The sequence below is a fragment of the Lygodium microphyllum genome, chromosome 29, assembly GCF_053477565.2.
Source record: "Lygodium microphyllum isolate KBCC chromosome 29, Lygodium_microphyllum_v1.1.10, whole genome shotgun sequence".
Lineage (NCBI taxonomy): Eukaryota > Viridiplantae > Streptophyta > Polypodiopsida > Schizaeales > Lygodiaceae > Lygodium > Lygodium microphyllum.
The window spans coordinates 34,744,550-34,816,638 of record NC_141163.1 but is presented as its reverse complement, the minus strand read 5'-3'; the positions used below and the strand labels follow the sequence as shown (position 1 = coordinate 34,816,638).

Here is a 72,089-nt window from a genome sequence, read left to right as displayed (position 1 = left end):
ATGATGAGTCCTTACACTTGCTGGCTTTTGCCCCCCCACATGATAACATGGCCCGGAAGACTAGCTCATAGGCAGCCTAATCAAGTTAAAGCTTGAGACTTCCTTAGAACAATCTGTCAGAATTGTTAATGGTAGCGAAAGTATCTTTTTCTTCTTCTTCATTCATGAATTGACTTTGGTGGTGGTCATTCTACATCTGCTGTGCTCTTTTCTTATGGAATCATTCACTAACAATATGGCTAGTTTTACCACAATAATGACATGTCATCTGACTTCTGTTTCAGTGTTGAATCCTCAACCTCTTCCTTTGGGTCTAGTAGCTCCTCTAGTGTATAATAAGAGGTTTTTCCTTGAGATGGTCTCTTTTACATATTTGCTTTTAATGTAATGTGCATGTCTTCAGCTACCCAAGCAAGCTTTAGCAGTCCATCGAGAAACGAATCTAAGCGTCTCCGCCGGCACTCCCATGGAATGTTCCAGGGTTTGTCGCCTAGGGTTTCTCGAGTTCGCCTCGCAACGGAACGTTCATGGCTCGAACCCACTAGGATTGACTTGAAATCTGGGTTCCTAGGGATTAAGGTCTCTTGACAGCATTCTAGCGTCGATTCCTGGACATTCTACTTTACGCAAGGATACCCAAGCCGAAGCAAATCCATGTCACACTTGGTTCAAAGAGAATGGAAAACGAGAGGGATGCACTGCTCAACCTCTCTGCCCATAAGGCCTAATCCCATTCCGGTCCTCTAAAATGGCATGAATCGAGTTCTATTCTAATATTACATTGTCTATAGAACCTTGTGAGAAGCCTCCCAGCTTTCGGGGATCACCTTGCCATAGGACGGACCCTCCCGCCCACCCGCTTCCCTTAATGGCATTCTTTAGTTATCTAATTAGGACCTATCACATTTATGTGGGACATTTAAAAGCAGCTTCCTTAATTAAACCTTTTAGGAAACGGGGTTCATTTGCATAACTTATGGCACTGACACAAAAACAATCCAGGCAAGTTCTTTTGAAGTAAACTTTATATTATTATCTTAACTCAAATACAAGTCTCGTCCAAAAGGACGGATTTCGCAATCCGTGGGGATGCGTCTTATTTCCTCCAAGTTTTCTGTCCTTGCACTAGTAAGAAGGCCTCGAGAATCCATCTCAAGTCACGTTGATCATTTGAGTAGAACCCAAAAGCAGGGAATTTACAGCAAGAACCCCCTAGCATCCAAGCGTTCTCCTACATTCAAACTGACCCACAGAGAGACCTCTCATGGTGGGTTCGTCCACATTCTTACCACAGTTACTTGGAACCTCCTTGGCTAGGGTTGACAGCCAGCTAGGGGTAGTTTGGCCCGCCCTCCTTAAATTCAACATGATTCATTATTCAATTTTTTGTTGTGAGCTTGGGTCATTCATTCCTTTCACAAACATTGAACCTAGATTTACAAGCACAAACAAACAATGAAGGCGAGTGCTCTCAAGACATTTGCTAAGGTGGAGCCCTCATCTTTGACGCTAATGTCAACTTTCTTGATCATTCCTGACTTGGCGTCATTTTCCATTATTTCCCGGGGGATGGAGAATACCCTTTGCTCAACCTCACTAAGATTTTAGTCTATGGTTTTGTTGGGTCAATTGGTAGTTATCTTTTGCAACTTAGAACTCTATCAGGTTTTAAGTTCACCCTAGGGTCTCCTCGTACTCAAGATAACAGAACTTCTATTTACTCCTCTTGCAAGTCATGCGTAAACCAAGTCTATTTACCATTCTGAAATAGTTATGAGCATCGAATGTAGCTTGGCGAATAGTCATTCTCCTTGTGGGTACTACATTCAACCTTCCTTGTGTTAGCTTCAGGATGTTCCATATTCTGTGAATAATATACCTAAGTGTGTTTTTGGGCTCATCGCAGTTGGCTATTGGGGTAGAGACCAACAGGCGTGTTGACTCCAAGTCAAAATATGGTTGTCGAGACAAACCGATTTATATTGCGACTAAGGTCCTAGGTGGGTTGAGGAAAACCTTGGCTTCGCTTATCGGCCAGGACCTTATTTACCAAATTATTCCTTTCAAATAAGTTCAACATTTCATGTGCGCATCCTAATCTACCTTTTTAGATGCATACCCCATTATGTGGTGCAATTGAAGCTATTCATGATCCCATGCAAGTCCCAATGCAAGTCTCCTCTAAGTTGTCAATGCGATGCAAGATCCCTATTCATAGAAATCCCTTCCAGTGCATTTATGCAACTCAAAGGGCATGACTTAATTACTCAAATGCAAGTGTATATGCATTCATTGAAAATGCAAGTTAATTCTCTACGATGGTCTATGGAGTACCATTGACCTAGACAGAATACTTATGTATCTCGACAATCTATGATGCATTTGCAGAAGTTAGATCCTATTACTTGACTTGTTTTCGCTATACCCATAGATACTCGATCTATTTTTGACATCTCATGATTATTAAACCCCTTTTCGGCTACCTTTCAAAATATGCAAATTACCCGATATGAGGCATGACTTTATTTCTAATAATGCCTATGCTTAAATGTTCGATTTCAATTTTCTAAAGATGGTGGCGGTACTTGGTTTTGGAGAGTCGAGTTAGCATTTCCGCCTAATAAACCGTTCCTGTTGATAGTGGCATCTTTTCCCCACCCTTCTCCCATAGTCGCGATTTTTCCAGTTACCTGGAAGAGCTTACGCTTTAGGGCCATTGTGGAGGAAGCGGCCTTCACTTCCTTCGAGGGACTCCTTGGTGTCGGAGTTCCCTACGCCTTGTCTTGCCTTTCACGGTCTCCTTGTCAATTTGAGGTAGTCTATGGAGAGGTTACGAGGGTCGCGATGGGGGAAGACGGTACTCGAGCCTTTGCCCAAGGAAGGGGTTTGTTCTCGACCCTCTTCTCCTCTCTCTCTCTCTCTCTCTCTCTCTCTCTCTCTCTCTCTCAAGCTCTCTCTCACAATCTCTTGGAGGGGTATCCTTCTCTCTCCCTCTCTCTCGCAGCCTCTTGAGATCTCCTTATGCTCCTTATGCCTCCCCATGCCTCATATTTATAATGAATTAGAGAGGAGGGGATGAGGCTGAGAACAAGAGTGGAGGGGCTCTTGGAAGACTTAGTGATCTGATGCTCAGATCATAAATCTGATGGTTGCATTGGCTCCAAAAGGGGGTAAAACCCGAAGAGACTTGATTAGAAAGCTCTCAGTTCACTCCTTCTTTTCTCTATTCAAAGTGCTATCAACTGCCTATAGACTGCGATCGTGGCGCGTACGATTTCGCTAGTCACTTTTCTTTACTTTTTTATTTTTATAAAATCTCCAAAATTAACTAAAATATCACTTGTATTCTCTTTTAAATGACTTTCAGTTTGATTTTTTAGGATAATATCTAAAATATACTAGTTTTTTTGCCCAAAAATCTAATATTTTTTTACTATCCAAACTATACACATTAATACTAGTGATTAATATGGCTCATAAGTCTCGTTCAAGTGCCCGAGTGCGAGAGAGTGCTTGCCGAATCTGGGGCTGAAGTAGCCGATGTATGCACCAACGCACAGAGACAAGCCTTTCTCAGAACCGTGCTACATGTCACCCAAGCAGAGGGCAATGATTCAGTGGAGAGGGTGAGAAGGAAGTTGGAGTTGACTACCCAAGCACTAAGATATGGCCTCCACGAATGGGAATCACCAAGGAGTAGCAATTCCACTACCTACGTGTGCCGGCCTCTCCACCGTTGAGCTCAAGGAACTAGGGTTTGAATAACAGGAGCAACCCGCACCACCACCACAAGCGACCCCAGCAGTGGCTGAGCAGAATACCAAAGAGGGCCCGGACTTGGAGCAGGAGGCCGAAGAAGAACAACGAAAAACATCCAGTCCGCCTCTACCAAACCTCCTGCTAGACGAGCCCGAAGATGCCCACATGCTTGAGCGCATCGTGGCAGCCAGAAGAAGAAGGCATGAACTGGCAGAGGACGCACAACACAAAGCAGGGACCCCAACCCTATCAATTGGCCTTAGGAATTGACTATCTGGCGTGACCGGGAGTTCCAGACGAGACCATTTGAGCTATTATTTTCCTATCCACGCTCACTGGACCGTGCATTGTCTCTAGGCATCCTATCCAAGATCAAGGACTGGCCAATGACCTGGCGAACAGATGGATAGAAGAGAGGAGCCTTATCATAACCAAGTGGAGGTAAGAGCCTGCAGAATACTAGCAGGACAAGGTGAACCGGGTTCCCAAATCCGTCCAAGGCTACGAGGCACAACCAAAGTGGCAGAGGAGGATTTGGGACACCAATTTTGACGCCTGGACCACCTTTTGCAGCTCACTTCCCGAAGAACGTAATGACCCCACCTACATGCCCTACCCCCATCGGCATGGAGTGGATTATGACCACACTATTCATGGGGATTTTGATTTTCTTAGAATATATAATGTAAATGCCCGAACTCTTGAGGAATGCCTAGTTTTTAGAGTAGAGGATATCCTTCCATCCATCAACCACTTCCTCGCGGACTTTTCTTCTTGCCTGGATCCTGCCTTTCTAACCACCTGCAATTATCTTAGGTTGATCAAATTCCTATTAGTGCAAATACCTATGGCCAAGGAAGCCCACCTTCTGGCCTTTTTTCTCACAATGGTGACAAGTAACATTTGCATTCCTGCCATCGGATTTGCTACGTGACTTCCCACCTGACTTGGACCGAGATTTTTGAGAATCCTGTCCACGGCCACTGCCACTACCATGCTTTCCATACCCATCATTCCTGCCTCTAACTATCATAGCATGCAACACACGAGAGGCATCCAAATTCTTACGATTAACCTCTTCCTACAAAAGAGCACTCTCAACATAAAATAATTTCAAGGTAGCAGTAGAGGCACATAATGCAGTGCGGAATACATCCCATGACTCATTAAGAGTAGTACTAAGCAAGAAAAGAGGAGTGACATCCTTTGCAAAAGTGATGTCCTGCGAAGTCAAGTTCTTGAGTATAGCATGGAACTAGCTCAAGTGAGCAGACATAATCACATTCTCCTTCATGCGCAGATCCATAAGCTGCTTCAATCAATACATCTGACTCGTTGGACTTTTCTTGTCATAGAGATTCTTGATTTTATCCCACAGCTGCCATGCACTCTGTTCTTCCTCAAATACATTGTAATGAACATGTTCTGTGAGAGATAATACAATAGTGGACTTGCATAACTCATCAAGCTCAAGCCATTCCTCATCTTGCATAGGTGCAGGCATATGCCTGCTCAACCTCAATGGTTTGATCTACGATTTATGCACCAATACTTGTCAAATCTGGCTCTTCCAATAAGAGTAATTCATACCATCAAGCTTAGTGATGTTAAAAATAGCATGATCAGTGGACGAACTCGCCATAATGCAGGCTGGAAGACTGTAGACAGTTCAAAACTGCTTGTTGTTTACTGTAGAAAATGACAAAAAAATCACCAAAATCGAGAGAAAATGGCAAGAAAAGTGTAACCAAAGCTGCTGCCCACCAAGTACTAGTGAAAATAATCATTTCAGAATATTTCAGCATGAAAAATTCATGTCAGTCCGGAGTTATATGATTGTTGTAATAAATAACAGTAGGGTACTGTGAGAGGCAATTGCTGACCAAATCACTGCACCAAGTCAAGACATGACCAGCCATAAACGGGCATAAATCAGCACCAAACAGTCATCAAGACCCTGAGCAAACACCCAAACATGTCACCAAAGCATCCGTTAGTGAGTAGGCATACCCCCTAGACAGTAGAGCAAAGTATACATAACACTAGCAAGACCTGACACCAGTAGGTGTTTGCTCACTAGAGTGCAAAGCCCAAGCTTAGGTCAAAAACAATTCCAAGATATCAGTGCATGAACCATGCAACATGTAAGTGCCAAAGATCCCAAAGTCTTTGCAAAATGCTCAAACATCATAAATCCCTGCTCAATGTTGGTCAAGCATACAAGATGCTCCCACTGGCTCAAGAGGCAGATAAACGAGCTCAACAGCTCAAGCAAACCAAGTCAAAGTACCAAAGACAAGTAACCAAGACAATGCCTCAATAGCATCCAAGGTCGTAATGGAAAAAGCCAAGTCGTAACGGAAAAATCCAAGTCAATGTCCAACTGCTCAAGGAAATACTCAAATGAATGTCGAGACGAGCTCAAACAACTGCCATCCACATCCAAAGCATAAAGCATTTACCAAGGCATCATAACCCGTACTGGGTAGCCTAGGCATAAACCATGCCATAGATGAAATGCCAGCTGTAAAGAATTGACAGTCAAACCCAAATCGAGCTCTAATCTCAGCTCAAAATCATTCTGGAGCATAAACAAGACATGTGGCATAGTCCAAATAGATCATGACATCATACCGAGTAGCCGGGAGCACCCCGTGGACCAATAGGCATAACCCAACTATAGCATAAATAGGCTCAGCCCTGAAGTTTCTAGCAGCATATAACCTCTATAAAATGAGCAAATCAGTACTCAATCCAAGCTCAAATCCATAGGCAAACCATAGGCATACATTCCCGTATGTATAGGCACAAATCGGGCATTATCGGCCATCAAATGCCAAGACCTGTAAGCATAAAATTGAAGTAACAGGTGGTTGCCCTGTTTTGGATAGATCTGGGATTGTTCAAAATAGTCTATGGCTGAGCTAATTCAGCTCCAAATGCATCTCACATAAGAGGCATAACATCCACAATCAATAGTCATCAGTAGAAGCATCACATAAGCCACATGCATACGAATACATATTGTCTCAGACCTGAAATCTATTGCAAAATATTTTGTCATTAGAATTTGGAAAATCCAACATCACCATCGTGTCCAAAGCGTGCCAAAACCCCAACTTAAACTCTTACCTTGCCTGAATCGGGTTCCGAATGCCCGAGATATGATAAAAAGAGTGATTTTTGGGCCAAATTTTGAAACATGCGCAAAAAAAAACGTGAGCTGGCTAGGGGGTCTGTTGTCTCACGTGTCAACAATGGGGCCCAAAGGGGGCACAAATGGGGGCCAAAGAAGGCCTACACCAAGCCTCAGTAAGCCTTGATAGGCTGGAAGCAAGATCTAGGTGAAGGAAGCTTCAAGAGGTGTGAGTTATGGCTGTCCACAACCTGTGAAAACCCTGTTTACCTAGACCTATGGATTGAAGTAAAACTCTGAAATAATGAAGCAATACCTCAATTTCAATGCCTTGATGGTGCCTCAATAGGCCGGGAGGAAGCTTGGGAAGCCGGGGAGTGACGGGAGCTCAAGAGAATGAGCTATGGTTGCCGGGAAGGAGATCCAATGCGAGTGGGGAGTCAATGGGAAGTTGAGAATGCCACGAGCCAAGCTCAAGAGTCAGGAAGTCATGCTCTGATACTAGTTGAAAGGTGAGAAGGATCAAATCTTACACTCAAGAGCTATGGGGGGAGAGCAAGAGCAAGAAAGAGAGACAAGAAATGGGAACTCCAACAATCACAATGTGTGACCGGGCCTTCCTTTATTCAAACTGTCACTAAAAGAATAAATAATAAAGTGATGGTGATGGGCATTCGCCACCTACAACGTGCAGTGGTTGTGACTGTCAATGTAGTAATACACAGGCGGCTAGGCGGAGGTGCCTTTACTCCCAACAATAATTGCCCGATTTAAGTTCTTAGACAATTGGATTCGCTCAGAGTAATACATCTTGCAAGTCCATTGGACGTATTACTTCAAGACTGCGGTTCAAAGGAGTGTTCAAGCCATGGCAAAACTTGGATATTTGTTGTGCAATATCCATTGGTGGGGCATATTTTAGTAGGGTTACAAACTCTGAGTAGTAAGCTTCCAGGGTTAATTCCAACTGCTTAGGCTTGAAAAATTCATTCATCTTCAAAGTCTGGTAGATTGGCAGAAGGTATCATTCGCGTACAACATCTTTCAACTGAGTCCACGTAATAGTGGCTTCGAAAATACCTTGATTCTTGCACCATTGCTTCCACCATAACTAAGCCTAGCTAACTAACTTTAGTTTGCTAATCATTACTTGATTCATGGAGGCACTTCCTAAAGCAGAGAAATAATCATCCATCGACTCAATCTATATCTCTGCCTCTATTGCGACGTCTATTCCTTCTCCATCAAAATGGGGTGCCTTAATTTGCTTGAGAAGAAATTTCTTCTCTTGCATGTTAGCATTCCTGGGTGCAGAAGGTGCCTGACAATCAAGCCATACCACTCAGGTTATTTCTGTTTAGGATATGTCTATGAACTAAACATTAATCAATCACGCATCATCATGAAGTTTTGCTTTGATACCAACTATAACATGCCCGCTTGTCGGCTGTCCAAGCACATTTAAACGGTCCATCGAGAAACAATTCTAGGTGTCGCTGCCCGAAACATTCCATGGGAGTACCGGGCGGCAACGCCTAGAATTGTTTTTCAATGGACTGCTAAAACGTGCTTGGGCCTTTGAGTGAGAGACTGGGAACATTACTTAGAGTGGACATAAGGTTCTCATATGGATCCTTGTTTACCGCTAAAACGTGCTTGGGCCTTTGAGTGAGAGACTGGGAACATTACTTAGAGTGGACACAAGGTTCTCATATGGATCCTTGTTTACACTTGCAAGCAATACGGTTATTGCTTCATCTTTATCAACATTCTTCTTAAGAGTTGCAAGTTGGGTTTTTCAGCTCTTGAACTTGTTAATGTGTATGGTCATTGAAGCATTGTCTTTGATATCTAGTTTATAAAACTACATGAGTAATTTTGCCTTTGAGTTCTTTGCTTGGGTACCAAACATTCTATCAAGTTTCTCCCAAGTGATTCTAGCATTTCTAATGCTAGATATATGATGCAGTATGTCATCACTTACTCCCTAGGCAATGATGCCTAGTGCCTTGCTATTCATCCTCTTCCGTTCTTTGGTTTTGAATTGGTCTTCTTCAACAAACCCGTCTTTATCATCTTCATTCTTGCTCTCTGCATCATCTTCAAACAGGTTCCACAAGTCCTTTCGCATCAAGTGATACATGGTCTTCTCCTTCCAGGCATGAAATCCTTCACCATTGAATTTAGATATTTGCTCAAGCTCTACCATGTTGCTAAACTTCAGTTAACCATGTATTTTAATGTGTCAAGAGACACAAGAGAAAGAGTGTCAAATTGACACTAGTTGAGTATTAATAGATACTAGTTAGTACTTGATCTGCTTTCTCTCACAACCTTCATGGATGACTTCTAAGCTTCTTCGGGTACTTCTAGAACTATAATGAACTTCAGAGAGTATTGCTCAGTGTGACTGAAATCACTGTTGATAACTTCAGTAAGAAGAACTTGTGAAAAAATGTCAAATTTTGAAGTTTTGGCTATGGCATCCACAAGGTCCAGCTAAGATTTGAAGTTGAAACTGGAGACATGAGCTAATTGTGAGTTGGTTAGAGATCACCAAAGGTGAAGAGAGACTAAAGAGTCAAGTATGAACTGTGCCATGCCCAAGTGGGCTTTGATACCATGTTAGAAGTTGTGGATCTAGAGCATGACACAAGCTATGGTGAATGAAAGACAAAGACCAAACTCATAATGACATGGACAAGTAGAGACAAATTTTTACACAAGTGAATTAGGTTTCAAGATAGATTAGCTTGGACTCATAAACACAATCTTGCAGTGTAAGATTGACAATAGCAATCCACTTAACTAAAAGTACAAAGCATCATGACATTGTATTCATTTCATAGTCAAGTACAATGCTTTATAGAAATTGGGTTGTTCCACTCTCCTCACTGTGCATATGGGATTCAGGACAACTCTTCCTGGAGTATATATCATTTGTCTATTTCTCAACAAGCATGTAGTTGATCACCCATGTAGTTTTATTTGTTTTATGAATAAATAACAATTGATTTTTAAACCCTAGACAATGTTATATAAATTCTTATGAAAATAAGATGATTTTATATTTATTTAATTTTGCATATTTTCTTTGTATATTTGCCACATGATTGTGAGGTGCTATGTATGGGCCAACATGTGACACTGGTTGCATTATACTTGGTAGATAAATGGCAGGAAACTGATGTGTTTTGTGTTGTGGTGAGCAGATTGTTAAGAGTTATGTATATTAAATATTTTGAGAAAGCACATTTTAATGCATAGAAATTGTTTACAAGTTGGATGCTTCACAACGTGGAAATATTGTATTTTAGGGCACTTATTACACACAAGGATAATATATATACATACATGTAAATTTTTTACTTGGATGTAAGTGTACAAGGTCAAGAGGACTTGATTATTATTTTATAAAACCTTACATTAAATTTATTGGAATAGAAATTAGAATAAAAGCAAGGCATTCATGGAAAAAAAGTTAGAATCCAAAAAGGGAATGTTTTTCAATTATATTTTTGAGGACAAAAGCATAATAGAAATTCATGTACACATATATCAGGGAGGTGCTCAGCCATGCATGGGGAGAGATTATACCCAATATTGTCATGCATGTCTCCACTATTTCTCTTCTTTCTTGCATATTGTATCCTCTTCAATTTCAAGTTAATTTGTGTAATCATATGATAAAGGACCTCACTACCATGGAAGTGTGGTTCCCCAAACCATTATTCGAAGGCTAATTTCTTTGTCCCTCCCTCTCCCCTCCCTTCTCTCTCTCCCCTTTACATGTGTGTGCACATGAGCAATGTGCAATTATCACTTGTAACATGAGAATATTTGTTTTGTGATACATGTTTTGTATACTTTGACAACTAATGATTGGATTAGGTATAGTGTCCACTAACCTACTCTACTTGGTCTCAATTATCACTCCTTTGAAGTGCTAGCATAATTGACTATGGTGTTTGATTATTCATGACAATTTGTACAAAAAGTCATAAGTTATCGAAAAAATCAGTTCTAAGATGTTACCTTCAACCATAAGTTGGTAAGTGATAATGTAATTGCAAATAGCTAAGGGATACATTTAGTGGGTATTCATGATTTCCCTTGGTGGGCACCTCATTAGTAACATGGATCTTCCACCTATATAAATTCAATTCATGTTTGTTGATTAAAGTAGATCTAGTCATCACTCATCTTTTTTTTTTGGGGGGGGGGGGGGGGGGGGGGTGGGTGTGTAAGAAAGCACATGATTTGAAGGGTAAAGAATGTTCATAACAATTTGTATACAAAGTTGTGTGTTATCAAAAAAAGCAACACCAAGATGTTACCTTCAACCATAAGTTGGTAAATGACATTACAAATAGCTAGGATGTCCACTTAGTGGGCATTAAGGATTTCCCTCCATGGGTATCAATAACATTGATCTTTCACCTATAAATTCACTTCATGTCTACTAGCAAAAGTAGATCCAATAATCTCTCATCCATTTTTGTTTTTGTTTTTTTTTTTTTTTTGGGCGCAAGGGGGGTTGTTTGTGTTAGAAAGCATATGATTTGAAAGGTTAAGCATGAGGTTGCCGCTTAAGCTACTATTGACCACTTTGTAAAGTAGTCTCTTAACAACCTCATATTGTTCCTAAAAGAGTTCATTAATGTTTGAAATTGTGGTACTTAGAACAATCCTACATAATACCCTAAGTGATGTTTGAAATTGTGGTATACTTGGAGCAATCCTTGTGGACACCTAGATTTTGGGAAATGTTTCTATAAACTCCTAAACCAATTAGAGGCACACCATGCCTTACTATTGTCCCCTATTTCTTGTGGCCACTGTCATTGGATTTTTTATATGAAGTGTGAAAATGGGGTATACTCTATCTTGTGGAAGAGTTCATGCTTTATAGAATGGTAAGTGAGACTTCTTGGTCAGTCAACTTCTCTACCTTGCTCATTGTCATGACAATAGGAAAGTTAATGACCATGTGGCTTTAATTATAGGGCTGAAGTGCTTCTAAAGGCCCATATAGAGTACTGGCAGGGAGTAATGCATTACTACTCATATGTCTTGCCTACGGTGGATGCTACCTACCATCTACCACTAGAAGATTGATAAATATGTATGAGATAATGAGGTGATCCCTACAAGTTATGGATTATGTTTAGCAAAGATTTGTCATATATCAATGTGTGTTTTGAGCCGTAGTCTCAGTTGTATTGGGTTATCATCCCAAGTGTATGTTTTTGCCTTTGTCTTGGTAGTTCTATGAGATGTATTACAATATTATTACTCTATTGAGCTTATGAAATGAAATCACTGGGATTCAACTCTCTCTGTCTCACTTGATTCTACCCATATTCTAAAATCTTCTCTCTTTCTTCTTGTTCCATCTATGAGTCTTCCTACACCCTTTTGTCTCTTACCCCTGTAATAGACCTTCAACCTTACGTGCTCCGACACTGAGTATCGTTAGTTTGGGTAGTAATAACTTTTACATAGCTACGTTTGAAGGAGGTTATGAGGTGTCCTATGAGAGCTTTTTCTTGCAATATTTGCTAAATTGAGGCGGTGAGACCTCCTATCTCATGCTACTATAGCTTATATAGAATTGCAAAAGAATGCACTGCAAACACATAAAGACAAAGCATTGAGCTTGAATTCTTGAATATGGAGATTTATGGAAATGATGTAGTAAATTGGATAAACTTTTTTGGCATAAATGCAAATGAATATGTAAGTGAATGTATATTAGGATCCCGTAAATCATGTTGCTCGTCTACAAACTGCAATCCACCCTAATTGTAGTAGGAATTCCAGTTTGGTCAACAATGTCTCCTCGATGAGCTTTTGGATGGATGAGAGAGAGAGAGAGAGAGAGAGAGAGAGAGAGAGAGAGAGAGAGAGAGAGAGAGAGAGAGAGAGAGAGAGAGAGAGAATGTGTGTGTGTGTGTGTGTGTGAGTCACCAAACGTAAAGGAGGAGGAGGAGGTTGATATAGTGGGGACCAATAGCAAGCATAGAGAAGAAGAAAAAGAAGAAGGTGTTATCTGTAAGCCCTATAGATTGATGAGAAGAAGATTGATTGACTACATTTGTCTCCTTTCTTTGTTTGCCCCTCTTTGCTTGCTATGTGTTAAAATGGGGATAGCTTTTGAGGCTCTAAAGAGCTTCTAGTGCTTTGGAAAGAGGTTTGGTAAAGCTCATTTTAATAGATTTTAGTAGATTAATAGATTAAAACAAATTACAATTATAAGAATATTGTTACACAATCATAAACAAACATTTCTATTAGAAAAACAACATATTGACACGGGTCTGATGCTGATGCAATTTTGGCTTAAACTCGATAAAATTTTATTGTTGCATGGGGTGGCGGGATACTTTACCCTTGGGCTGATTTGTTTGATTACTTTTCGTCTGCATTTGCATGGGATTGTTTAAACTTTACCGGGAAGAGACACGTCTCAGGACTACTTGTTTTTTCCAAAGAGTGGTGGGAAAGCAACCTGCATGAGTTGAATGTTTTTCATTCACACGGCCTCCGAACGGACACCGAGTCAAAATTGAAATGTTTTTGTTTTTCCTCCGAATGCGCGTCTGGACCTGTGATGATGATGATGAAGCTCTTCTGGCATGGCAGACATAGATGCTAGCCTTTTTACTCACACAGCTGAAGTAGCAGGCTTCTTTGAAGAACTTGTTAGAACCGGAAGGCTATCTCCTAGGTAAGCTTGATTTTGCTCCTTGGATCCTTGGAGAGAGAGAGAGAGAGAGAGAGAGAGAGAGAGAGAGAGAGAGGACGGAAGAACCAAAGCTCCTTGCACGGTCATTTCCGAGAACCTCCAATAAACAGAAACGGCAGTGTTTGATAGCTAAGAAGCTTGGAAACTTCGGTGTCTGACATTCCCCGGAGACCTTCTTTGTCTTCATTTTCTGATCTTGCACGGTTTTCTTCAGAATCGCTCCCTGCTCGCAGTCTTCTCCAACTGGACTTCTGCGTTCGATTGGATTCACAGGACAAGAGGAGACCAAGAAGAACGACAAAACAGAAGACGAAGGGTGAAGAAGAAGAAGAAGAAGAAGAAGAAGCAGCCGCAGCAGCTAGATTTCGCATGTCCAGGTACTCCTTCTCAGAATTTGCACCAGACCTCCCGCGTGGAGAACGTTTCCATCGCAATCACGTATGATCTGATTGGTGGTGCATCTAACATGGTTTCGCGCAGTCTCACAGTCCTGATCTGCCGTCCAGCTACCAGGCTGGTCATGGCTCCACAAATAGCAAGGAACTCGGTCTTTGCAGGGGTTTAAGCAGCTGGAAAAATGCTTTTTCTATCCAGCTCAGGTGTTTTGATTGAGGTCGAAGCTCCAGGGTAGAAGTTTTCTATGAATTATCCCGCAGGAGGCATATAGTGGAGCAGAGATTAGCAACAAATTAACTACATGTCATTATACCATTGTGGACTATACCTCGTAAGACTTGAGTTATGAGAGCCTAACGAAGAGGACCAAAGGAAGCTATTCATCATGTATATGGCTTAATCAAATCATTAACAAGGATATGCAGCACCGAGCATTCTGAATCGACAATACCACTACCGTAAACATTTGCAATTCTTGCTTCATTTTCCAAATTAAGTGCAGTGCTTTACTCAATTCTCGAACCTATGGAACCGCCAGCTAGTCAACCCATTTCTGCTCCTGCTTTAGCACCGGGACTCAAGAGCCCATCAAATATCAAGGTAGTTATTATTGCTGTTGTCATCACAGCGGTAGTAACTTCAATCATTGCTGTGGCAATCTTTTGCTTCTACCAGAAACGCAGGCCTGCAAAGAAGAAAGAGGACAGTATTTTCAATTCGACCTATGATAATCCCTTATTGAATACAGGTATTCGAAGTCATTTTTGGAAATTTCAGGGGGGTGCTGGTGCCCCTAATGAGTCGACGATGATGCAGAACGTTGTGCCAGGTTGGCCAACTTCACCCACACAAAAATATGACATTACTGAGGCTCATGACTCAAAGGAGGAAGTGGATAAGAAGCTCGGAAGCATGGAATGGATAGGTCCTGTTGGTTTTCGAAGTAACTCAGCACCTCCCTCTTTCAAGAAAGCACAGGAGCTTACTAGCATGTGTCCATTACCTGACAAGACTGACGCCTGTGCTTCTGCAATAGCAGGGCCAGCTTCTTCGACAATTTCTCAACCACCTAAATCTGCAGTTGCAGTATCTCTCCATCCTACTCCCAAACTTGAAAATGGAAAAAGACCTGGAAGGGATGCGACTAAGGACACAAATGAATCATTGGACCTTAGTACTGGCTCAATCGTTGGAGATTTTGGGCAAGGTTTTCTGCTGAGCAATCTGAATACCTCTTATTCAGATCGTTTGCCTACAGATTCATCTGTCTTACAACAGGCAATGGCTGTTACAGGCAATCTCTCAGTTTCTATGGACACAGAAACAAGTGTAGCATCACTTGTAGACAATTGCCCTAATTCTGTGTCCACAGGAATCAGTTTATCATCATCTGTAGCAATGGATTACTCTCTTTCAAGGCAACCATCAACCCAGCTGTTGTCCTTTTCACCTCCGATGAAGGAAACAGTGCCAGGACTTCGACCCCATACAGAAAAGCTGCCTGGTGAAAGTCACATTCCAGGTCAATCTTCAATCATGCCATTAAATTTACAGAACTCTTTGTCATTATCGTCTTTTCCAGATATATCATCTGTAGTGGCAAATGAAGTTCTTAATCCAAAGCAAGCTGGCCAGGGAGCACTATCAAGCTTTATCAGCACAAAAATTGCTGAACTACACAGGCCTTCAAATGCATGGGTTACTGGGTCTGCCTCTACAGATGGAATGTGTGACCAATCTTTTGATCTGTTGACTACTAATGCTACAACTGGCAATCTAGCCAAATCTGATCCGCTCAGTTCTGAGCTGCGTTTTCCATCAAAAAAAAGCAATGTAGCCCCTCCTGCAGTTTTTTCTTTTACTACACAGCCTGTTCCACCTCTCCCTCTACCTCCTGCTCTTGTATCAGCTGCTATTGTTAAAGCTCGGCAAAATTCTTCTTCCAGTGAGATTCTACCTCCAATACCTGTCAAGTCTGTTGCTGCAGCATTCTCCAGTCAAGCTTCTCATACATTGACAGCCCCACCTCCGTCTTCTCTTCAAGGACAAAAATCAAAAGCTCCCACCTTGTCATCATTGAATAATGATACTGTGTCAGAATCATTTGGTGCTGCCCCCTCCATTCCGAAGGGTCCAACTAATGAAATTGTAACTGGTGAAACTTTGGAAACATCCACCTCCTCTTTGAAGTTGTCTAATGATAGCTCTGCTCATTTTCTACATGAGGTGGAGACTGAGAAGCAGCTCATGTCAACAATTCCCTCCATACCTAGCGCAAAGGGTGCTCTTGTGCTGTCTCTATTTCCTCCTCCAACTGCAGAGGTTTTGTCTGTGGCAAAACTGCCACCGTCATCATTACCAACCCCATCCCCATCCCCACCCCCACCCCTTTCTTTAACAACTTCCTTACCAAGCGTCAATGAATCACTTGCACGTCCTTCACTCCCCGAGGTAAGTCAACTCCCCCAACCACCACCACCACCACTGCCACTGCTGCCACGGCCGCCACTTCTTCCACCATTACAAGCTAAAAAAGCTCCTGCTGCCACGGCCGCCACTTCTTCCACCATTACAAGCTAAAAAAGCTCCTCCAGTGCCACCGCCACCACCACCTCTTCCTCCAAATGCCAAGGCTTCTATCCCACCAGTTGATTCTGTTGGGACTACTGACAGTTCCACCAAAGTTGTGCCACCCCCACCACCTCCTTTACCTCCCTTGGTGCCTCCTCCAGCACCTAGGGCAAAGGGCCCTCCTGCTCCCCCGCCCCCAGGACCTGGTGCAAAGGTTCCTCCAGCACCACCTCCTCCACGTGGCCCCCCTGCACCACCTGGTTCTGCTCCTCGTCCACCTTCCAACTCTAAACCTCCTCAAGGCCCACAAGTGGATGCGGCTCAGAATGTGCAAAAGCTAAAGCCCTTGCACTGGGACAAAGTCAGAGCAGATCCATCACGTTCCATGGTTTGGGACAGGCTCAAATCGGGCTCTTTTCAGTAAGTATGCAGATTGTTTAGATTTGTACCAGCATGTATCTTTGTTTCTGTGCTATGTTTATAAAGTCAATACTCTTGAGGTTTTACTGGCTTGAGCACATAATATGACAGCAGAATTCATGCCTTGAAGTTCATGGTTTTGTCCTTTTTAGTGGGACTCAGGAGGTCCGTGTAGTTGGTGTCGTGAATGTCTTATACTTCAACATTAGGAGTATGATTGCTTAATATATCGAGTATGTGCAAACTGATAAGAATACAATGAATTTTCATCACATATTTCTGTGTTTTGTGCTGGGTAGGGTAAAGGTGCATGCGATATACTGAATTTGATTGATCTCAACCTGCATTTTCTGGGCAAAGCTTGTGCTTTTTAATTGCCTCACCTCAGCATTTTCTTCTGCTGACAGGTTGAATGAAGATGAAATAGCAAGCTTGTTTGGTGTTAACGCAAATACCACTGTCAAGCAGATCAGCAAATCATCTGTTCCATCAAAGCCAAAAGGAATCCTTGATGCAAAAAAAGCTCACCACATGGCCATTCAGCTGCGAGCATTACATATTTCTACGCAAGACATATGTGATGCCTTGCTTGAAGGTATCTCTAAGAGAAGCAAAAGTTTATGCTATGGAAATGAGCTGGCAAGAATGATGACTAGAGCATTGCATTTGACTCACTGTGTTTCTGTAGAATTTTTTACTCCATGATGGTGGATTTCATTGACCTTCTAGTTGCTGGCAGTCTAGTTTACAGTTTGTATAACACGTGTGTTCTTAGGAAGTCTAGGGAGCTGGAAACCTTGTCGAAGTGATGAAGAGCGAGAAATTTGGTAATGGAGAGAAAGCAAGCCAAGATCCGAATGTTTATGCAAAAATATGTCCATGGCAATCTGATCTTCAAGAAACTTAATTGAGTGTTCAAGGAGGACTTCACAGCTGGACATGACCATAGCATATGATAAACGGTCTTTGGACTGTTGGTACATCTTTCGTAGGAAGTCTAAAAAATACTTATGTTTGCCAATAAAAATTCCACAGGAAGTGCAGCCGCTAAACATCTACACAAAAAAACCTTGTTTGTTATGAAGAGAATTGTCTTTGCTAGATAGTGGAGAGAGTCCTTTTTGGTGACTTAAAAGGCTTGACAATGTGATTTCCAGGAGCTTGTATCCATGGAGGAGGAACAAAAACATCTACAACCTTGTGGTCGTAAGCTGATACCTCTATGAAAACATAACAACATGGAATGGGTGGAATGGGGCCTTTGGAACACCGGAATGCTGTTCCCGAATGTGAGGGACGGGAAACACATTCCATCTTCTGGAACATTCCATATCAGTTGTTCCACAATGTTCCAAGCCTCTGATTCCATGTTAGGAACAGCCATTCCAAACATTCCATGTCAGCCATTCCACAATATCCCAAGGTTGGAACATTCCAAGCCTCCCGTTGCAACTTTTTTTACTCTTTTTTTTTTTGGGTTTGGGTGGGGCATATTTTGTTTTTTTTTGGGGGGGGGGGGGGGGGGGGGTTCTGGGTGGAATATGATGTAACTTTTTGATAGTAGTTTATTGAGTACTCACTACTTACATTAGTTAGGACTCCGTATTTAGTTTGAGTTATGACTCATAATTCTTAAGTCTTAACTCTCCACTTTATTTTTTATGTACTGTTGGCCTTGCCACTTGGGCCTTCACTCTTTCATGATGCTTTGATATGGTATTCAGCCTTCGAACATATGTAAATTATGGCTCTTGAGTCTTTAAAGCTTAATCGTTAGAGTTTTAACTTTTTTTTTTGGTTGTATGCACTATTTACTCAAGTTTTATTTGTAAGATTGATTGGTCTTAATATATCTTGCATCATTCATGCAATATGATGTTTAAGGTGTGCTTTTAGAGTGTCTTTGAATGCTTGTGGAGTTGTTTAATGCAGAATTATTTTGAAAATCCTAAAATTTAACTATTTTTAAATTTCCCATTCCCCCCATTCTTGGAATGGGACCTTCCCGTTCCAATTGTGTTCCTTGTTCTTGTTATCATTTTCCGTTCATCGTTCCATGTGGCTATGTATGAAAAGCTTTCGCTACAAGTAGTGGGACTAGTTACATAGATGAAATGAGCAGTGTAATGTCTCCAAATAAGCTTATGATGCATTTTAGGGCCAAAATTCCCTCTTGCTTGTGGAAAAGAAAGCCGCCCATGTCTTGATCATCCTTGACACTCTTTGACACACACACTCTTATATTGAACACACATTGAAATGCCCCCATAGATCTCCTACCTACACACATGACATGACACAAGCCATACACGTGCAAAGAGAAACGTTGAGTACTCTTGAGCTTGGGACCCAACATATTGGCCAAGCTCCCATTATAAGGATTGATGTCCTATACCATTAGCCCACAACATCTTGATGTGTGGATTAAGTTGCCCAAGGTTTAGAGATAGATGTCACACAAATGAGCCTTGAGCCTTTTTTTATAGAACTCCTCAACTGTCCTAGCAAGCTAGGATGCATTCACATTGCGAGACCCTTTAATTGTCCCAACCTTTAAGGATGCTTTTATACCTAGTGACTAAATAGTTAGTGGTCAATGGGCATACTATAAATGTCCCCAAGGTGTCCAAGGATGTAATACTTCCCCCCTTATGAATGATTGTTGCTCTTAGCAATATCCTCAAGGATGATATGAAAATAAGGAAACTCTCAAGCAAGCCTATCAAAGCCCTTGTTAACCTTTGTCTTTGGGCAATTTTTCTGTTTTTGTGGCCAAGAATTAATCTGGATTTGAGTGGAACATTATAAGGTGTATCTTCCAAGCATAGGACTTTCTAAATCGAGACGATCAGTTCACCTTGCCCCTAGTTGTTCTTTCAAATGGCTTATATGGACACTGAATGAACACATATCCTGAGATAAATTCAAGTAGGTTGGAGTTATGCTAGGCTTTGCAAAAGAAAACAGAGTGTATGAACATGGCTGAAACATAATGAACAAAGACAATGATTCAAAATGCAAAATTGAAGAATGAAGATGAAATTGAACGACTGATGAATACTAATAATGAATGAATGTACCCAATGCTCAAAAGCAAAGCAGTCCAACAACTGAAGACTCTTGTGGGAGCGGGATGAGGGAGTGTCATCCTTTTGTTGACAGATCCCGAGTGTAGCAACCATCATTTTGAAGTAGCAGTTGATGAGGATGCAGTAGATTGGAGTTGAGGTTGATGAAATGCAGTAGCCGTGGGCTAGTCAATGCAGTAGACCAAAGTAGAAGTTTGTAAAAAGCAGGCATTGAGCTAGTAACCAAAACACAACATAATCACAAGAATGTCTTGCCTAGCCATAATCTTTAGATGATGATGGATGATGCAAGAGATGAATGCGGCAGAGAACAGGGGGTAGCAGGAGGATCAAAACAGACTAGTGATAAGGACCTATGAGTGATGAGCAATAGCAGGTGGCCCATTCAGATAAAATGCAGCTGTCCACATAGTCGTGTTGATAAGGATGATAGTTGAAAGCAGTCTGATAGGGGTTGGAGTAGTTATAGAGGGAGTGGAGACATCTAGAGTGAAGATGTTTGTTGGGACCAAATGCAAGTTTGGGTAATGTGCATATGATTAGGATGGCAGCAGCAGATAGCGATGACCATAGCTAGAGAGATGGGCAACAGCCAGTCCATGGAGATGGTAGCCATTGGAGTGGTTAGGTTCCATAATCACATGGAATGTCCATTTTTGGGTCCCCTGTTCTTGTTTCCCGTTCCCATTTCACGTTTCATGCCTATTGCATGTGACTATATAGCCACATGGAATGGCAAATCGTGGTCATCCCTGTTCCCATTTTCCATTCCATGTGACTATGTTAGGTTGTGATGGATCAGGACAGGATTGGAATGCAAGCGACTTAGCACACTCAGTAGAACATGTGACAACTCGTAGGTTTGTCGGGGGAGGCGCCTGGAGAGGAATAACAGTGCAAGACAGATGTGTTGGACTGCATGCATGGCTGGTTGAGATGACATTGCTAGCGTTTGACGGACAGGTCAACAAGGCAGTCACTTCTACTTCAGCCCAATAACCATTTGGCAAACTCTTCTCATCAGCATAGCTCTTGCTGATTCCATCGGTACCCTATTTTTCCTTTCTGCTACACCATTTGGCTGGGGTGTATAGTTGCAAATTAACTCTCTTCTGATCCCATGTTTAGTAAGGTACATGTCAAAGTAATTAGAGATATATTCTCCACCTTTGTACTACTTCAAAGACCCTCTTGTAGTTGGCAAGGTACTTTCAAATACTTCTCTAGACATGTGATCCTCTTAATAGTTGGCATGCTACTTTCAAATACTTCGTTAGACATGCGATCTTATAACAGTAACACTCCAACTCGTTTTGAACTATCTTGCTATTCAAAATAGGTATGGGTCGTATATCACATTTCTATTTCAACCAAAAAGCTATACTCAAAATGAGAACAACATCCATGCACATACATTTAGGACTAATATCCACTTTGCTTGGATGCCTAAATGGTGTGAGGCCAGGGTGTACACCTCCTTTTTCTTCTTGTCTTTCTTCTTCTTCTACTTCTTCTTCTAGGTACTAAAGGCAGCAACCAGAAGTCCTTGACTCCATAGCAATAGGGCAGGGCCTGGGCTGCACGAGCCAAACACCACCTTTCAAAACTGACAGTGCTGGGACAGACAGAACAAGAAGACCATTGGGCAAAAAAATGGCGTGTCACAATTGGTAGCTCAGGCTGAGTTGGGTATGCTGGAATAGTTAAAATGGCGTGAATTGTTAGAGAAGACCTAGAGGTTCATGGGGGAGGCAGTGGCAATGTCATTGGCTTTGATACCAATGTTGGGTATGGTGCTTGCGTGTGACTCGCAGGCTATGGCAGATGGAACTCTATGGACGAGCAAGTACACACAAATCGAGGATTCAGATTGATAATGATCGGAGTGTGATACGTGTGATGAAGTACAAGTGATAGGGCTTGAGTATATAGGCTAAGTTGTGTAGCTAACCCTTTGGCTCTCATTTATTGCTAAGTGGTGTAAATGGTGGTCAAACCTAAACACACTTTAACACACAATAATGTGTGTAAAAGTACAAGTGATAGGGCTTGAATATATAGGCTAAGCTGTGTAGCTAACCCTTTGACCCTCATGTATTGCTAAGTGGTTTAAATGGTGGTCACATTTAAACACACACTTTTACACAATAATGTGTGTTCACACAAGGATAAATAAATCTAACAGACGCATATGTAGCTCCAAAGAGGGGTGGCCGGAAGAAGACGATGAAGGCACAAGGCTATCATTGTGGCAAGAAGGGGTATCTTTGAAAGGGTTGCAAGGAACTAATGGCATTGTGGAAGGAGAGAAAGAGAAGAAGGGTAAGGACTCCTCTGATGAGTCATCATCCTCTTCGTCTTCTAACTTTGACTGTGATTTAGGTCATCCAGCCAAGGCGACGGCCATATTTTGTGGTGAAGGCGAAGGCTGTCAACACCCTCCTCTTCCACCTTCTAGCCCGAGTGTTGTGGTCATCCCTCATGACTCTCTAGTTCTAGAGGGGGAGTGACTCCTTAGTAGTTGAGATCAGAGTGAAACATGGTCCACCTTGTGGGGACGAGAAAAATAGTAGCACTTGCACCATAGCTGGAAAGTTGAGAGGATAATAGTAGCCAAGGTGATTGTTAGTTATTGTTTAGCTCGATATGCACACACCTTGGTATGTGTGTAAGGGTGAAGACCCTTTGCACCATCAAGCATTTAATAAGGGTCAAAGGCTTGGGTATATATCTAGGTCTATTTATTCACCCAACAATTGTATTAGAGCAACAAGATTTGTACTTGTGAAATGTTCATGCTACTGCTGTGAAGTCTGGTTGCTGCTAGCAGCCTCATTTAAGCAACCAGTGCTGATCTGGACAGTTCCAACAGTATTCTTCACAATACATTTTCTGTGAATATGGCTTTTAAGTTTTGGATATGTATTCAGCCTAGCGAGGATGTTTTCCAAAGTTAGGAATCAGGATATAGAGTTTTGAGGTGCCTTTTTAAGGATAACCTTTGTTGGAGGTATAACTGACCAGAGGGGGATCTGTTCATCAGTTTTTCTTGATTTCGTGGGGGTGAGGTTTCTGTCAGAGTGCAGCGGTGCGGAAGCGTAGGACTGAGAGTGAGAGAACGCAGAGAGAGAAGGGAGAGAAAGAGACAGTGTACACTGAAGATCTGCTGTATAAAGAATGCTGAATACAAAGATATACACGGGCGCAGTGCGCTGGACTGCGTGTCTCCACCTCGACGATGCGACCTGCTGTCCACCTCGAAGTCTGCTGCAGTCTGCACTGTCTGCTGTCTGAAATCTGCGAATAGAGACAGAGATCTGCACGGCACCGGTCTGTAATCTGCGACAGAGAATGAATGCCAGACTGCTGAAAACGTCAGCAATAAATAGGCGAAAATCTGCCTAGAATGGGGCGCCAAAATAGGGCGCAGCCTGATAAAAATCAGCTGCAGGCAGTCGGACTGCCACGTGGCAGTCCGACTGCACAGTCCGACTGTGCAGCTGCTGCCTGCCTGAAACCAGGCTATGATCTCTGACACCCCCTCTCAGAGTCTGGACAGGGCAGAAGCCTGAGGGATCTGGAATGTTGCCGAAGTAGAGCCTGAGGAAGCGCCTTCGTAAACAAATCCGCAAGATTATCCTCCGTCTTGCAATACTCCACAGTGATGGTCTCATCCAAAAGCTTTTCTCGGATGAAGTGGTACTGGATCTCAATGTGCTTCGTCCGGGCATGAAAAACAGGATTCCTCGCCAAGGCAATGCAACTCTCATTGTCACATCGCAGCAATGTAGGACGAGTCTGGGAGCACCCAAGCTCCTCCAACAGTCTCCGAAGCCACACAACCTCGCATGTGGTGGAAGACGCGGCCCGATACTCCGCCTCAGTAGACGAAAGGGCTACCGTGGGCTGCTTCTTGCTACTCCAAGAAATAACACCTGCACCCAAAGTAAAGCAGTAACCTGTTGTAGACCGCCTGTGGTCCACGTCACCGGCCCAATCCGAGTCGCTCCAACCTGTAAGTACAAGATCTGACCCATCTGTCCCTGCGGGGTAATGAATCCCCAAATCATACGTCCCCCTCAGATACCGAAGTATCCTCTGAGCAGCCTGCCAATGCACCGTCTTAGGTTCACTCATGAACCCTGCCAAGAGCCCAACAGCAAAACATAGATCAACCCTGGTGTTGAGAAGCCAAATCAAAGACCCTATCAACTGTCGATAGCGGGAAGCATCCGCCAAAGGAGAAGCTGAGTGGGAAGTGGCCTTCCAGTTCGGATCCATAGGAGTAGAGAGGGCCCGACAATCTTCCATCTCAAAAGACACCAAGAGCTCCTGTACATATCTCTGTTGGGAGAGAAAGATCCCCCTCTGAGACTGAAAAATCTCATGTCCTAAAAAGAAATGGAGTAGCCCCAAATCCGTCATCTCGAACGTCCGATGTAAAGCTGACTTTGTCTCCTGGACCTGCTGTGCATCATCACCTGTGACAATCAAATCATCAACATATAATACAAACAGCACACAACCATCCTCGGAAGTGTGAACATACAGCTGCAGATCGGCCTTGGACCGCCGATATCCCAACTGAGATTGGAGGAACGAATCAATCTTCTCGTTCCAAGCTCCCGGGGCCTGCTTGAGACCATACAGGGCCTTCTTCAACCTGTAGACTTTCCCGTCCGAAGAACCAAAGCCAGGAGGCTGCTCAACGTAGATCTCCTCCTTCAAATCACCATTCAGGAAGGCCGACTTCACATCCAGCTGATAAACAGGCCATCTCCTATGGCCAGCCAAAGCAAGAACAGCTCTAATGGTTGCCATACGGGCTATAGGGGCAAAGGTGTCATGACAGTCAATCCCTGGGCGCTGGGCAAAACCCTTAGCAACAAGGCGAGCCTTGTGCTTATCCAAAGTACCATCACTGAGATATTTGGTCTTGAAGACCCACTTGACTCCAATCACCTTCTTTTTCGGGGGGCGTGGCACAAGTGACCAAGTGCCATTCCTCTCAATAGCCTCCAACTCAGCTTCCATAGCTTTCTTCCATGGGGCGGATTGTAAAGCCTCCTTCACGGAGGTGGGCTCTCGATCCTGCATAACTCGGGACATCAAACAATAATTGGAGCACACAAGCTCCGAAGAATGCGCCTGGTGCCTCCGTGACCGCCGCGGACCATCCTGCGGTCCCCACTCCTCAGGAACCCCCTCGATCCCTGAATCACGGAGTGTGTCACGGGCCCAGCGAGGAGGAGGCCGAACCTCCCCTCGTCGTTCTCCATCAGTAGAAGACTCTGGAATGTCCACCGGTGGTAACTCCTCAGAAGGAGCCGGTGGAACAGTAGACTCTGTGTCAGAAACAGAATCATAATCAAACGGCACAGGCTCCAGTGGAACTGTAGAAGGAGCCAAACTCTCCCCTGGATCTCCAAGAACGGGATGCTCCTCACCCGTTGAAGAAGCCGGAACCTCCACAAACCGCACATCACGGCTAGTATATACATCCCGCTTGACGGGATCATAGAGTCGGTAGCCTTGGGACTGGGAGCTGTAGCCAACAAATACCTGTTTGCGGGAAGCCGCTTCGAATTTGTCACGGTGAGCTTTGGGAATGTGAACATAGGCATCACACCCAAAGACACGAAAGTAAGAAACATCTGGCTTCGACCCAAAATACGCCTCAAATGGAGTCATCCCTTCCACGGCCGAAGTAGGAGATCGGTTAAGGATGTGGACTGCAGTAGCCACAGCCTCGGCCCACAGAACCTGGGGGATCTGTCGGTGCTCCATCATGGTGCGCGCCATCTCGATCACACTACGGTTCTTCCGTTCGAGAATACCATTTTCTTGTGGAGTATTCGTATTGGCAAACTCCTGGTGAATTCCTCTATCTGCACAAAACCGAGCAAATTCATTAGAGACAAATTCACCTCCCTTGTCGGATCGCAAGGTCTTCAACTTCCGGCCTGATCGGTTCTCCTCAAAGAGAAGCCAATCCTTGAAGTGCGAGAAAGCTTCTGATTTTAGTGCCAAAAAGTAGGCCCATGTCATCCTGCTATAGTCATCCACGATCAGCATGAAGTACGAGCTCCCACGCAGGGACTCATTCCTCATAGGGCCACATAGATCCGTAGATACTAACTCCATTGGTGAAGTAGACCGCCGCGAAGCGGTGTGGGGAATGGCATCCCTATGCTGCTTCCCCTTTATGCAGGAGACACATGGCTGCTGGCTCACCACTATATCCGGCAACCCTCGAACAAGCTGTCCCCGTGACGCCTTCCGAAGATAGTCATAGTTCAGGTGACCAAACCTAGCATGCCATAATTCAGACTGTGACTGTGAGGTAAGAAGAATAGTAGAGAGGGCAGTGGAAGACTTCAGTTTGTAAATGCCGTTCTCCTCATATCCAGATGATAGAACCTTCCTCGATTCACGATCAAGGACTCGCACTGTAGAACTGTCAAACTCCACCAGAAGACCAAGGGAACAAATCTTATGGACTGAAAGGAGATGGTACCCCAATCCTGGTACATGCAAAACCTCTGAAGTATGGGTGCCACCTCGTCCATCCGGAATAAGCTGCATCTTACCCCGACCTGCAATAGAAACTGAAGAGCTGTCTCCAATGAGAACCTGCCCACGCGACGGGCGCAGCTGGGTAACACCATCTGATGAAGGAGTCATGTGCCGTGAGGCACCACTATCAATAATCCACTCTCGAGATTGGGAAGCCGCCATCGCAGCATCAGAAGCATTCGGTGAAGCGTCCTCAATGACAACTAAATGTAGAAATGCAGCTGATGAGGGTGCAGCCACCGCTCCAGAATCCTTGGTTTCCTTCTTCTTGGTGTCCTTCGAGTCTTTGTCAGGGCAATCCTTCTTCCAATGGCCAGTCTTTCCACAAATATGGCATGTGGAGTCTTTGTCCTTGTCCTTCTCCTTGTCCTTCTTGGACTTGTTATCCCCCTTCTTCTTCTTTTGGTCCTTCCCCTTCTTCTGAGAGGCTTGACCTGTCAACGCCTCCGTCTTGGAAGCATTCTGTCCCTTTAACTGTTCCTCTTGGTCCAAGACCATAGGAACCAACTCCTCCCACCGAAGAGTAGACTCTCGCCCCGAAGCAATAAGGGCAGAGTAAAATGTACCGAATCGTGGCGGCAACTGGGACAAGAGTGTAATCGCCATGTCTTCGAAGGAGATCGCCTTCCCCGCATTCTGAACCTGCATCTGTAGCTGCCTTAGCTTGTTAATGTGTTCCCTTAGCGAAGAAGACTTATTGACGGACAAGGTCCGCATCTGTACCTCCAAAGAAACCCTCTTCATCAGGGTCATCCGATTGTACATTTGATCAAGCTCCAGCCATATCTCACGAGCCACCGTCAAGTGCTCGATGTGAGCGATCACGGCTGTAGTGCATGATAGAAAGAGAAAGGATCGAATCCTGGCATTCAGTTTGTCCCAATGAGACTGGGCCCTGGACAACTCCGCACGAGCATCGGAAGAGAGTTTGGACTCATCTCTTACCGAAGGCCGGTCAATATCTTCCTGTACCAACTCCGCCAAATCATAGGACTCCAGTATGGCCAACATCATAACGCGCCATATGCGGTAGTTGTCGCCGTCGAGCTTCTGATCTGTAGGAAGAGCCGGTAGGACAGGCACCTTCCGGTCCATAATCGCCTGGAACTCCAAGTCCATCTCTGTAGACATCTTCACCTGCAATGCCTTCTCAAACGCAAAAGCAGCCCCCTCTGACTGAGTAGACTCAGCCTGCTAAGGCTCTTCAGCGTCCCGAAGCTCCTTCACCCGCCGGAGGCGATGAAAAAGCAAAACCTGCACTTTTAGGTTGAAAACTCAAACTTTCTCCGCGACAAACAGCAGTAAACAGCAGCAAATCCACCACCTGTACTCCTTTCCTGTGCGCCCACACTCGTTTCAGCCTTGTTCCAAGGCGCAGGCCTCCTGTCTGCCCTTAAACGCAAAAAACGCAAATTTGTGTCGCGATGGAAACTCCTCTTCAGGTTGATTCTGCGCTCAGTCAGCCCTCTAACACTGCTCTGATACCATGTCAGAGTGCAGCGGTGCGGAAGCGTAGGACTGAGAGTGAGAGAACGCAGAGAGAGAAGGGAGAGAAAGAGACAGTGTACACTGAAGATCTGCTGTATAAAGAATGCTGAATACAAAGATATACACGGGCGCAGTGCGCTGGATTGCGTGTCTCCACCTCGACGATGCGACCTGCTGTCCACCTCGAAGTCTGCTGCAGTCTGCACTGTCTGCTGTCTGAAATCTGCGAACGGAGACAGAGATCTGCACGGCACCGGTCTGTAATCTGTGACAGAGAATGAATGCCAGACTGCTGAAAACGTCAGCAATAAATAGGCGAAAATCTGCCTAGAATGGGGCGCCAAAATAGGGCTCAGCCTGATAAAAATCAGCTGCAGGCAGTCGGACTGCCACGTGGCAGTCCGACTGTGCAGCTGGACTGTGCAGCTGCTGGCTGCCTGAAACCAGGCTATGATCTCTGACAGTTTCTGCTCAAAAGCTGCCCAGCGTCTTGATTGCCTGAGGGGAAATTAATTCTCTTTTTTTTTGTAAAAGGTAATTGTATTAATTATGAAAAAAGTACAAGATTACATGATTACAAGATATAGGATGGCGAAATTAATTTTGTGTGTGTGTGTCTCTCTCTCTCTCTCTCTCTCTCTCTCCCTGTCTCTCTCTCCTGAGGCCCACAGCAGTGCTTTGGTTTTGTGTCCTACTATCTTAGATATTTTGCTTTTCATTATTTTTGTGATTGATTGAGTGTTTAAATGGATTGAATGTCTGTAAATGTAATAAATGTCTATCACACAACACCTGCCAATTACATCCTCCCTATGCGACCAAATAGAAGAAAAGCAAAAAATTGGACACCTACGTGGATATTACATCCCCTTTAGAATTAAACAAGATGATCGTCCACATGATAGCTCTTCGCATTTGTTCTCTTGTGACAATGTTGAATGTTGCGCACTTCAGAATTAAACAAGATGATTGTCCACATGATAGCTCTTCGCATTTGTTCTCTCATGACAATGTTGAATGTTATGCACTTTTATTTTCTGTTTTTGAAAAGACATCTGTATAAACTTATAACTTCATTTTCAATGTCACACACACACACACACACACACACACACACACATTCATCTGCTGTATAAAAATTTGAGTGAGGTCATTGAATGATCGTGTATGAATTCAACCATGCAATTTAATAAGAGGGTGGCTTTTGATATTTAATCCTTATATTGCCAATTGCAGATTATTTTAAGTAGATTAGTGATACAAACAGTTAAATCTACTTTTGACAGGTGATGGGTTGAGCTCTGAGCTTTTAGACGTTCTGGTGAAAATGTGTCCAACACAAGAAGAGCAAAAAGGTTTACTTGACTTTTCTGGTGACAAATCAGAGCTTGGTCCTGCTGAGCGGTTTTTAAAGTCAGTTTTACAAGTTCCAAATGCTTTTCAAAGATTAGAAGCTATGAGGTTCAAAGCCTTCTTTAAGGATGATTTAGCACAAGTTGAAGATGCCGTACAAGTTCTGGAGGTTTGTAGCTCTGTTGTCTTTAAATTCTTTTTCTTTCTTTTTTTCGTTGTAGATGATTGCAATATACATGTCTCATTCTTGGTGTAGCGCTTTTGCTGGCTGTTAAGTCTAGATGCTTTTCTTGCTTTTTCAAGTTTTCTATGGTTCATGTAAACAACTGTTGGTAATTTACATACATTCTGAAATTTTTTGTGTCACTAGCAGTATTAAAGAGTTTCAATTTTTCCGCCAAGAAATGAAGCTACTAATAGAAACCCTCTTATAATCATCACTAAGGTTAGAGAACCGATGCAAACATCCAGAATAATGAAATTAGCATAGGAAATAGACATGTCTCAAGCTGGCTGCTCTAAAAGGAGAATGTCTAGTACAAGGGCTACGAGAATGACCACTTTGGCACTCTGTATGCTAAAATACAACTTTTCCCCCAAGAAATGTAGCTACTAATAGAAACCCTCTTATAATCATCACTAAGGTTAGAGAACAGATGCAAACATCCAGAATAATGAAATTAGCATAGGAAATAGACATTTCTCAAGCTGGCTGCTCTAAAAGGAGAATGCCTAGTACAAGGGCTACTAGAATGACCACTTTGGCATTCTGTATGCCAAAATACTCGTGGAATCACTAAGTGAAAGAAGGTGTCTAAATCCTAGTGCCAGTAGGACGTGTGATTCTCCTTGTATGTGCTAAATCTGCCTTGAGTCAACTCATTTGCCTCTGATGGTATCAATGTTCTTTGTTCAAATGTGAGTGAGTAAATCAGAGGTCGAAGTGTGTTGGTCATAGTAACACGGGACAGCCATTTTCTAGCTTCCCATCCTAGTCATCTCCTGCCCATATGGCCTCATGTTAGTTCCCCCTCTTATAGTGGCAGGGGATGGTGATTCCTATCCCCATCCCTGTCCCCGTCCCCGTCCTCGTCCTCAGAACCCTTCCCTCCCATGTTCTCTGATGCTGGTCCTTTGTAGCCTCGATGGGATCTTACTATCTGTATGTACCAGGCCATGATGTTAGAAATATGCTTCCATATGTGATATCTTTCATTTGATGTGATTGTAGTTTGAAGTTTGAAGATCTGAAAAGATATTTGCCCTTTGAAATCCTTATATCTGAATATTGGCCCTCTTTATGTAGCGCACACAATTGCTTTCTAAGTCCGTATGATCTCTGCCCAAGCGTCCAAGGAGACCAGTCTAAGAGATCTCCTCCAACCTCCCTTGGGCATAATAGCAACATGGATAGGGGGGGAATGGTGGCCAATAGGTATGCTGGAATGCCATTGTTAGGAATGTGGAACACAGTCCAACTTCCTATCTGCAGGAATGTTTGCAGCAGGCATTTCCTGGAAGGAATGTTCCTGCCCCGCTCCCTCACATCAATGGATGGACTATAATCTATACTTGGCCACCTTGGAATTACAAGCTCCCTAGGTTCTACTGGATAAAGCTTGCCCAATCTAATTTATTGTTGCTTTTAAGGTTGGACATTCCGTGAACTCCTTTTCTGCAAAACCGGAAAGGCAAAAACCCTGATGAGAACACTAGTTTTCAAAACTCTTACTTGGAAAAGCTGGAAAGTAGCTCTTTTAATGCTACGAAAGCTTATTTTGGTCACTTGATAAGTGAATTGTGAGAAAGAAGATGTAGAGCTAATTTTGTGCAAAGGAAATAAGGTTTGTGTATATGAACATTGCTAGATCTTCCTAAAGCTTGTTTCTCACAATCTATTTAGTCATTCAACATAGGTGAATCTTGTTTTGTTCATTTATATGTGCGGGTGCATGTGGTTTCGCATGTTCACAATGGTTGCCTTGCTACTCAAAGGTCGGTAGTAGATACTCGGCTTTATGCAAGCTCGATTTCTCTCTCACGCTTTTGGGAGAGACTTAAGAATATTTGATATTGTTCCCTCTATCATGAGATTCTTCTCATTATTTTCATTGCGTGTGATACTGGGCATTGTAGGCTATATGGAAATCTCACACTCATACCCAACATTGTGTAGTTGTATCATTTTTTGTTGATGCACATTTCCACATGGGGCACAAATGCTTGTGTTCATCTTGGAAATTCTTGTGCACATATTGCAAGGTGTATATTTAAAGACTTTGTTCCCAATGAAACAAGCAAGATCTCTCCCTTCCTTATATTATCTTCTTTGGACCATTATCGAACACTGTGGGGACTGTTGAGCTAAAACACTCTTTTCAGCTGATTAGTATTCTTAAACAGCCCCAAAACACTCTTAATTAATGAAAAATCCTAAAAAGGAGAGCGGTTCGAGAGAGCTTCAGTGGCTCCCCAAAAACCCTAATTCTTTGGGGCACCCTTCAACATCTATAATTAGACAAGCTGCCTCCATTCAGCCTAAACCCATATGTGCAGGTTTCTCACCCTTGAGTGAAGATTTCAGCCATCAGTCCACATACACGTAGCTGTCCAGCCCCAGAGACTGCTGCCACACCCTCTGTTGCTGCGTTTACTCCTCCAGTGTGTAGGCGACAGCTGATAGCCCATCTCCATTATCAGGGGACTTGCTGCTGTGTTTGGACCTATTCCATACTTGGTGGCAGTTGGCGACTGCATCCATAGCTTGCGTTTGGTGTCATCTTCCCAGGTGATAGCTTTCTCCATCAAGCGACAGCTCCTCCACACCAGGCGACAACTGCTAGCCCTCTTTGTCATCTATCCAGGTTGCGTTTGGTGCTCTAGGTCCTCTTGACACTTGCGTTTGTTGCATCCTCTCCATCTTACACTTCAACTGGTGGTCACAGACTTGGGATCTATCTCCGGTGGATGTCACTCTCTGACACACTGCTCTGCCCTTGAGTATCTGTACACTCTTACGTTCATTTGCAATATTAGAATTGTGTTCTTCTTTCCCTTCTTCTGTTTGTGTTTGAGTTTTTGAGATTGAGTTTTTGAGTTTTGCGTTTAGGGTTTGAACTTTGAGTTTTGCTTTTTGTGTTTGTGTCAGTCTCTTTGTGTTTCTGTCCTGCTCGTACACTTTGTGTTTCCTCAGTGTAAACCCTAGTAGTTTTCTTCACATGGTATCAGAGCCAGTGCTATTGTAAAGAGTATCCTGCAGATATTGTGGAGAGCTAGTCTTTGTGCGAGGCACACAATACGACTCGTAACCGAATCACAATGTCCCAGACACCTTCTCCAATTCCTATGATGTCGTATCAAGTTTCTCTATCATTGGAGGCCCTAAGACGGCATTACGGACTCGATGAGGAGGACGACACTTCACTTTCACCTTCACCTTCTTTTTCTACTCCCATTCTAGATTTCACTAACATGATAGAGGAGGACTTTGAGGAGTATTATTGCAACGAGTACGGTAATGTTTACACCTCTCCTACAAGCTTTGCTACCATATTCGGACCGGTTAGTGAGGTTGGCCACCTCTCTGATCACGGAGGACATACGGCCTTTGGAGCATCTGGTGATCCAACTTCATCATTTCAGCTAGGTCTAGTGTCAGGTTCGTACAACCCTTTTGAGTTGAATGAATCAAAACCCTCGCTTGTTTCTTTTTTCGAGGTGCAGGATCCTGATGGCTTTGTGTATGCGATATACACACTTTACCATAACATTCTTGGACAGTAGACTCCTTGTTGGCCCCAAAACTGGTGCCTCTTGCGGTATTTCTTTAGCTTTCATTCAATTGGAAGGAGTACAACTTGAGATTCTTCAATCTCCTCTTGCTAACCAATTGCTCTTGTTGTCATAAATGACCAGCAAGCCTTTTGGGTCATTTGTCCCTTGATTCACCCAGGATTTCTTCTCCAATTTGACCCTTGGCTGGCCAAATGCTGCCCCAAATCAATTCGGGATGGGCTGGCTCCTGAAATCCCTTGATAATCTTTAATTATCAGCTGCTGATTTCAGTCCCTTGAGCCTTCAATCTCTGGCAAGAATCCCAAGGTGGCTGCTAAACCCTAATTTCTGCTGTAAATTAGGGTTTACTGCAGAAATTACAGATCAACCCACCAAAAATGGCTGAAATCTCCTCCAAATGGCTGAGAATTGCTGAGCATAGGTTGAAGGAGATGAGAGAATGCTGTAGAGAGAGAAAATTTTGAGATTTGTCGCGAAGAACTGATCAAAATCACCCCAAAGGGATGCACCAACAACAATAGGAGCATCAGAGACTGTGATCTTCAGGAGAAATTGCATCAGCAGCAATTGCTAGCTTCCCAAGGTCAAGAATATGCAATCTCCATCACCAAAATGGTCTCCAATGGCTAGGAATCGGCTCCAAAAGCTGGCAGCAACAGTCCAACACCTCTTTTCAACAGCTCCAAAATGAAAAAACGAGATTTCCCTCTCCCTTTTGCCCTATTTAGCCTTTCCTCCACTTGTATGGGAAAGTTTTGCCAAGTGGCAGCTTTCTTAATCCATTTTCAGCAATTTCCAGCTTAATTCTGAAAATTAATTCAGCCCTTAATCCATTCCCAAAAAATTGACCTTGCCCATCCAAAAATTAATTGGCTAGGCCATTTGCAACCCAAAGTGGTCCTATGCATTAATTGACCCTTGGACAAGTATTAATCTATTAATTAGTGCCTAGTTCCTAGTGTCACCACTGACACTTAGTGGCCAATTAATGGTCCTAGGGACAAACCGACACCAAAATTTACCTAGAATCTAACAAGTGTAACTTGTTACAACTTTTGCCTTTGACACTCATCTTTTTCACAGGGTCCTTCGGCCTTCAATTTAAAAAAAAAGTAGCTTGCACCTCACATTGCATCTTTTAGTTGCACATTTGATTAATCCTTTAATCAAATGCCAATTAAACATAAGCAAAGCATTAAATTTTCACGTCCTTGTGACTCTCGAGCCTGGGGAGCTGTCATCGCAGCATCAAAGTCTTCGGTGTAGAGCCCTCAATGATTGCTAAGTGTAGAAAAGCAGCCGATGAGAGTGCAACCATCGCACTAGAATCCTTTGTGTCCTTGTTTTTGTGGAGGCAATCCTTCTTCCAATGACCGATCTTACCACAAATATGACAAGTCAATTTCTTCTCCTTGTTCTTCTTGGATTTGTTGTCCTCTTTCTTCTTTTGGTCCTTCCCTTTCTTTTGAGAGGCTTGACCAACCAATGCCTCCGTTTTGGAAGCATTCTGTCCCTTCAATTGTTCCTCTTGGTCCAAGACTATAGGAACCAACTCTTCCCATTGAAGAGTCGACTCTCGCCCTGATGCAATAAGAGCGGAATAAAAAATACCGAATCGTGGCGGCAACCGGGACCATAAAGTGATCGTCATGTATTCGGAGGAAATAGGCTTCCTTGTATTTTAAACCTGCATCTGGAGCTGCCGAAGCTTGTTGATGTGTTCCCGATGCGAAGAAGATTTATCCACGGACAAGGTCCGCATCTGCACCTCCAAAGAAACCCTCTTCATTAGGGTTATCTGATTGTACATTTAGTTGAGCTCCAGCCATATCTCACAAGCCACCGTCAAGTGCTCGATGTGAGCGATGGCGGGTGTAATACAATACAGAAATAGGAAAGAACGAATCATGGCATTCAGTTTGTCCCAATGAGACTGAGCTCTAGTCAACTCCACACGAGCACTGGAAGAGAGTTTGGACTTATCTATCACCGATGGCCGATTGATCTCCTCCATCACAAGCTCCGCCAAATCATAAGACTCTAGAATGGCCAACTGCCTGTGAAGACGCAGCTTGCTAGGGATCTTTCCTTTGCTTTTCGAACCTTCTTCAGTCGCCGGAGGCGATGAAAAGGTAAAATCTGCAATGGAAGACCTAAAACACAACCTTCCTCCCCTTCAAACGGCAACAACCTGCAGAAAATTCACCAATTGGACTCCTTTCCCGCACGCCCACGCTCGCTTCAGCCTTGATACGATGTGCAGTCCTCCCGCTTGCACGCGAATGCTGGAAACATAGCCTTCTGTCACACTGAAATCTCCTTCTCAGGTCGGTTCAACACTCAGTGAGTCCGTCTTCACCGCTCTGATACCATGTTAGAGTGCAGCGATGCGGAAGCGTAGGACAAAGACTGAGAGTTTGAACACACACACACACACACACACACACACACAGAGTGTGTAACACAAAATCTGCAGTGTAGTATGCTGTATAGGAGTGCAGAAATATACACGGGTGTAGAGAAAATATATGCGTGTCTCCGCCTTGAGGACCTCGATCTCCGTCAGCCCGAGCACAGTCAGTCTCAGCAGACCAACTGTGACAGATCTTAAGATCAAAATAATGTCTGAGAATGTGCCACAATTTGACTATAAATAGTCAGTCAGGAAGATAATGCTCAATAGTAGGTCGACTGCATTAAATGCAGCTGACTGCATAAAATAACGTAGAAAACTGTCTAACTGCAGAATCTGCTGCTCGACTATACCTGTGCCACGTCGCACCTGTCCGCCCTACTGACGTGGCACCCTGCCGTACTCACCTGCTCTGTTGATATGGCACTTGGGCCATATTGCTGCCCAAAAAATGACTCTCTAACAGGCTACTCATACAGCTACTATGCCCATGCCTAGTCAGCCCATCCCTACCTATGGATCCACCTTGCACACTACCTGCATGCGTAGTGGGCACTTTGGGGCCCATTCCCAAGTGCACTCCACTCCCCCATCTTACCCCCATTACACTTTTTTACACTATCTGAAAGATGACTTAGGAAAAGAGAGAAAACGATGAAGCCTGAAGAAGAAGAATAGTTCTCCTCTGTGAGTACGAGTCCGTTTCTCCTCCCAACCTCGCCTAGATAAGTGCTGGCTCCTCTCTCCTCGTTTCCTCTGCCAGCCGTCCACTTTTGGTGAGTCCTACTATTCTTGGACTCTCTAGGCTCCCCTTAACCCCATTCGGGTGCCCAAGAGCCCGGACGGTCATTCTCGTGCATGTTCCCCTAGATTTATCTTAATGCCACATTAAATGTCACTTTAATGTCACATTCAATATTTGTGACCTTAAGGTTACATTAAATGTCACTTTTAATGTCACATTAATGTCACATTTCCTTCCCCTTAAGAATCGGTTTCGTCCTCGAAAACGATACTTGGAAGGTCTAACTGTAAATCGGGAAACCTTTTCTTTAAAGTACTTACTCGCTCCCATGTTGAGCTTTCTTTTGAACAATCTTTCCACTTAACCAAACATTCTTGATAAATAGTATTCCTTGTTCGTCTATTACGAACATTTAATATTATTTCTGGTTCATGTGGATTAGATTGGTCATTGAATAGCTCCTCAATATCATCATTTAAGATTAGATTATCCAAATCACCCAGCTTTTTCCTTAATTTACTTACATGAAAAACTGGATGTACTTTACTACCAGCAGGTAGTTGGAGCTTGGAAGCCAATTCTCCCACCTTTTTAAGTATTATGAAAGGACCACAATACCTTGGTGAAAGCTTTGGACATTGTCCCTTTTTCATAGTTTTAGTTTGTTCAGGCACCTTAAGATAGACCAATTCTCCTTCTTCAAAGGAGATGTCTCTTCGGTGAGGATCTGCATATACTCTAGCTCGATTTTGAGCTTTTTTAATATTTTCTTGAGCAAATTTTAACATACTATTGATATCCTCCAAAAAGTCTTTAGCTGCCTGAACCTTTTCCTTATGCAGTCCTACTGCAAAAGGAGCTCTGGGCTGAAACCCATACATTAACATAAATGGACTATATCCAGTGGAAGAGTGCTTGGCACTGTTATATGTAAACTCTGCTATCGGTAAATACTCTTCCCAATTAGTTTGCCTTTTACTTACATATGCCCTAAGCATATCTTCAAGAATTTGGTTAACCCTTTCAGTTTGCCCATCTGTTTGCGGATGATCCGCCGTACTCATGCTAAGTTTAGTATCCAATTTCCTAAATACCGCACGCCAAAAATGGCTATCAAATTTTCTATCCCGATCAGAAACTATATTTGCCGGAAGGCCATACAATCGGTATATGTTCTCTACGAACAATCTAGCCAATTCTGGTGTTTAAACATCAGTTGAAGTTGGAATGAACCTAGCCATTTTGGTTAACCTATCCACAATAACCCACACAGAGTTGTGCCCCCTCTATGTTCTAGGTAAAGCAACAATAAAGTCCATGGAGATAATCTCCCATTTTCCCGAAGGAATTTCTAGTGGATGGAGAAGTCCTCCCATTTTTAATCTTTCAGCTTTATTAACCTGGCATTTATTACATTTGACCACATAGTCAAGGACGTCCTTATTCATTCCAGGCCAATAGAACTGCCTTTTAATAAGACTATAAGTCTTATTAACTCCTAGATGTCCCACGCTAGGGGTATCATGACACTCAAAGAGTATCTGGCGCCTTATTTCTATATCTTTCGGGACACATACCCTACCCTTGTAGAGTAAATAACCATTATCAATGGTAAAATTCTTCCACTTGAATCCAGTTTGAGCAATCCCTGATGCTCCATTTCCTTGTTGAACATCCTCAAATATTCCTTCCTCAGTAGAAGCACTTTCAATTGGATCCCCATTTTTTATTGCTTCCCATATGTTGGAATATGCCGGATCAACCTGGCATTTCCCTTTTAAGGATTCAAGCAAGTTGGAAGTGAACTGAGTAAAACTCAATTCATTAATGATGGGCATTCTGCTGAGTGCATCAGCTACTATATTATACTTTCCTTTTCTATATCTTATCTCATAGTCGAACTCTTGGAGGAGTTCGGCCCATCTGGCTTTACGCCCGTGTAAATCCGGTTGATCATTAAGCCACTTAATGCTTTCATGATCCGATAAAATCAAAAGTTTGGCACTATACAAATAGTGCCTTCATTTCTTCATTGCATGTACTATTGCATACAACTCCCTCTCATAAACAGAATAATTCTGTTTTGCACGGTCTAATTTCTTGCTTTCAAAAGCAATTGGTCGACCTTCTTGTAATAAGACCGCGCCTATTGCCTTATCACTGGCATTAGCTTCAACCACAAATGGTTTATTGGGATCCACTATTAATAGTACTGGAGCTGTAGCAATAGCTACCTTAAGTTTTTGAAAACTTTCATTTTGGTCTGTTCCCCAATTAAAACTTTTTCCTTTCCCTTTAAGTTGGTCTGTCATTGGAACAGCTATTTTGGCATAATCTCGAATGAATCTACGATAAAATCCAGATAAACCTAGGAAGATCTGCAGCTCTTCCAGGTTTCTTGGAGGTGGCCATTCAATAATTGCCCTTACTTTTTCTGGATCCATGTTGATTTCCTCTTTCGAGATAATATGCCCCAAATACTTGACCTCTTGTGCAAAGAATTCACATTTAGTTTTCTTCGTATAAAGGGAATGCGTTCTTAACAGTTGGAATACTAATTGTAAGTGTTCCAAATGTTTTTCTTTTGATTTACTAAAGATCAAGATATCATCCAAAAAGACTACTACAAAATGTTCGAGATAGGGCCGTAAAACACTATTCATCAGCTTCATAAAGGTAGCTGGTGCATTAGTGAGGCCAAAAGGCATCACCAAAAAATCATAATGCCCATATCTAGTACGAAATGCTGTCTTAGAAACATCTTGTGCCTTAATTCTTACTTGGTGATAACCTGATCTTAAATCTATCTTTGTGAAGAATTTTGCCCCTTGTAATTGATCAAAAAGATCTTCCATTCTGGGCATAGGAAATTTATTCTTCATCGTTATTTAATTAAGTGCTCTATAGTCAACACAAAGTCGCATAGAACCATCTTTTTTCTTTACCAATAAAATTGGTGAAGCCCAAGGTGAATTACTGGGTTGAATAAACCCTTTATCCAGGTAATCCTTAATTTGTCTTTTAACTTCTTGATGCTGTGTTTCACTTAACCTATATGGTGGTTTTGAAATTGGGTGTGTATTCTTATTTATATCAATTGGGTGATTTATATCACCCCTATCTGGTGGAAGACCACTTGGTAAATCAGAAGGAAACACATCTTTAAAATCATCTAACAAACTATTCAATTCATTATTAACATTCAACTCACAAACATAAGAAAATTGTTGCTTTATATTACAGAAAGTAAAAGTATTCTGTACAGGAAGAGACCATAGCATATATACCTCACAAACTTCCTTCTTTATCAGCTTTTGAACTTCAGTAGAACACAGCAAAGGATTATCAGATACTTCATGTTCACCTTGAATAACAAAAGTCTTACCATCCCTTTCAAATTCCAGTGTATTATGGTGATAACTACGTTTTAAGGATGGTTCCAATCCCCATAGCCATTCCCTCCCTAGAGCAATATCAGCTCTTTCCATGTTCATTATTTGGAAATCGAGTTTGTCTTTATATTCTTGAATCTCAATTTCCAAATTGGATACCATTGTATCCCATATTTTATTGTCTTGGCCTTGCATCATACGAACAACATATTGATGCCCACTCTTTTGTTGGGGAAGTTTCAATTTTTTGACAAGTGCATAATTTATAAAATTATGTGTGGCAGAGTCATCAATCATGACTCTAACCCTTTTTCCAGCTATCAATCCATGTACTCTAAGTAAATCATGTGGCCCAAAAGTAGACTGCCACATAGAAGTTGACATACAACACTTATGTTGTACATCCATGTGCAAGACCTCTAAAGATTTGTACTTTTCATGGCCCTTTAATTCTAAGGTCTGCACTACATGGATTTGTTTTTCTTTTCCCTTGCCCTTGTCCTTATCCTTTCCTTTGTCTTCCCCCTTTTTCTTTTGAGGGCAATTCCAAGCAGCATGGTTAGGGGATAGGCAATTGAAACACAACTTTTCTTTTTTGGCCTTATCAAAGTCATCAGGACTTAACTTTGGCCTCATATATGGTTTCTTTTCAAAAGGTTGTTTTTTACCCTTAAAAAATGGCATTTTTCTTTTAAATTTGCCCACAAATTTTGAGGTTTCCAATTCCTTAGACTTGGGCTCTGTATCAGTGAGACTAGTGAGTGTACCTGGACGCATACTATCTTCATAAATTAATGCAAATTTAATTGCCTCTTCCAGCGTCTTAGGTAAACTTCGTTTTACTTCCTTTTTACAGGCTTTATCTAGTCCCCTAATGAATCCTCTTGTTTTTTGGAATTCATCTATTCCTTCCAATTTGAGGATTATCTCACGATATTCCTCCAGATATGTCAGCAGGGGTCGTCCCTTTTGTCTGACATAATCCCAATCTTTCCAATTTCTTTCCATTTCATTTTCAGGAAGGAATTCTTTCAAAAAGACGGATTCAAATTGAGCCCAGGTTTCAGGTATTTTATTTGCCTCCTTTAAAGTTTGCCACCACTTATATGCTTTGGGCCCCAAAGTTAAACTAGCCTCCAGTGCTTGGAGATGTAGTGGGGTATTTTTTAGTTTATGTAAATCTTCCCATTTTTGGAGGAAATTAAAGATTGTGTCTTTATTCCTATCTTTTTCCTCCCCGTAAAATTGAGGTGGTTTCATATCCTTTAGAATTGGATTATCCCTCAATTTATGGTAAGGTTGGGGTTCCTTAGGATCTCGCATAGTCACATCTAAATCTTTCGATGAAGATGGGACATCTGAGGTTTCTATCTTATTTTTATCTCTTTTCAACAATAAAGTTAATTGAGATTTTATTTCAGCGAGTGTTTGGGTTAAAAATTCCATTTGAACCCCTTGAGCTTGCATACGAGCAGTAAGATCATCGAATTGCTCTCGTGTAGCAAAAAATTCTTCCCATTGTTCTTCTTGTATTTTTGGTTCATGGGGATCTACCATAGGTTGGTCCCCAAAACTAGAGCTTTCCATTACCCTTTCTTTCCCTTTTCTGCCATTAATACACTGGAATTGGAAAGCAAAGATAAGAAATTTGCATACAAAGTAAAGTATTTCCCTGATTTTAATGGCAGACAGTTGTTGCTGGTTTGGAAATAAACCCGATGGGTAAGGAATAAATTTTATCGCCCGAACAAAGTCGGTCACGCAGGAAATGGAGCTTCTTTGCAGAAACGACTAGTATTCAGCCCCCTTCTTTAATAATCACGCAGGCCATCAATGTCCCTTTCCTGAATTTGCTTTCTGCTGAACCTGTACTTGTGATATAAATACAGTCGAGGCTGAAAAGAAGAATTCCAAACATGCAGTCGACTGATCAAACACGTATCAGAAAATAACTTCAACTTCAGCCCGTGAAAAGGAGAAGAATGCGTGTTTTGTTGGTGTGTTCATGGAGGGGCATTCATAGACAGGCGTGGCCAGGATTCGGTGGCCCACGATCAGCCTACGGCGTTCACGAACAGGCGTGAAAAAGTGGCTGCCCTTTCGATACGTTACGTGACCAAAATTACACGTCACGTCAAGTTTTTCGTGACGTGTCACGTAACGTTTGACCAGCAGCTTATGGGTCCGTCGACTGTCGATTAAATGGATAGCGGGCACTTGACGTTTGACCAACAGCTTACGGGTCCGTCGATTGTCGACTGAATGGATCGCGGAGCACTTGAAAATCCGTCACTGCCCTTTCGTTGAAGATCTCCAGGAATCCACATGGCTCTGATACCAATGAAAGATTACTTAGGAAAAGACAGAAAACGATGAAGCCTGAAGAAGAAGAATAGTTCTTCTCTGTGAGCACGAGTCCGTTTCTCCTCCCAACCTCGCCTAGATAAGTGCTGGCTCCTCTCTTCTCGTTTCCTCTGCCAGCTGTCCACTTTTGGTGAGTCCTACTATTCTTGGACTCTCTAGGCTCCCCTTAACCCCGTTCGGACGCCCAAGAGCCCGGACGGTCATTCTCGTGCATGTTTCTCTAGATTTACCTTAATGTCACATTAAATGTCACTTTAATGTCACATTCAATATTTGTGACCTTAACGTTACATTAAATGTCACTTTTAATGTCACATTAATGTCGCACTATCCATCTCCGAGTACTACCACTCCTGTTGCAATGGCCAAGAATGCCTTCATGAATAAGACTCGTTTTAACGGGTCGAATTTCACCACTTGGTCGAATTTCATGCAACAAGTGCTTGAGTCTCAGGGTCTTTGGGACCTTGTCATTGGTCTAGAGCCTATGCCAGATCCTCGACTAGCTCATCGTGACTACATCCATCAATGGAGAGCCCACAATGCCACAACCAATGTTGAACTGATGCAGGGATTGTTTCCTGAGTTTCACTCTTAGTTATAGCACTTCCCGCTCGCCTCAGAGCATTGGAGTTATCTTCTTGACCACTATGCGGCCCGAGATCGTACTCGGCACTTAAATCTCGACTTTGAGCTTCAAGAGTTCTCTATTAAGAAAGGGAATGATCTGAAAGTTAAGTTGGCTGAATATAGACAGGAGTTCGTCACTACTAGCTCAAAGTCAGATGACGATCAGGTTATGTTCTTGAATAAGTTGCCCGAAAATTACTTCAATTTCATTTAGCACATCATCTCATAGCCTTGATTGCCAACCTTCTATGAGTTTGAGTGCCAGTTCTTGCATTACGCGATGCTGCACGATCAAGTCCACAAGAAATCCTCATCACAGCCTTATTCAGAGTAGAGGGGGTTGGTTGTCTCTTCTTTGAGAGGGAAAACCAACAGTGGCAAGAACTCGCAAGATGCGAAGGCAAGCCAATCATAGGGTGACTCCTCTTCCTCAGATGGAACCAAAGAATCTAGACCCATTTGGCAGTAGCTCCCTAAGAAAAATTGGTTTTGCACACATTGCCAAAGAGCAGGCCATGTGGACGAGGAGTGTCGCTCTAAGGCCCAAGGTCTTCCACCTAAAAAGCCTTAGCAGACCGCTGCGACTACATAGTCCAGTGGGGCTACGCCTTCTGCTCTTGCTTCATCTGTTCCTTCAGTACTTGTTGCCGCTGCTGGACATGTGGCCCGGGCACAGCCTCAACAGACAGTCTCTTTCACTACCCCTGAGGGACTGGTTGATTGGTTTGCAGGTCCCTATTGGAAAATGGCAGCCAGCTATGGAGAGAGAGAGGGGAGACAATGACAACAAGAGAGTGAGTTGAAGCAAAAAGAGGAGTGTACTTGCAAGAATGAAAGATAGAGTGAAGGGTTGGTGGAAGTACAACTTATGTTTAGGTCAAGGGTTGACCTAACAAGCCTTCCACCAACTAACTAGAGTTAGGTTTATTTTACTCTAGAGCCTAGTGTCACTACTTTAAGTTTCTAAGACACTAGGTATACACACCTTACATTGACACTTTAATAAGTGTCCACACCACACAAATTACATTGGGCTCTGCCCATAGAATCAGCAAATTCTAACATCCCCTTGGTAGTGCCAATGTGATGAAGTACAAGGATGATTAATCACCAAAGGGTAATAACTTAAGGACTTTCGAAAAGCCTCAAACTTCTCGCGTGGTAGTGCCTTGATGAAAATGTCTGCAACATTTTTCTGTGTGGGTACATACATCAAGCTGATCTCTCCTGCATAGCATCTCTCTCTGTCATAATGGTAATGCACCTCTATGTGTTTCGTGTGAGCATGAAACACAGGATTTCATGCTACTGCAATAGCACTTTGACTATCAAAAACAATAGGTGTAGGACCCTCCAATGGTAAATGTAGATCAGCCAACAATCTGCGCAACCATACACATTCCACTACTGCCGTGAAGGCTGCCTTGTACTCAGCCTCACAAGATGAGGTAGCCATTGTAGGTTGTTTTTTGCTTAGCCATGAAATGCACGAACAACCTAGAAAGAAACAATGCCCACTAGTAGACTGCCTAGTGTCTGCATCACAAACCCAATGTGAATCACTCTAAGCTTGTAAGTGCAAGTCTCCCCCCCTAGGAAATAATAATGCATGTGATTGAGTACCTTGCAAATATCTGAAGATCCACTTAACAGCCTGCCAATGTATGGTTCGTGGGCTATGCATATACCTGCTCACCTGAGATATTGCATACTGAATGTCAGGGCGTGTGTTGCAAAGATAAATAAGACAGCTAACAACTTGGTTGTAAATTGCAACATCAGACATCTCTTCACCATCATGCATAGACAGCTTTAAGCTTGGCTCCATAGGAGTGCACATAGGTTTACAATCTTGCATACTAAACCTATGTAATAGCTTATCCACATATTGTGACTGTGACATGATGATACCATGCTGATTTTGGGTGAATTGAATCCCCAAATAATAGTGTAGGCAGCCCATATCTGACATAGAAAATGCATGTTTTAATTCAGTCTTAAAATCTGCAAATTTTTCTTCTGTAGATCTAGTGAGCAGCATGTCATCTACATAAAGAATGATAATTAGCAAGTCCCCCCCCATTCTTAATGTATAGAGTGGGAGCAGTTGGACTATTTTTGAACCCTTTGCTAGCCAAATAAGCATCAATTTTGGAGTACCATGCACGAGGAGCTTGATTGAGACCATAAAGAGCTTTATGCAGCTTGCATACCATGTGCTCTTTTCCTTTAACCACAAACCTTGGAGGTTGTGACACGTAAACATCCTCATGCAAATCCCCATTCAAGAATGCTGTCTTAATGTCCAACTGACGTACTTTCCAGCCATGATTTGCAGCCATAGCAATCACACATCTCACTGTACTCATATGGGATGTAGGAGCAAAAGTTTCTTCATAATCTATGCTCTTCTTCTATGCATAGCCTTTTGCTACCAACCGTGTTTTATACCTGTCAATTGTACCATCAGCATTGCGTTTGAGTTTAAAAACCCATTTTGTGCCAATGGCCTTCTTGCCAGGTGGTAAATCCACAAGATCCCATGTAGAGTTAGTGGCAATAGAGTCTAACTCATCCTGCATGGTGTGCATCCAATGTACATCTTGCTGAGCTTCGTCCTAGGAAGTAGGCTCATCATCATCCAATAGTGAGCTCATAAACACATGCTCATCACAATCATCTACTTCCGTAAAATCAATCAAATGTGCCCCCCGTGCATCATTTGTTGCATTTCTGGCAGCCCTTCTAGTGCGTTGAGGTATAGGAGCATCCATTTTACTCTCCTGGAGAGTCTATAACAACCATCTTGGGACTATTTTGGCTGCATTTACAGCAGCCCTTTCATGCTGTACTCCTTCTTCCACTGCATGTGGCAAACCATCATTGATACCTTGCTGTTCGGGAGCATATGGTGCAGCAAGGGCTTGTTGTATTAAGTCTGTCCTGCCATTTACAACAGGCATAGACTCCAAAGTAAGTGGCAAAAGACCCTCAAAGACATCACCAATGTCATGGGTAGTTGGCATTTGAAACTGATCATGTGAAAATGCAGCATTTTCAGCAAATAGGACATCTCTACTAACAAAGTCTTTCTTCGTGCGTGGGTCATATAAGTGATAGCCCTTACTCTCCAAATTATAGCCAATAAACATGCATTTTAAAGCCTTGTCATCAAGCTTCCCACGAAGCTCTTTCGAAACATGTGCATAGGCTATGCAACCAAACACCCGTAAGTAGTCTACTTTGGGTTTGTTGCCATGCCAAGCTTCGAATGGTGTGATCGTCTTCAATGCCTTAGTGGGTGTACAATTCAACACATGATTTGTATACTGAAGGCCTTCTAGCCAAAATTTATGAGGTAGCCCCTTGCTTTTTAGCATACAATGAGTCATCTCCATAAGATCCCGATTCTTCCTTTCAACAACACCATTTTGTTGAGGAGTCATTCTAACAGTGGCTTGATGCGTAATGCCATGATCAAGCAAATATGTCTCAAAAGCACGAGACATGTACTCCCCCCTCTATCTGTGCGAAGTGTTTGCACTTTTAAGTCAATTTCAGCTTCAAGCTTTGCAACAAGATGTTTGAAATGCATGAACGCATTGGATTTTTCCTTCAGCCCATACATCCATGTATACTGGGAGTAGTCATTAATAAATGTAACAAAGTACTGATGATCTCCAAGTGCATGTGTCCTCATGGGACCACAAACATCAGAGTGAATAAGCTGCATTTTTCGGACAGCACGCACTGCACCATCCTTTTTGAAGGCAAACCTATGCATCTTGCCCAAAATACATCCCTCACATGCATGAGGAGGTGGAGTCTCCATTGGAGGCAATGCATCTACCATATGACATCTTTGAAGGGTCATCAAACTCCCAAAGCTCATGTGTCCATAGCGGGCATGCCATAGTTCCGCATTCTACATAGTGGGCGAAAGAGTAGTAACTGCTAAAGCATCATGAGACTGTGTGTCATATCTATCCAACAAAAATAGACCCTTATACAGGGTGCTGGACAGCCTAAGTGCATAATCCATCTCTCTATCTCTAACAATGCATTTGTCATCCTCAAAGATGACTTGAAAGCCATGCTTATTAAAAGCAGAGATAGACAACAAGTTCTTTGTAATGCCAGGTACAAACAAGACATCTAGAAGCATGAAATCACAACCATTTGCAGCAGTAATAGTGACTGTCCCAATGCCACATACATCATAACTGTTGTTGTTCGCACATGTAACACGCTTCCCAGGAGGGGCTGAATGCAAAGAGGTAAACAAACACTTTCGAGAAGTGATGTGCTTTGACGCCCCACTGTCAAAATACCATGTTTGGTGCGTTTTAGCAACATTAAATGCTGAATCAGCCATTGAAGAATCATAACTACATGTGAGAATGCATAGTCCTCCTCTACAAAGTTGGCTGAAGTATATCATTAGTAGATTTGTTGACTGATGTTTCTTGGACAGCCAAACCGGAGTTCTTTTTCTTCTCTTTGGCCAATCTCTTTCTGCGTTCATCGATATAGTGATCGGGCTTTTTGTAATAATGGCATTTTCCCTTCTTTTTAGTCTTTTCTGTGTCTTGGACAACCTTATTTGATGGCTGTCCAGCATCACCCTTTTGCTGATTTTTTACATTTTGCTTGACTTTTCCTTTGCCTTTGAACTTGGAAAGCATAGCCATATCACCTGAATGTAATGCCACATTCTTCCAAGTCTGTTTCTCTTGCAGTAAGAGGCCTTCCAACTCCACAAATGTAAGGGGCTACTATCCCCCTCCTCAAAGACAACATCAAACAGGTGTGGAAACTAAGATATGACTCTGGAAGAGAGTTTAGTGTGATGCTTACCAATTCAGCATCCTGAATGACCTCATCAACATTGAGTAACTGCTCACGCAAATCTTGTATGTGAGTAAGGTGCTCTGTTATGCTATCACCTTCATCCATGGTCACATCGACCAACTCTTTGCGGAGATAGGATATCCTGGTCTCATTGCGCCTGCGAACATACGCCCAAGTACATCCCATGCTGATTTTGAGGTCTTATAAGACCGAATGTGCGGAATAATTACCCTTTTCACTAACAAGGCAATCAAAGTAAGTGCCTGTGCATCTTTTGAGTCCCATTTCCTTTGATCCTCGGTAGGAGGGAGAGGAGGGGCAACAGCAGTAGTAGCACTAATACCACCAGTAGCAGCACTAGCAGCTTGTCCTTGAGCATTATGTTGAGGTTTTTGAGGTGCAAGACCTCTTGGTCATTGCAAATCACCTGTAACATAGTTCCACAAGTCCTTCGCCACAAGAAGGTTATGGACCATAAAACTCCACAATGGGTAGTTTGAGCCATCAAGTTTGTCCTCCTGAGTGAGAACACCAAGGATGTTGCTGTGATCATTATTCCCTTGACGTGCCATGTTGTCAATGATAGACAAAAATCTGCAGCCAAATACTTCCATGCTGAAGTATAGAGTATACACCTCAGAGTATCAAAATCCCCCTCCTCAAAGACATCAAACAGGTGTGGAAACTAAGATATGACTCTGGAAGAGAGTTCAGTGTGATGCTTACCAATTCAGCATCCTGAATGACCTCATCAACATTGAGTAACTGCTCACGTAAATCTTGTATGTGAGTAAGGTGCTCTGTCATGCTATCACCTTCATCCATGGTCACATCGACCAACTCTTTGCAGAGATAGGATATCCTGGTCTCATTGCGCGTGCAAACATACGCCCAAGTACATCCCATGCTGATTTTGAGGTCTTATAAGACCGAATGTGCGGAATAATTACCCTTTTCACTAACAAGGCAATCAAAGTAAGTGCCTGTGCATCTTTTGAGTCCCATTTCCTTTGATCCTCGGTAGGAGGGAGAGGAGGGGCAACAGCAGTAGTAGCACTAATACCACCAGCAGCAGCACCAGTAGCTTGTCCTTGAGCGTTATGTTGAGGTTTTTGAGGTGCAAGACCTCTTGGTCATTGCAAATCACCTGTAACATAGTTCCACAAGTCCTTCGCCACAAGAAGGTTATGGACCATAAAACTCCACAGTGGGTAGTTTGAGCCATCAAGTTTGTCCTCCTGAGTGAGGACACCAAGGATGTTGCTGTGATCATTATTCCCCTGACGTGCCATGTTGTCAATGATAGACAAAAATCTGCAGCCAAATACTTCCATGCTGAAGTATAGAGTATACTCCTCAGAGTATCAAAATCCCCCATGGGATTAAGAAACAAGTACCAAGTTGTCACACAAATGCCAAAGTGTGCACAATGCCACCCTAATTAGCACTCAGCCAGTAAATTACAGCACTATACTGCTGTACCACACCCGCCTCGAAATGTGTGTCCACAAAAGTACAAAATACAGTGACTTAATGTTGATTCTTATCAAAATTTATTGAAATTTTCCAAAATTCTTTACCCAATCTGACTGTAACAGCAATTAAATGCCGTTGTACTGCTTGTTGCTTGCCTTGGAGTGCGTGTTGGGCAAAAGCCCCAAATTTCTTTATTTCTAAAATTTCAAAGAAATTGAAGAAATTTGTACCTAACAGTTGGAATTTCTGCAAAAATGTCACATCAGGATGCGTGACAGCAGTGAATAGCAGCTGAAATCTGCCTCATGATGCATGCCGGATCCAAAAAACTGAAAAGTCCCAAATTTTCTTGAGCCAATGTGGAAGAAATTGCGCAATGTCTATGAGTTTGGTAACAATTTGCACAAAGGGCCTCCAATCGGGCAAAAGCCCCAAATTTTTGGTGGAAAAGTCCAAGAAATTGAGAAATTTCTTTGAATTGGTTGTCAATTCGAACTCCGGGAGCAAAAACTAGCAAAAGGCCCAAATTTTTGGGCAGCACGAGCTGAGATTTGAGAAGGGATTGCTGAAATAGATTGGAAATTATAAAAATTTTGAGAAAACCCCAAATCTGAAATTAGGGTTTCTGCACTTTTTAGGGTTTGCAGGCGGGCATGATTGAGAAAACGGGGGCAGAGCTGAAAACAGCAGCAGCTCTTTCAAAACAGCAGCTCCTTGGGATGTGTGTGAGACTACGTGTTGGATTGCGTGCAGGGCTGCATGCAGGCTGAAAACAACAGATTTGGAGCAGATGACTGAGTTGGACAGATCTGGAGCAAATGGATAGATTTGAAGCTGATGGCTGAACTGGACAGATTTGGAGTAGACAAGAGATGGCTCAGCTACAGCTCCTCCACTTCAGTAGCACCTCACAACAGCTGAAAACTCTTGCTCGAGGTGAGAACTAAGCTGGCAGCAGTAGGACCTTGGGCGGGATGGCACTGGTTGACGGTGGCTAAACGGAATCCGCGCATATGAGCTGCTCTGATACCAAATGTTGGAAAATGGCAGCCAGCTATGGAGAGAGAGAGGAGAGACAATGACAGCAAGAGAGTGAGCTGAAGCAAAAAGAGAAGAGTGTACTTGCAAGAATGAAAGATAGAGTGAAAGTACAACTTATGTTTAGGTCAAGGGTTGACCTAACCAGTTTTCCATCAACTAACTAGAGTTAGGTTTATTTTACTTTAGAGCCTAGTGTCACTACTTTAAGTTTCTAAGACACTAGGTGTATACACCTTACATTGACACTTTAATAAGTGTCCACACCACACAAATTACATTGGATGTTGCCCATAGAATCAGTAAATTTTAACAGTCCTGATCCCTTTACTCTTTATGCATCCATCTCACCTTCCTCTTCACCTCGTCAGGCGTTCCCTCGGTAAAGCCTTGCTACTTAACGTACACGATGGTGGACACCTTCTTAGATTAGTATGTCTCTAGGTCCTTTAGGATACCCTAGGTCAGTCTAGCATCTATTTTTTGCACTCTTAGAGTCGGGTCCATAGGATTCATTGTCCTTAGCTTTTTCATTTTTAAGTCTTCCGTTGCATTTACTCACACACATACACATTCATTGCATTGTCTTTTCAGTTAGATTTTCTCTTTGTTATGTTTTTTTTGGAGCATCTCACCATTGATCTCTGTGTTTGCAGATTCTCGTATCTTTTGCAGGGGGTTGTCTTTCAGTGTAGGGCTAGCTTGCAGTTTGCTTTGGTCCTATCTAGGCTAGAGACGTGGGGATGCACACTGTTCTTTTCATGGTTTCATCATCTTAGAAGTGCTTGCTCTTCTTCTAGCATGGAGGTTTTCCCTCCCAAGTCAGATCGTGCAGCATCTCTCTTGATGCTATCATGGCAGTGACTTCTACCTTGCTCTTCCAGCGGGGTGCTTCATCCACTTCATCTTCATCATCTTCTTCCATTTCTTATGGTTCTCGGTACCACATGAAGACTGACATCAGACTCCTCTTCCTTCTTCGGCAACTACATTCAAGTTGAGAGGGGGTTCCTACCCTTCTTGGTATTCTATAGGCTTTAGCACTGTCTTCGACATCCGCTTCTCCCCCCTGTTGTACCTTTTCCTTTGCATTGCATGATTTCATCATCTTTGTACTAGGGCGCTCGGGCAAGTGAACAATTTTCCCACGAGGGAGACTGTCCAAGTGGCACCTGTTGCATGAGCATTCTTCAGCATGTAGCATACTTTGCATCTCACTGTGCAGAGCACCACTTGAGCGGATCCTAAGCTATTTCCACCCGCGGCTATTGACCCCACACCACTATACTCTCTCATTATATTTTCCTTCGTCATCGTTTCCCTTGAGTGGATGGGTAAGCTTGTACTGTTTTGTGATGTGTTAGGTGTACCCTCCCTTTCTCGTCTTTTGGGTCACTATTCCTCAATCGGCCGCATCCCATAAAATCTAACTCACTTATTAAAAAAAAAAGTTTAATGTGGTTCCATGCGTCTTTGCAAGGCTTGGTAGGCTACTGGGTAGCCGACGTGCGTCCTTTGTTCGATACCTTGTCCTCTCTGGGGTGACTAGTTGGACTCCCTTGGTAAGATAACCATTGCCTCTGTAGTCTTGGTAGGGCACTGGATAGCTGCCGTGCACCCTTTGTCTCAGGCCTTGGCTGCTTTGGGATGGGACCCCTTGGGATAAGTAAAAATCAAAGTAGGTGGCCCAACCTTTCGGCTCAGTTTTGGGCTTGAGAGGGGATGTCGAGCTAAAACACGCTTTTCAGCCGATTAACATTCTTAAATAGTCCCAAAACACTCTTAATTAATGAAAAACCCTAAAAAGAAGAGTGTTCCGAGAGAGCTTCAGCGGTCCCCTAAAAACCCTAATTCTTTGGGGCACCCTTCAACATTTATAAATAGACAGGTTGCCCCCATTCAGCCTAACTCCATCTGTACAGGTTTCTCACCCTTGAGTGCGGATTTCAGCCATCAGTCCACACACGTGGCTGTCCAGCCCTAGAGATTGCTACCACACCCTTTGTTGCTGCGTTTACTCCTGTATAGGTGACAGCTGACAGCCCATCTCCATCATCAGGCAACCTTCTATTGCTGCGTTTGGACCTATTCCACAGCTTGCGACTGCATCCATAGCTTGCGTTTGGTGTCATCTTCCTAGGCGGCTTCCTCCATCAGGTGACAACTCCTGCACACCAGGCGACAGTTGCCAGCCCTCTTCGTCATTTGTCTAGCTTGTGTTTGGTGCTCTAGGTTCTCTTGACACCTGTGTTTGCTGCATCCTCTCCATCGTACACTCCAACTAGTGGTCACAGACTTGAGATCCGTCTCTGATGGACGTCGCTCTCTGACACAATTCTCTGCCTTTATCTGCACACTCTTACATTTGTCTACAGTATTCATTCACTCAGATTTGTGTTCTTCTATCTCTTCTTTTGTTTGTGTTTGAGTTTTTGAGTTTTGCGTTTAGGGTTTGAACTTTGAGTTTTGCTTTCTGTGTCTGTGTCTGTCTCTGTCTCTTTGTGTTTCTGTGGTGGTTGTACACTTTGTGTTTCCTCAGTGCAAACCTTGGCAGTTTTCTTCACAAGGACTGTCCTCCACCTGCCTTGTCTGCCATGAACCCTAAAAAATTAGCTTTGGGGTGGCCACACTTCTCTATCACTTCATTGAGCTTTAACCAAACAAGACTTGTGCATTTGTATGACCCATTGAAAAGTAATATTGAAGATCAGTACAATAGTCTTTGTTTGACTATCTTTCTCTGAATGAGATAGACCAGCAATAATATTTACTCTTTTGTCAATGTTTTTGTTGTGTTATGTTCACATTGAGCATAATAGCTTTCATACTTTGATATATTTTTCATTTTATTTTACCAAAAAAAAAGTGTGCATGTGCATGTGTGTGTTTGTGTATGTGTCATTTGTTTGCTACTAGCAATTTGCATGCCTCAAGCTACCAAACATATGCTGATGATTCTTACTTATGCATAGGAATGATCAGCATTACAATTCTCATGTAAACATTGGAGATGTTTAGTTTGGCCGTAGGTTTGAAGGTCGAATTCTGTAGATCTAAATGGCTTGTTAGGATAGAACAGTAATGGCATGATCTACTTTGGCCTGGTGAAATTCCTCTTGAAAGGTTTGGCATTTTGGTTGATGATTCGAGCTTTAGTGAAGGTCTCAATACTTGACTTGCGTCAACAAATCAATTATTTGAAATTGTCCACCTGTCCTCTTCATGTGCATCTTCAAATTATTCAATCTATTATAGTGGCCTACATGCAGGTATTTATTCTGCTTGTCATTTGAAAAAAAAGCAATATCGATAAATTTATGTCTATGGCCATATAGAGAGAACTAAAACTCACAAGAAGGGATTTAGATTGATGGCTTTTGCTAAACTGTGTCCTCCCAAAATACATGATGGATTGAATATCTTGAACATTCATTATCACATGTTGGCAAGAAAGGCTACATTATTTTTCTAATTTGTGTGCTTCAAACAACCTTGGTCTATCATGCTTGCTGTGAGTGTGCACAACTGTCATCTCTTATCTTTAGCCGTTGGACAAGTCACTCATTGACAAAGCTGTTTTTAGCCACTTTTGAGGGCAAATACCTGGTCCATGTTCCACAAATCTCGTTGCCAGTTGTAGAAATATTCTGGATTCCTTCACAAATGCAGCAAGCAAATTCCTTGCGTCTGGAAAGTATTCATTGTGGAAGCTTTTCGTAAGCCACTATGCAATAGGCAATACTACCATGCGACGTGGTCGATGACCAAGGTTATGTGAATTTCTTTGTGGCTGCTTTTGCTAGGTATGGTTCAGGCATCCATTATCAACAGACATGGCAAGATTTTGGATGCTTATTCACTTGGTTTCTCCAGTTGATTCACTGTTCAGATTGGTTGATTGGAGTTTCCAGTGTCCTTTGGCTAAAACTAGACCCTTACCTTTGCTTTCTATGACTGCAAAGGTGGTGTATCTGCATGTTGTTCCTTTGTCATGGATAAAGATCATCCTACTGCTTTCTTGCATTTGTCAAAATCTCTATCTTGGTGGAGGAAGACTTTACAAATTTATATCAAAATAAGCTTCCTTTTAAATTGAATCTTTTCTTTTGAGATGTCTGGTGGGTGTGCTGCCTTTTGGGGTGCTCCTTGCAAGGCTCCTTGCAAGGAGAGGCATTGTTCTTTTGGCTTGTCAATGTTGCAATGCACCTATGGAAACAGTCCCTCATATTTTGTGGTTTTCCCTGGATATGTTGTTGGAGTATTTAAGAGATTGTTTCTCTCCCCATAGATTCCACAAAATTTCTAGACATCTGGGATCTCGCCGTTTGTTTTGAGTAGCTCTTTTCACTTCTTTATTTGGATCAGATTTTGAGCTCTTTGGATATCATATGGTCTTCGGTGATTCTACTATTGATCTCCCTAGCTCTTTTAGGAGATCTCTGTGGCATTGTACGACTGCCTTAGACTCCATAGTATTGATAATGACTGGAACTTTCTTTTCCAATGTTTTTGATATTAGGCTATGTTCACATTGGACAGTGCCTTCTTTGTACATTGATATAGTATAGTTCAATCTTTTCACAAAAAAAAAAAAGAGAGAATGTGTGTGTGCTCATTATTTCCATAATACAAGTTCAGGAAGATGGAAAGTTCTCTCTCTTTTGACCATGGGAGATAGCAAATCCCCGAACATAAACTTGCAAGCTGCACTCCCTGGAGGTACAAGGTGGTAGCCAACTGTAGCTGAAAGCTATATGTCTATTCAACTACTTTTGCATAGAGGGATAGAGATTTGGGCTTACTGAGGGAGACCATTGCATATGTCTATTCAACTACTTTTGCATAGAGGGATAGAGATTTGGGCTTACTGAGGGAGACCATTGCATAGACTTGATTGGGATCCAAGAGATTGGCTATCCCTTCAAGGCACATCTCTAGACATCTTGTTTTCTAATGCACAACCAGACTAGGGTGGAGGATCACTCTGTCAGGTGATGTATTTTGTGCAAACTTGCATCTTGGTTTTTATTTCTTTGGGGGGGGAAGAGAGATTGATGGAGGCTTTCGTTTCGTAGTGTAAACCTGGTCACTTTTTCTTTTACCTCCCACCATGTAGTTTGATGGAGGGAGATAATGGAGGCTTGTGTTGTGTGGTGTGCATCCAGTTCACTCTCTTTTTGTCTTTTCCTTTCCTGCTTCTTCCACCATGATAGCTAAATGGAAGTAGTAAAGGGTGGATATTCACATGATCTACAGCGTTTAAAAATTTCATGAAGCATTTCTGAGTTGTTTTGAGTAGCTTTTATGAGTGCAATATTTAAGCTGTTAGCTGGTGGTGCAAACAAAAATTTGATGATCTCATATATGAAATCCTTTCTGCCAGTGTTTAGAAGTGAAGGATCTCTTTTACTAAAGAAAATAATGGGTCTGAGTATGATGCCTGTAGGTTGCATGTTGTTGTTTTATATCCTTTCTTTCATTATTCCGAACTGAAGGAACTCTTTTGCTAAAGAAAATAATGGGTTTGAGTATGACGCCTGGAAATTGCATATTCATGTATAGAAGACTGGAAGCAGAGAAATTTAACAACTTTGATTGACAGGCTGCATGTCGTCAAGTGAAAGAGAGCCGCCTATTTCTGAAACTGTTGGAAGCAGTATTGAAGACAGGGAATCATATGAACAAGGGCACTAATCGTGGTGAAGCTACTGCTTTCAAGCTGGATGCCCTGTTGAAGCTGTCTGATGTCAAAAGCGCGGATGGTAAAACAACACTTCTGCATTTTGTAGTTGAAGAAATTATCAAAGCTGAAGGCATGCGTGCTCTTAATGCACACAATGAGGCAAGCTCAAATAACAAGGGGGATCCAAAAATACCAAGTTCACCGGTTCAGAAAAGTGAAAATGAGTTAAAGCGAATGGGTTTGGAAGTTGTGTTAGGCTTGTCTACTGAGCTGGACATTGTAAAGAAGGCAGCAGGTATTGATGCTGATGCTTTGAATCAGTCTATGCTCAGGCTTGCTGGAGGACTATCCTCCATTCAAGAAAGGCTGAAGACAAACTTCCAGATACAAGCAGAGTCAAGTGGGATGTTTGATACTGAAGATACTTTCAGTAGGAAGATAGAGGAGTTTTGCTTAGCAGCAGAGGGCGATGTTATCCGGTCTAAGCAAGAGTTAGGTGCAGTATTTGATAAGGTGAAGCAAGTGATGGCTTATTTCCATGGAAATTTACGGGAGACACAACCCTTACGTTTATTCATGATAGTGAGGGATTTCCTTTTCATGCTTGAAAAGGTATGCCAGGATGTGGGGAAGCCTCTCAAGGTAAAAGTGCGTGGCTAGGCAACATCATTGTACTTGTTCATACATGTGAAGAAAGTTGGCCAGAATCTATTGTGAGCACTGTCCTGCAGCTTATCTAACAGAAGATTGTGGTCAAGTGCTGACAGGCAACTGCTTTGTTGCCTGACACGCGCTTGTTCATTGACCTCGAGCAGGATATAAGCCTTGTGCATCCATTGATAGGCTCTTGTGTGCGCCATTTCCAGTGGCCAGCCGCCAAAAGTCTACTTTCTGTATTCTTTTACAAATCGAATCAGCCATCTACCCTGGGGAACATCCAAAGATGACTGCTGTGTACAATGGAGTTAAAAGCTGTAAGACCAACATTTTGGAATATATCGGGCAGGCTAAGGTTAGCACAGTGTGAATATGTCTACCCAAGCTGACCACTGAACAGACGACACTGGGAGGGTTCCAATTTTCTGGTTCCTGTCAAATTTTTTTTGTCTACAATTGGATTGTACACGTTGGTGTTAAAGCATGTAAGACCTCTAGAAGGCTAAAAGAAAACTTATTACGGGGCTGCTGTTACCCACTCTCTCCATGCTTTTCGAGGTCACTTGGATTCCAGCAAGTTAGTAGCATTTTATTGGGAGTAGATATGAATCATGCATATGAAGCCCCAGGAAGTGCGTTTGGTCTTGTGGAAGATGCTCGAGCTATACTTCCTCCAACCACTTCCTTAACTACACTTTATTTTTGTTGAGTGGTTCGTTAACTACGTTGCGTATTGCTGTCTCCGATTTTTTGTTTAACATCTTGCAAGGTAGACCGCAGCCATCGCATCAAGTATCATACCCTGGTTGTGAACTTGTACCATCTGTTGCACAAGTGTGCTTGGAAGCTTGCGATCTCTTTTTGTGAATGTGGTTATGTACTAAGTGAAGCACAGTGCATATCACACTTGTTCAATCTTCCTTGTAACAAGGGATGATGGTGGGCCGAACGATGGTGGAAACACTTGAAATACTGCAGCTTTATAGAGAGAGAGAGAGAGAGAGAGAGAGCGCTTAGATTCTATTGACTCCATAAATGTTTACCATCTTTTGGCACATGACATCCACATTGAGAAGCATCCTTTGGTTAAGTGCATGAAAAGATACTATCTCCTGGTTCTTTGCCCCAATGTTCATCAGGGTTAAAAGCACCTAATGTATGCATACACAAAAGCATTAATCATGAGAGAGTATAAATGCATGAGTAACAAAGTCATTGAGTATTCTTAAATGGAATCTCTTCTATTTGCTAGCCTTGCCACTAATACTTCCTCAATTACCTTGCGTGTTGAAGGATAGTGCATGCCCAGGTTCCTATCAAGGTGTGCTCTAACAAACTCCCATGCTGCTTGGCAAGGGAATGATGGGTCGTACCTCTTGCCTTTATTGAATGCCATTATTCTACCTCTTGACCCACTTTGATGTGAAACTTTGTGGATCCCTTTTCTGGTTAAGGACTTTCCTCTTTCGTCAAGTATTAATGCAATCAGAGGGCTAAACACCATGAAAGTTGAGTGCAATATTACTACATACTCTGCTCTAACTAATATATTTACATAATTAGTTACAATGTTATAATGTATAATTACATAATTAAAAATATAATTATGATACATAACATCCCAAAGCATCCTAAATTTGGGATATGATGCACAAATATAGAGGAAACTGCTTATCACAAAACATTTTATAACACAATGTAATAAGATCATAAATCACAATATATATAATCATGCTCGGCACATGGCCGAAAACCTCTCCTCCCCCAAAGACTTCGGCCCATACTAATCACACACACACAATTACATAATAATATTTAAGTTAAACTAAGTTAAAATTAGTTACAATGTATAATAATATAATTACATATATAATTATGGTATATAATATACAATTAGATTAGATTATTATTGTAATCATGATGACCAATTTTTATTATAAAATGATATAGCTATATAGATAATATTCATATTTTAAAATAAATTATATTATTATATTTTTAATATATAATATAAGCTAGTTATATAAGAATATTACAAAATAACATGTAATAACTACTATATGTTATCAAATTATTGGTTATAATTATGTAATAACTAATAATATATATAATTGCATTAAATTTATTAGTTATTAAGTTGTATGTAATTACATTAAATTACATAGTATATACCTAATTTAATTAATTTATATTAGCTAATATGCATTATACATTAATAGTACACTAATTAAAGTTATATAATATTAACTTTACTTAAATTATATAGAATTAATATATATCATATATCGATAGTGAGCACGAGAGGGAGAGAGAAAAGAGAGGCACAACTTGCACGAGCATGGTTTTTTCAAGGGGAAGGGGAGGGGTTAGTAGATAATACATTAATAGTGTTAATTACTAACATTATAATTAATAATAAGTACAACTAATGTTAGTAATAACATATTGAATCGATTAACATTATTTATCATACATTATTATTATTAGTATAATTATAACTATAATACATTGGGGTTTCAAGATATTGATGCTCTCTATTTAGCAAGGTCACAAGATTTGAGATCAAATTTACATTCAATTTCTTAGGGGGAGGGCCAATATCGAATTTAAAAACCTGAACACTCCCACTCTCTTATGATTTTAAATCTAGTTACTATTGTAATTGGGTAAGATAGTGGTAGAATAAGAATACAAAAGTTGAACCATATGAAATCTTTTCAAGAGCCAATACAAAGCAAAATTAGGATTTTGAAAAAGAGCTTTTAGTTAGGGCAGAGTATGTAGTAATATTGCACTCAACTTTCATGGTGTTTAGCCCTCTGATTGCATTAATACTTGATGAAAGAGGAAAGTCCTTAACCAAAAAAGGGATCCATAAAGTTTCACATCAAAGTGGGTCGGGAGGTAGAATAATGACATTCAATAAAGGCAAGAGGTACGACCCATCATTCCCTTGCCAAGCAGCATGGGAGTTTGTTAGAGCACACCTTGATAGGAACCTGGGCATGCACTATCCTTCAACATGCAAGGTGATTGAGGAAGTATTAGTGGCAAGGCTAGCAAATAGAAGAGATTCCATTTAAGAATACTCAATGACTTTGTTACTCATGCATTTATACTCTCTCATGATTAATGCTTTTGTGTATGCATACATTAGGTGCTTTTAACCTCGATGAACATTGGCACAAAGAACTAGGAGATAGTATCTTTTCATGCACTTAACCAAAGGATGCTTCTCAATGTGGATGTCATGTGCCAAAAGATGGTAAACATTTATGGAGTCAATAGAATCTAAGCTAGCTCGCTCTCTCTCTCTCTCTCTCTCTCTCTCTCTCTCTCTAAAGCTGCAGTATTTCAAGTGTTCCCACCATCGTTTGGCCCACCATCGTCTCTTGTTACAAGGAAGATTGAACAAGTGTGATATGCACTTTGCTTCACTTAGTGCATAACCACATTCACAAAAAGAGATCGCAAGCTTCCACATGCATGGTGGCCATTTATGCACCCGACTCATTAGGTCATACTCTTGATGGTGGCATGTTATCTTGAAAAACCCATTCTCATTATGCCTTATTATGGTATGTTTTCTCTTTGTCATCCAATACTTGTGCTCAAACCTACTTTCACTTCTTTCACTTTCTTTGTGTCTTGTTCTTCTTCAATGTTGCTACCATGGTGACCTTCCAACTCAACACTAAGGAGGTTTCCCTCCTCTCCCCCCAAACCCTAAGGCCCTTGAAGACACCCAACTCGACTCCCTACAACTCACCAACTTCATCAACCTCCCATGGAGTACTATCCCAGTCCACCCAAACACCCATTCGATCCTAGAGCAACTCCTCACAAATTCCATGGTCCACATTCAGGGCCACAAATATTGTCTATAGAGAGAGTGTAGGAGAAGTTATACATGCCTAGTCATGGTGACATCAATCCACCAACACTCTTCACCATGGCCATTGAAGCAATCTTTTGCCCCATACTCAACTAGGAGTACTGGTTGAGAAATCTCATTGAGGCCCACAAACCCAAGCTCAACACCTTGAGGTTCTTGGTCAAGGGACTTGCAGGCCAAGGCATGTAGTATCTCAAAAAGGGCAGTCTCTGCAGAGCTTAGCAGTTAGAAGGGAGAATGGTTTTCTACAAGTGCATGCACCTAGAGCAAAGAATCCACATTGTGCGACCCTGCTCTACCTAGAGATGATTGAAAAAATCTAGCACAACAACTATGAAAAAGAGTGGCTCAATGGTGGATGGGAAAAGCTCAAAAAAAAAACTTTGGTTTCCATGACCAACACCTATTTCAAGCTTTCACCTCTATCTAACAAACTCGATGAGCCAGATTTTGATGCCAAGTTCACTCTACCACCCTTAGTCCATTGCCACTCCTTCCAATCCCCCACAGTAAGCTGAAGTGCCCCTACTACTAACTATATGCTCTGTTTCATTCCCACTTTGTATTAAGCTTCACAGTCAAGTTCAAACTTGTGGCCCTACTGCACGGTCTGACTACCCACACTCTGAACTCTTACAAACAGACCACCCAAGGAATAAGCAACAATAACCAATCATCTCTTGTCCATTGGTAGAAGCAAGCATATTACCACGAAGAAGCTTATCTGTACCGTGAGCAAGGAGGATCCATCTCTACAACCCCCGGCTCTAAACTTCTTCAACTTCTCCATTGGGATTATCTCCATTGATCCAAAGTGGCAGCAGACCATGGTTGAGCATTGCCAAACACTAGAGTAGTGGATTGCCGAGGTAGAGGAGAGGACCCAAGCACTATAGCAGGCACTGCTAGACTTGAACCGAGATTGGAAGGCAAAATTCGACTTTCTTTAGTGGCACATTCTAGAGAAATAGTGGCCAAAGTAGCTCGAGATATGAAGAATGTTGGTATTTCTTATTTGGACTAGGATTCAGTGGACCCGCATCCTCCACCAAAGCGCTGCTAAAGTGCTTGCCTCTAGCCCAAAGCCAAAGTCAAGAAGGAACCTCCGATTTTATTCCACTTGGTCCTTTTTTTCTTGTGGACATATATTAAGAACCATTGCTACTCCACCACCACCACCACCACCACCACATCTTACTCTCCCCTTCCTCATTAGAACCATAAACAATTCTCTGTCTCTCTGTCTCTCTGTCTGTCTTTCTCTCTCTCTCTCTCTCTATATATATATATATATATATATATATATATATATATATATATATATATATATATATATATATATATATATATATATATATATATAACAACACATTAGTAGTAATATTATCACAATGTTAGTGCTTCAATTTCATGCACACAAGTGATATCAAGCTTTATATACATTCACGTTCCCCCTCTGTCAATTTTTGCATGTATATTACAACTGGATATACCAAGGTATTAGTACTTCAAATGTGCACACATTAGCAAAACCACATACACTTATAGTTATACATCTCTCTCTCTCTCTCTCTCTCTCTCTCTCTCTCTCTCTCATATAGGTTGGGGATCCACAACATGCATCTCCCTCTCCTCCTCCTCCTCCTCCTCAATAACACCCTCTCTCTCTTTCTATTTTTTGTCTACAACTCTCTCTCTCTCTCTCTCTCATATGTTGGGGATCCACAACATGCATCTCTCTCTCCTACTCCTCAATAACACCCTCTCTCTCTTTCTATTTCACATTTGCAACTCTCTCTCTCTCTCTCTCTCTCTCTCTCTCTCTCTCTCTCTCGCTCTCTCTCTCTCTCTTATATACTCATTAGTTATGTATTGTGTTTATTTTTCATTTAAATAGTTATATCATTAGATGTTTGCTATTTTGGGACATGGGAAATTTTTTAGATTTTCAAATGTAACATTTTGGTCTCATATGCCAAATTGGCCTTTTGTAGACGTTAATATATCTATCTAACAATGCATTAGTAGTTCTGTCTCCTTAATTTATCTACATCACTAGTTAAGCATATGTGCTTATTTCTTATAATATTACCATAATGTTAGTGGTTCAATTGCACATACACAAGGAATGTCACACTCACATATACATTCACATCCCTCCTCTCTCCCTTCTTTGCACATATTTTATAATTACATCTTGATGATTAAGTACTTCAATTATGCACACATGAAAGAAACCACACATACTTAACACTTACACATTCATGTTTCTCTTTCTCTTGCTCTCTCTATTCCTCATTAGATCATCAAGCTTACATATGGGTTGAAGTTATGCATCCATTTACAATAGACCCTTACAAATAATTGATTCATAGTCCCCATAAAATGTAGCTCCATATTGCTTCATTACATACATATATTATTCCTTCCAAAATTCTCCATGTCACACTCCAAACTTCAATTATCAAATATTTTAATACATTGATATATTTCACGTTCATCTGCATGAACCTACTACAAAAAAAATACTAAATCCACAAATGCATTTTCAAGTTAGTGAACTACCATAAGCAAAGAAAATGACCATATTTATTGCAAATATCAAATATGAATCCAATTCCATTGCTAGAGGGTGAAATGGATCTTCTCTAACAAACTCCTAGACTCTCCTATAAACACTTGCTAGCTTAGTCAACTACAGAAGCGTGTGTTCAAGGAGGATGGTATCCATGGGATTTTTCTCAAATCTAGGTGGACATATAAAGGAGTTAGGTGGGTTAAATTACATCTTCTCTATGCTAACATCCAAAAATAGTATATTTGTAGGACTAAAGTGTGGCCAATCAATATCATCAAAACATTTTAACAATTGTGGCTTCACCTGACTTCTTCCCAAAGAATGAGTTATAGTAACTAACTTGCACCTACCTTGATGTTACTAAAACATAAATTATGTGCTCACATTGTTTGCTTTATATAATTGCTTATGATTACTAAGAGTAGCTCATTCAAGGTCTCTTCCTTCATGGAGCTCCATAGGCAATGTCAAACAATGCACGTATTCCCTCTAGAAACTTGGCAAGGCTTAGCCATAAAATTATGTAATATCTACCTACTTTCAAGGGTATGACTGGTAATGACTCCTTGTACCTTAGATATCTATGTAGAAGTATCCAAATCACATCAAACACAATAAACTTCCTGATTTGGAGCAACTATAGACAAACATTAGGAAATTATGATCACATTTTTGTATTGCTATGAAAAAAAGAGAGTTGTGATAGAGTTTCATATTAAAGAGGTTTAATCAAACATGTTACCTTCACTCTTAAAATTGTTTCCTCTTTGACAAAGCAATACAAGCATACAAGCTATCTTTGAGAATAGAATGCTATACATGAAAAGTCACCACACCCCACATTGCAAGCTAAGATAGTGTTCCCTTCTCTCGTGTAAGTTTGCATAAATGACCTCCAAAACTCCATACCATGTGGCATGCCATGTGCAACATGAAAAATTCATACCAAGGTATTCAAAATATACTAAAAGTCCAAAAAATAGCTCTCTAGTAGTTTGACAACAATGGGTCTCATATCAACCTCTCATTATTGGGACTCCTATTGTATTTTGCACCCATTCATCCTTAATTATAGCATCTATTGTGAATTTTAGAGGGATAATTTCTCTATGATTGACATTTGTACACATGCAAGCTAAAATATATAATATGTAGCCATATTCCAGGCATAAATACTAATATTAGCTATTGTATTCCATAGAAGGAGCCACCAAGTTTGATGCTATTAACAAAACCAACATTACCATTTTGTGAATTAATATTACTCACCTCTCTGCCACCAACGACACAAATAGATGTCTCACTTTGAATAACGTCTATCATGCACAAGGCCCAATATCTATGCTCTGACTCTATTCATTGGCACCCATCCTCCACAACCTGTTCAATGAGCTCCCAAAGCTATTAATGTGTAGGAAAGGCCAAATGTAGTATTGTAGTATTGTAAGAGAAAGTTGCTAGAATTTGAGAGAGAGATGTGTGCCTTTTGTTTATCCCATCATCATTATCCCATAGGCATAAGACCAATGCAAAATGAGCTTGGAGAAAGTTTAGATAAAAGGATAGGGCAATCTCCCTAACATGTTTTGGCTTTATCACTCTGATAGAGGAGTGTAAATTAGAACAAGCATCAGATTAGTGTAAATCTAATGGATAATCAATAATGAGAACTTGAAATCATATATAACAATATATATCTTACTATATGTATATCACAATATATTAATGATTGATAATTAATATATTACAAAAAATTAATCGTTATATAATAATAAATTAAATATTAATATTAATATAATATCAATATAAACTAATTGTTATCTTAATTGATATATTAATCAATAAAAATTTTAATTGTTATATTGATTGATAAATTAATCATTATATTAGAATAAATTAATTATTAAAATAAATAAATTATTATATTATAATATATATAATATAATAACTAACATAATATAATAAATATAATGATTAATCATTAATATAATAAATATATCACTTTTATGTGTGTATATATATAATGATAATATATATTTTTAATAATATATAATGTAATTTTAATAACATGGATTATTAGTATTATTTATATTAACATTAATATAATTGTAAGATGCCTGTCCACGCAAGCTTTTAGCAGTTTATTGAGAAATGAATCTAAGCATTGTTGCTCGTTACTCCCATGGAATGTTCTGAGTTTTGTCGCCTAGGGTCTCTCAAATTCGCCTCGCAATGGAACGTTCACGGCCGAACCCACTAGGATCGACTTGAAATTTAGGCTTCTAGTGGCCAATGTCTCCTAACATCATTCTAGCATCGGATCTTGGACATCCTACTTTACACATAGATACCCAAGCCGAAGCAAACCCATGCTGCACTTGGTTCAAAGAGAATGGGAAATGAGAGGGATGCGCTGCTCGACCTCTCTGCCCCTAGGGCATAGTCCCATTTCAGTCCCCTAAAATAGCATGAATCAGGGTTCTATCCTAACAATTTCTAAGGTCGAAGATGGTAAACCTTGTGAGAAGCCTCCCAGTTCTTTGGGACCACCCTGTCGTAGGACGGATCCGTCGAGGATTCCGCCCACCCACTTCCCTTAATAGCTTTAGTTTTCTAATTAGGTCCTACCACATTTATGTGTGACACTTAAAGTCAGCTTTATTAATTAAGCCTTTTAGGGAACATGGTTCGTTCACATAACTTATAGCACAGACACGAAAATAGAGCAAGCAATCTATTGATAAACAAGTTTCTTAACTTATCTTCAAGTTAATCTTTGTCTCCTGCCCATACATGAGAAATTATGTATCCCTTCTGTCCAATAGAAGTATCCCTTCTGCCCTACAGAAGTAACTGGTCCAAATCACATGGCACCACAAATTCAATCCTTTATCTAAAATAGGATCTCCCAACATGCCCAGACATTGGGGGCCACAGAGGTCTTCAACTCCATTCTAGACCTAGCAAGGGGTGTCCAGAGTTCCACTTGACTCACAAGCTGTCTAGGAGTGAAACATCATTCCTGTGGTTGGCCTTTTCACCACTCGACCTTCGACCCATGAATCGAGCAGTGCCCTCTCGGATTAATCCGTGGCGGTGCGATCATGGAGGTGATCCACCGGTGCAATATATCATTTCTTAATTAAATCCTTTAAGAATCCAGCACAACAAGGCATTCAACCCTAATAGTAGTTTCTAGGAAAACATTCATTTATCCCCATGGCAACTTGTCATCACAGACCCTTGCCATGCATTTAGCATAAATCACAAGCACTTGGAACAATCATCCAAACAACAAACTAACAACCAGTTGAATGTAAAAGTATTTAGGATGTTGTTTGATCAACCAACAAAAAAACCAATTGCATTCTTCCCAAACAATGCAAGAATAGTTGCGATAATATTTCCATCACATATCTGCTCTTTCCCTTGGGATCAAAGAGTGATTCTATGTAAAATTTACTTAACTCTTGTATGCACAAATTTTAATGTCATGATTATGCCATCCATAACCCTTGACCGATTCCTCCTTGTAATTGCTCTATCAACGAACAAGCCATATGCCTAACGTATCTCATATGAAAATCAAAACAAGCATCTATAAATTTGGAAATACATTACTTATGATCAGAAATGCAGCTGGATTGACAGTGATGCCTTTGCCCAAAGCTTCATTTTTGGTTGTGGGATTGCCATCTCCATGCAACATTTTTCGCAAGGAGGCCATAGTCTACAAGTAGATTCAAGAGATAAAGAAGGCGGAATAGATTCGAGATGGGAGAGTGTAAGAGAAGATGGTTAAGTCGAGGATCGAGATAGAGGGAATTGTGCAGCCTCTCGGGGTAACTCTTTTCTCTCTCTCCCTCTCTCTCACGCTCTCTCTCACAATCTCTTGGAGGGCATCCTTCTCTCTACCTCTCTCTCGCAGCCTCTCGGGGTCTTCTTATGCTCCTTCTTGTGCCTCCCCATGCCTCATGTTTATAGTGAATTAGAGAAGAGGCTTGTGGCTGAGAAGAGGAGCTCTATGTGGAGGGGGATCTTGGAAAAATCAATGATTTGATGCTTAGATTATAAATTTGATGGTTCCATTGGCTCTGAAAGGGGGGTAAAACCCCAAGTCACTTGATTAGAAATCTCTCACTTCACTCCTTCTTCTTTCTCTGTTCGAAGTGCCGTTTTCTGTTTGTAGACTGCGATTGCAGTGTACACGATTTCACAAATTCCTTTCTTTATTTTTTTCTTTTTATAAAATCTCCAAAAATAACTAAAACATCACTTTTCTTTTCTTTTAAATGACATCCAGTTCTAGAAATCTCCCTATCTTTTTAGGATAATATCTAAAATATACTAGTTTTGCCCAAAATCTAATATTTTTGGACCATCCAAACTATACACATTAATACTAGTGATTAATATAGCTCATAAGTCTTGTTCACATTGTAACTTTGGTGAAGGGTGGCTATGGTCCTTGTCAATCTGAGAAAAATATCGAATTTATGACTCTCAAAATTTTAACATATATTTTTAATTAAATAAAAATCCTTAATCATTAACGTTGGTTAGTTTTTTTTCTTTAGTTAGTCATTAGTTAGTAATCTTACTAACTTATTAATTGACTAACTAACTTTTATTGTATGGAAATATTACAACAACAACAACAACAACAACAATAATAATAATAATATAATGTAACATTATATATAATGATTAACTCTAATATATTAATAATTAATAATATATATTATATATATTATATATAATAATACAATATAGTAATAATTAAATATTATAATAATATATTTATATTATTGTAATATGTTAAAAGAGAAATTTAACTAGAACTTGATTGGGAGTTAACTTGATTACAAGAGAATACTCACAAGAGCGTAGCTTGATTACCTTCTTGTAGGCGAAGCCCCTTATTTATACTAGAATTGAGGAGGTTAAGGGAAAGCTTCTAGATCATGACATCATTAAGTGATGACATAAGTATTGTTAATGTGTCTTCAGGGACTTTCCAAAGAATTATCTAGAACCTTTGTTAGAATCGTCTTATACTTTCTCTAATCTTCTAGAATGTTTTAGAATGTTTTGGAATCTTCTAGAAACTTCATAGAACTCGTTTGTATCAACTTGCATACAAACCAAGGGTTATCCTTATTTCAACATCCATTACACAAGCTTTAATAATGAGTTTTAGTTTTTAAACCGATGTTTAGTGAGGTTGATAGAGCCATATATACAAAAAATTTTAAGTTTTTGCTAGATAATCTCATATGGTCCTCAGTTTCATAAAAATCCCAACAAACTCATATGCTAGGAGTATGCTAGCTAAACAATTCCACATATATACTTGATTTCATGGTAAATTATGAGAGTATATACATAAAGAAAATGATAACTATTGGAAAAAAATACACTCATATGGAGATTACAATTCTTCTTCTAAACTGAGGCTCTAATGTTCTTAATGAGAAAAGGGATGAGAATTAAAAGTTGAAGAATAATTGAGAAAAAATAAAATGAAGTTTAAATCCCTTAGCAAATAATTGGGGTTTAGTTAGAAGACTTAATGGGAAAAATAATTCACAATGAAGAGATTTTTATGATTATGAAGGCTATCAAAATTCAATGTTTTTTTTGCCAATTGACATCTCTTTGTAACAAATAATGAACTAAAATTACACATGCACACATATACATTCACACAAAGTTAATTTAGTTAGGTGTAAATATTACAACAAATCAACCGATAATTAAAAGAATGAGGCTCTTGAAATTTTGCATAAAGGGATCACAAATGTTTTAACAGCATGCAAATCAATTTGTAGAAGATGAATATGCAAATAGAGAGAGGTGGTGGTGGTGGTGGTGGTGGTGATGGTGGTGGAGGTGGTATTGGTAGCAATAAGGGTAGAAGTGGTAGTGGTGGTGTTGTTGCAAGTGTTGGTGGTGTTTGTTATTGTTGCATCAATGGGTGAAACAAGTGTACTATGTGGAATAAAAACAAGGGGCTGCCAAAGAAAATTCCTTGAAAAGCTCTCTCCTTTCTCTTCCTCCATAGATAACGTTGCAAGCACTAGAGGCATGGACCTACAAAAACTCTTTGTTTCTTCTCAAGGGTTTTCTAAATACCTTTTACCATAATCAATATATTTGTTGGTTTGTATTTAGAAACTATTTATATTTAGCTTTGAAATAGAAAGTAGAGTAGCATTTACACTTGGGCATAAGAAAATAAGGTTGAAATTTTGGCACTAAATAAAGAAAGGCATAGTGGGATATGGTAGAAAATAGGGCACTATGGAGGAACATCTAAATATTAAAAATCACATCAAATATAATACAAAGCTCTCTCTCTCTCTCTCTCTCTCTCTCTCTCCAATGTTAGAAAGCATAGTACATGAGGTAGTTGTAACAAGCGGGATACATAGAAACTAGGGGTTAGACACCCAGTCACACTGACTAGGATATATAAGGTGTAAGAATCCCAGATTAGGCAACCATTTATTATCAAGAACATACTCTTCACCTTCATGTTCAACTCCCATGGCTTCCTCCTTCTTCCTCCCCTCTTTTCTGTCTTTCTCTCTCCTCTTCTAGTCTTCATTTCCCTTCTTCTTGCTCTCTTTCTCTCTCTTTAGTTCTTTCTCCTCTCTCTTCTCAGCTTCATTCATTACAAGTGGTATCAGAGCATCAGGCTTTGGTCCTTTTCTTCTTTCCCCTTTCTCCCTTTTTAAATCCCAAAAACCCTAGTTACTCAGGTTACAGGTACATGTACAGCAAGAAGGAATACAATTAGTCTTGGCTTTATGAAGTAAGTAGAAGCTATGGCTGGAGACTCAGATACATTTGGAGGTAAAATGACTAAACTAGTAAGTCATCACTCCTTTTCATGCAAATTTTAAGGGTTCCACGTCAAGTTTGGAGTCTCAAGGGTTAGAGGAGGACAAAAACTGAGCTACTTTTTGTTTTAGCCCCTTTCTCTCTCCTCCTAGATAAACTACCGTAGTCACATAGTAGAGAAGAATGCTTCCTTTTCCCTAGAGCAGCCATGGAAGTGCCCAACTGAAGCCCGAGAAGTCCTCCACTTTTCCTTGACCAAGGGCAATACCCTTGTGAAGGGTTATTGCCAGGGAAAGAGCCCAAGGAACAACTTACAAATTTTGATGCATTTTGCACTATTGTTCCCTACTTTGCCTACCCTCCCCTAGCTCTCAAATGCCTCCCCCATGGCATTGACAACACCCCTGCTCCTCTTTGACCAGGTCTGGACCTCCTTGCTCAGCATTTGAACTCCTGCCCCTGGCAAAGCTCAGTTTGTTGTTGTACCCTATCATGAACAGCCATTGAAGCTCAACCCCAGCCCTCAATTCATCCCACAACATTTGGAAGCTCAGCTTCATGAGATCTTTCAACCCTTTTTGCTTTTCCTTACTCAAATTGAAGACATGGAGCTCAGCATGCATGGGATTCTTGGGGCAGCCATGAAAGCTCCATTCAAAGCTTTCCATCTTTGATGTTTAAGCTTGGGAACAAGCATGGGAGCCCTCATCATCAATGGAAGCATTTGAATGCTTAAAGTCTTCATCCATGGGAATGCTCCAACCAACCAGGCTTGCTTAATGGAGCAAATGGGCATCATGATGGGCCATCCTCCCCAAATACTGAAGAGATATGTCAATCTAATCTTAATCTCTCATATTTATCTAGTTGACGTGCTTAATCATTTTGTTGGAGAGATTAAAAATTGCATAGGCTTTATTAGTTCAATCCCTCTTTATATGCACGAGTCTACTGAAAGTAAATATCCCGTTTGCCTTCTAATGCATCATACCTAATCCTAAATCATTTGTAATTTCTGACCTTAATCCCTCTTTTATCTTGTGCGCCTTGGATAAATCTCAAAGAGAATCATAGACTTGTGTAAATGGGTAAGTAGGAGCCAGTGAGTCATTGGACTGCCAGAGAAATCCCTATCCAAGCTCTTGTTCATCCTTGCATCTCATGAAATGGCCCAATATTTCCTTTCCAATGCATCTCATGCTGATTTCTTAATAAAAGTTTTTTCCATGTATACTCCAGCTAAGGAAAAAGACCGATGCTAGGTGAGGTGGTAAGACAAAAGAGAGGTAACCCTCCCTTACCACTTAAGACCCTGAAGGGGTGCACAACCCAAACTGGGGGGAACTTTGCACACCTTCCGGTGGTGATCTAGAGCCCGATACTTGTATGCAAGTGTAGATACTCTCCCATGATCACCACCTCTCCTGATGCAATGATCCCTCTTTGACACCCTTTCAGTGCTAATGGCACCCATGTATGACACTTGAAGTGCATGTAGTTAGAAGAGATGTATGACAGTAAACTTCACTAGACATTGATGAGACAAAGTAGATGGATATGCAATGATGCTTGGTATAGTGATCAGTATGCTCAAGATGCTATTCATGTTGTTGGTCAGGCCTCTCAGAAAATGACTCATTCATATAGTGCTTTTGCCCTAAGGGACATACAATGTTTTTTATCACAACCAAGTAGGATAGTCATAAAGATCCTATTACAAAAAAATTTATATTGCGCCTAAGAGTAAACCCTATAGCTCATCTCAAAGATGGATTCTTCCTCTCTAGTTTGAATAAAAAATCTCCCCAATCAGAGCTAAGGTTTGAAAGTTATGCCCATTTTTGTGCACTAGGGTCATTGTGGACAAGGTACAGACCACTCCAAGACATACACAGAAATCCCATTGCAGAATACTCTAATAATTTTCTATCACAAAGATTTACAGCTCATCTCAAAAAGGGCTTTGTTCCCTCTGATCTGAATAAAAAATCTCACTAATCAGAGTTTCCTACCAAAAGTTGCACCCTGTTTACTGATAGCAAGCTCTGTGGATTGCATCCAGATGGCTAGCGAAAAAGGTAAAAGTAAGGCCCATGAAGAACTCAAGAGGGAGATTAGAGACTCCATGACCTCCGTGAATGATGAACCAAGATCGGCACAAGATTACCATAGTGATATGCAAGAGGAAAT

General features: G+C 41.3%; 1 protein-coding gene across 1 annotated transcript; it reads left to right on the top strand.

Annotated features, from left to right (window-relative positions):
• Positions 1-13,411: 13,411 nt before the first annotated feature.
• Positions 13,412-57,594, top strand: LOC148010518 (uncharacterized). The gene is given in 7 exon segments (XM_087671087.1): positions 13,412-13,625; positions 13,858-14,020; positions 14,124-16,580; positions 16,582-17,030; positions 17,438-17,625; positions 29,470-29,705; positions 55,843-57,594. Coding segments are annotated over 5 exon segments (3,630 nt in total). The 5' UTR covers positions 13,412-13,625; positions 13,858-14,020; positions 14,124-14,564; the 3' UTR covers positions 56,584-57,594.
• The last annotated feature ends 14,495 nt before the right edge of the window (positions 57,595-72,089 follow it).